The sequence below is a fragment of the Coenobita brevimanus genome, chromosome 72, assembly GCF_032717465.1.
Source record: "Coenobita brevimanus isolate Jiangsu-jjx chromosome 72, ASM3271746v2, whole genome shotgun sequence".
Classification (NCBI taxonomy): domain Eukaryota; kingdom Metazoa; phylum Arthropoda; class Malacostraca; order Decapoda; family Coenobitidae; genus Coenobita; species Coenobita brevimanus.
In genome coordinates this window covers 29431473-29503561 of record NC_137025.1, presented here as the reverse complement: position 1 = coordinate 29503561, position 72089 = coordinate 29431473, and positions in this window count along the sequence as shown.

The window sequence follows — 72089 nt, the reverse complement described above, 5'->3', positions numbered from 1 at the left end:
AAACCAATTTTTTTTTTTTCTTAGTCACAGGATAAGAGAAAGGAATGCATGCTTCCATACAGGAGCGAACAATCTCCTTAATGCGTAAGGCAAACACACAGATGGTTCTCAGCCATGGAAGCAGGGGTGTCTGCAGGATCTTTTGTAAAGGAGGGGGGGCAAAATAAATTATATATATATTATATGTGCGGTTATATCAAAATACACACACACCAAGTAGGCATAGGCATATATTTACATGAGTTACATGACTTACAACAAATGCATAGTGACAGAATGCATGAATCGACTCAAATCACTCAGCCATCCTTGAACAAGAACTGAAGCCATTGAATTCCAAGGGGGGCAACTTGCCCCCTCCTCTGGACGCCCATGCATGGAAGCAATAATTATTCCAAGGAAAATCAAAGAAGTACTGCCTAAAGGCCTCCCAGTCAGCAGCTCCACAGTGCCACAGCCACGGTTCCTTCGTGGGATCCACAGCCCTTACAGGGGCAATTGGACAGGCTAAGGTGATTAGGTTGTGACTGGAGCAGCCCAGCAGACAAAATATTAACAGGATAAGCTGCAGGATTAGTTGTAAGGAAAAGGTCAAGAATGTTGGAACTATCTCCAAGGTGGTCAGGAATAGGTAGGGTGTTGTACAAGTCGTTGTAACAATGTAAGTTATTAGGAAAAACTTGCAATCCTGATGGTAAATGTATGGTCCCACATGCGACACGTGAGTACGTATGTAAATATATAAGTACGTCCGTAAATAAGTATGATCGTGAGCATATACTTAATTTTGTGCATAAGTACATAGGAATGTACATATGAATGTAAGCACGTACATACATGCATATGTACTGTATGTACATAGATGTGTACATAAGTACATACGTAATGAATAATTATCTAAAACAGGTGTGACAATAAGTACATACCCATGTATTGCAAGTTAGAAAGTTAGTAAGTACGGTATGTACAGTCAACAAGAATTCCACCTGGACCGCCTAGTCGCGGGATATGGCTAACGGGGCAACAGCGCGCGTGTGTGTGTGTTCGTGTGCACAGCTCCGGTTAGATTTTGGTGATACGGGCGCACTGCCAACGCCAAAGAGTCTGGGGTTCAGAGTTTGAGAATTTCGACTCGCGTGTCTGACACACACACACACACACACACACACACACACACACACACACACACACACACACACACACTGACATAGAGAGAGAGAGAGAGAGAGAGAGTATACATCTAAGGCATGGTAACGGACATTGAAGGAGCGTCTCCCTATCTCATTACAGTCACGACCAATATTTCTTTGAAATATGAAATCTATATACTTTCATATATGTAAAAGATTAGTGATTTTATTATTACTTTATTTCCATGTCACATGAATTAATATGGTTAGGCAGCATAGTATTATATTTACTCAGAATACATCCTATGCATGTATAGTCATAGCTCGGAAACGCTGACAGGTAACATGTTACCACATGCCTTGCCCAGTGCAATTGACGTTTTAATTTCAACTGCACTTGTGTAGTTAAATAGATGATGAAAGTATAGCACACCTATGTCCCGTGAGTAAGCTATGAAACACACGGATGGTCGGGTCTCCTTACATTTTGTCTAAGCTACGGGTTAATCACATAAGTGACGGATGCGACCAGAACGTGGATAAGCCTCTTATTTTAAATTATGATTAGTAAAGCAATATCAATATATTGTTTTCTCTCTTAATAATATTATAATCGTAATAATAAACACTAAAGAGGATGAAAGACTCAGTTGCTCTTTTATTTACTATTACCATATTAAATATCCAGTTCACTCACCATTTTTCTCAATCTATTTTGTAGCCTCCGCATCACTGATGCCACGTGCGTTTGCATCACTTCTCGCCTGTGCCTGTGATACTCCCACTGCCGTTGAACGTGGGCCATCAGGGTGTTGGTATTTCTCTCAATTTCCATTTCCGTCCTGTTGATAATCTAGGCCCACACTTGCTCAGTGACATTCATGTCGGTTCCTTTGCTGGGCCAGTCAAGGAGCTCAAGGTTGTCCTGCCTCTGAAACCACCTCTGTACAGAGTGAGTAGTGTGGATTGGGCATTTATCTTGAGTGAAGAGAACGGGCCAGGAGGAAAAGGGTAATCTCTTTCCCAGAGGGAAGGCAGGAAACACTCCTCTACAATTTCTGTGTCAGCTGTGAATCGACTTTTTATTTGAAACACGTCACACATGCTGTGTTGACACCCAATCCCAGACATTGCACGTGACGTGACCAGAGCGGGCCTCCTCCGGAATGGGTCGGCGTAGCCGCAGGAGAAAATAAGCGTGATATTATTGTCCTCTCGTGTCAGTCATTAGTAATATACAGTACTTTCTAAGTGGCATTATGGGTGTGCATTTAAATAAATAAGTATATATTTGTGGTAGGTGGAGGCGCTCACCATCCACTCACTCGATGTAGTGCTGCTGTCGGGTGTCTGCCCTTTCTTCTCTTCCATCCTTTTTTCCTTCCATCCTCTTCTGTCTTCCTTTCTTTCATTCTTTCCTTGTCGTTCTGCTTACAGGTAACTTTACACTCCCTCTTCTGTCTTTCTTTTCTTCATTCTTTCCTCTTCCTTCTGCCTGTGGGTGACTCTACACTGAGTGACAAGCCAAATGGTTTCATGTACACTAGGAAAACATTTACTACGCTGGGTGGTAACCGTATAACCAAATTTTGGCGCCTGGTGGTTTAGTGGGTAATTATTGCGCTCCAATCGGATTGAGTCGGTGAAGTTTTATATCCAAGGGGTGGTTGGGGTTGATTGCTCATGTAATGCCACTCAGGGATGAGTGAGGCTGGTCACTCTCATCATAAATGTCAGGACCAACTACCTAGCCCCGGGCTCCTACGTTCCTCATGGGGCAATGTAGGACTGGACGATGGATGGATGGATATATATCATCTCTCATCTCATCTTATCAGCCGTTAGAGTGTCCACTGCAGGACCGGCCTATCCCGACAGAAGTGGGGACGATACAGCCAATGTATCTCTACCAAGTGGCTTATGGTGTCTGGTAAAGATTGTATGTAGGGTGAGAAGTGCTTGTACGTGTAACTGTAGTGATGGAGTGGCTTTGGATGTGAGTGTAGTCTGTGAACCAAGTGTAATCGGCCCACGCAAGCCAACTGGGTGCAAACATACTTTATAGTATGCAACACTGGTTCAACCACAGCACGCCTTATGTCCGCCAAACAGTACGTGGCAAGAAGAACACTCCCAAAGTTTATTACCCTGGCAGGGGGCGAACACTCGTTCTTCAGTGTACGAAAACGCACACTTTACCACCGTACCAGAGAGGCTTCATATATATATATATATATATATATATATATATATATATATATATATATATATATATATTGTTACATAGCCTATGATTTCATCATCCTTTGTGTAATTTTAACGCACAGTTACTGCATGTTTGATCACGAGCGTGTTCTGCCTCAGTCCCCCCCTTCTACCGTTATAGTAGAGTAAGTCGTTCTCTCTGTTATATTTTGCGGGATTTTCAGCTCTCTGTCCCCATCGCTTCATTTGCGCGTCCTTCTTACAAGTTGTATCAGGCTCTGCTGGCCCCTATATAATGAGCTCAATCTCTGCATCATTGCCACTTAGATCTGCTCCTCATTTTGTTCACATCTCTGTCCTCCCCTGTACAGATATTATTATTGTGAGTGCTCAAGAAATCTCCAAACATCTAGCAGCTGTGTGTAATTTGAGTATAACTGTTGTATTTTTTCTTGTACTGTGTAGCATAAGGTTAATTCTTAGGCCTAGTGAGATTTGTGATTGATGTAGAGTTTTATGTCAGGCATTTTTGATAATAGTTTGTATCTGTAATTATTTATCTGGCATTCACTGAGTATTATCTGGTATCTCATTTTATCAGGGCTGACTTAGATAAATTTACTCTTGCTAATTTCGTGTTAATAGAGGCTATTGCAGTTAACCATATATTTAACCTGTTTATTTGCCATTACATTATCTTATAAGTCCTGAATGTTTTGTTGTTAGTTTGAGCATTAAACTTTAACTTGTAATTTTACCTAACTCTTTTGTTTTGAACCTGGAACTTTGTGGGACAGTAGTGATTTTTAGCATTCTCACTGAAAGTGTACGTTATCTTTCTCTGTTCCGTAACATAAATTTGGCGACCTCTTATCAGGATATTCAGGATATTATCATAAGGATATTGCTTGATATTTTGTGACTGTTTCTTATTAATTATGTCTACTATTACTACACTTGATGAAGCCAAGGACTTTTTGTCAAATGTGCAAACAGTGTGTGATATAGAAAACAGAACAAAGAATGAACTTAAGCTTGTTGCTCAACAATTGGGATTTGTTGTTCGCTCTCATCAGTCTAAAGATCAAATTGTTGACATGATTAATGAAAGCTTGTTTAATGTAACTCCTCCAAATGAGCAAACGCAGATTGAATTAGCTAAGTTACAGCTAGCCCTGCAGGAGGCTCGTGTTAATGAGGCAAATGCTCGTATTCAAGAGGCAGAGGTACAGGCTCAGGCACAAATTGAACTTGCCAGGATTCAGGCAGACCATGAGTATCGCATGAAACAAGGTGGAACTGGATCATCTAGCTCTGATGATTTTGATGTGGCTAAAAATGTTAAACTTGTCCCTCCTTTTAATTAATCTGATTTAACAAAGTATTTTCAGTTGTTTGAGAGGGTAGCTACAGGTTTTAATTGGCCTAAGGAGTATTGGCCAGTACTCCTTCAAACTGTTCTCACCGGTAAAGCTCAAGTAGCTTATGCATCTTTGCCTCAGAATCAGTCTGATAATTATGATGTAGTTAAGAGCTTGATTCTTAAGGCCTATGAGCTTGTTCCTGAAGCCTATAGAGTAAAATTTAGGACAACTTACAAGTAAAATAAGCAATCCCATGTTGAGTATGCAAAAATCAAAGAAGATCTGTTAGAGCAGTGGTTAAATTCTAAGAATGTGGATTCTGATTTTGACAAATTTAAGCACATGATTTTGCTGGAGGACTTCAAAAGGTGTATTAGTAAAGATGTGAGCCTATGTCTTGATGAGAAAAGGATAGATAATTTGTCTGATGCTGCAGTTTTAGCTGATGAGTATGTTCTCACTCACAAGAGATATTCTAGAGAAAAAGGGAAAGCTGAGAGTAAGTACGTTGCCTCTACTCAGAGTACAGGTAACAGGAAAGAGAATAAGGATGATGTTTCTCAGGAAGTAAATACCAGCTTCACCTCTAGATTTCAGAAAAGTAAATGTACTTATTGTAGTAAGCTTGGTCATACTACGGAGAGATGTTTCAGGAGACAGCGTGATGTGAACAAAAAGGAGTCTTTAAATATTCAGTCAATTGGTCTAGTGTCCACTCTTGAGAGTTCCCAGAATTCTTTAACTGAGTTAACTGAACCTGCTTTGAGGGGTAACTTAAATTCTCATGATGGAGCTCCTCTTTTGAGCAGTAACGTGGGTGACACTCTCAAGAGTTCATGTGCTAATTTCCTGTCTGATGGTTTTGTCAGTCCTCTGGACAGTAATGACAGGAAATCAGTTCAAATATATCGTGATACAGGTGCTTGCCAATCCCTTATGCTGACCAGTGTTCTAGGCTCTAATGTTAATTCCTCTGATGAAACTGTAATCTTAGAAGGTGTAGGGAATAATTACTTCTCTGTCCCTCTGTGCAGAGTGAATTTAGAGTCTGGTTTTGTTAATGGTTCCGTTATGGTTGGGTTGGTTGAGACACTCCCAATGTCAGGTGTAACTTTCTTACTTGGAAATGATATTGGTGGAAGTCAAGTGTGTCCAGCTCCTCAGTTGTCTAGTGAGCCAGTGGCTGCGTCCCAGGATTGTGATGTCCCTGATGTGTTCCCTGCATGTGCTCTCACTAGGGCTAAGTCTAAAGTTACTGGTGATTTAGAGGATAATGATGATGATGATGTTATCCTAGCTGACACTTTTCTTGCTAATTTGGACCACTCTCCAGATGAGGCAGTACCCCGTAGTGTTGATAATTTGTCTCGTCAAGAGTTGGTTGAGTTGCAGGTTGCTGACCCTGAGTTGAAAGGTCTAGCTAACTCTCCTTACAGTGAAGAAGAGTCAGCCGGTGCTTCTACTTGTTATTATGTAAAGTCAGGAGTACTTATGAGGAAGTGGAGACCCCCAACAGCATCAGCCGACTGTGAATGGGAGGATGTACATCAAGTTGTCATCCCTCGTGTTTGTAGGCAGGATATCATTAGAGTGGCTCATGATTCCAGTTTGGCAGGACACCTTGGAGTGAGGAAGACTGTGGCGCGCATTTTGAAACACTTCTACTGGCCAGGTATCTTCAGGGATGTTTCCTGGTATTGTAAGTCTTGTCACACCTGTCAAGTTGTGGGGAAGTGTAATCAGACCGAAAAGGTTGCACCTCTAGTTCCCATTCCTCCTTTTGAGGCGCCTTTCACCCGTGTGTTGGTGGATATTGTGGGCCCTCTTCCTAAGACTTCTTCAGGATTTTCTTATGTGTTGACCATGATTGATATGGCTACTCGTTATCCTGAAGCCATTCCACTTAGAAACATCTCAGCAAAGAACGTGGTTAAGGAAATGCTAGGGTTCTTCACAAAGTTTGGTCTGCCCAAGGAGGTACAGTCAGACCGAGGAAGTAATTTCATGTCAGAATTTTTCAAGCAGTCTCTGAAAGAGTTGGGCATCTCCCAGATCACGTCTTCAGCTTACCATCCCCAGACCCAAGGAGCGTTCGAGAGATATCATCAAACACTCAAATCGATGCTCAAGAAATACTGTTTGGAACATCAGAAAGACTGGGATAAAGGTCTTCCATTCATTGTGTTTGCTGCAAGAGAATCTCCAAATGAATCACTGGGCTTCTCACCTTTTGAACTACTGTTTGGCCATGAAGTAAGAGGACCCCTTAAGTTACTCAAGGAATGCTGGCTGTCGGAGGAAGATGACGTCAACCTGCTGTATGTGATGAAGTTCAAAGAACGGCTGTCCACTGCTTTACAGCTGGCGAGAGAGAATTTAGGAGCTGCTCAGGAGAAGATGAAAACTTGGTATGATAAGAAGTCCAGGTTACGCCACTTTCAGCCAGGAGATCAGGTTTTGATTCTGCTACCAGTTCATGGGCAACCTCTTCAAGCCAAGTTTAGTGGCCCTTATTTCGTGGAGAAGAAACTCAGTGATGTCAACTATGTCATCGCCACACCAGATCGTAGAAAGAGCAAGCAACTATGTCACATCAACATGCTAAAGTTATATCACAGGCGGGACGAAAATAATCCAGTCTGCACTGTAGCTGTTCCACCTGAGTCTGCAAGTGAAGCTCTCCCATGCAGTATGAGCCTGAGTGATAGTTTGGGGAAGAATCCTGATATCATGAATGATCAGACTAAGCTTTCTCATCTACCTCCCAAGGAAAGGCAGGAGTTTTCGGCTTTACTGCAGGAGTACCCGCAAGTGTTCCGTGCTACTCCAGGAAGAACCACTGTGTTGATGAATGATGTCGATGTTGGAGACGCAAAGCCAATTAAATTGCCTCTTTACCGTGTGAACCCAGTGAAAGTTCCTCTCATCCAGAAGGAGCTTGGCTACCTGTTGGACCACAAGATGATTGAGCCCTGTCAGAGCGAGTGGAGTTCTCCTGTCACTCTAGTCCCTAAGCCAGGTGGGTCACATTGACTACAGACGTGTTAATCAGATAACCAAAACAGACACTTACCCTCTCCCTCGCGTGGAAGATTGCATAGACAAGATCGGAAAGACTAGGTACATAAGTAAGTTTGATTTGTTAAAGGGATACTGGCAAGTACCTATGACTGAACGTGCTAGGGAGATCTCATGTTTTGTAACACTAGGAAAGACTTTTGCATGTTCTGTAATGCCATATACAGATTGTTTTAGAGTAATAAGAAATTTCCTTTGTAAATTTCTTTTTTCTTTGTGGGGAGGTGTTACATAGCCTATGATTTCATCATCCTTTGTGTAATTTTAACGCACAGTTACTGCATGTTTGATCACGAGCGTGTTCTGCCTCAGTCCCCCCCTTCTACCGTTATAGTAGAGTAAGTCGTTCTCTCTGTTATACTTTGCGGGATTTTCAGCTCTCTGTCCCCATCGCTTCATTTGCGCGTCCTTCTTACAAGTTGTATCAGGCTCTGCTGGCCCCTATATAATGAGCTCAATCTCTGCATCATTGCCACTTAGATCTGCTCCTCATTTTGTTCACATCTCTGTCCTCCCCTGTACAGATATTATTATTGTGAGTGCTCAAGAAGTCTCCAAACATCTAGCAGCTGTGTGTAATTTGAGTATAACTGTTGTATTTTTTCTTGTACTGTGTAGCATAAGGTTAATTCTTAGGCCTAGTGAGATTTGTGATTGATGTAGAGTTTTATGTCAGTCATTTTTGATAATAGTTTGTATCTGTAATTATTTATCTGGCATTCACTGAGTATTATCTGGTATCTCATTTTATCAGGGCTGACTTAGATAAATTTACTCTTGCTAATTTCGTGTTAATAGAGGCTATTGCAGTTAACCATATATTTAACCTGTTTATTTGCCATTACATTATCTTATGAGTCCTGAATGTTTTGTTGTTAGTTTGATCATTAAACTTTAACTTGTAATTTTACCTAACTCTTCTGTTTTGAACCTGGAACTTTACGGGACAGTAGTGATTTTTAGCATTCTCACTGAAAGTGTACGTTATCTTTCTCTGTTCCGTAACAATATATATCCATCATCCGATCCTGTGTTGTCCCATAAGGAACGTAGGAGCCTGGGGCTAGGCAAATTGGTCCTGACATTTAAGATGAGAGTGACCAGCCTCACTAATCCCTGAGTGGCACTACGTGAGCAATAAACCCCAACCACCCCTTGGATAAACGCCTACACTGGCTCAATCCGATTGGAATGCCGTAATCACCCACTAAACCACCAGGCACCAAAATCTAGTTATATGGTTACCATCCAGCGTAGTAAATGGTTTCTTGGTGTCCAGCAAACCATTTCGCTTGTCACTCAGCGTAGAATCACCCATAGGCAGAAGAAAGAAGAAAGACTGAAAGAAAAAAAGAAAAGGGAGTGTATAGTCACCCGTAGGCAGAAGGACGAGGAAAGAACGAAGGAAAGAAAGACAGAAGAGGATAGAAGGAAAGAAGGATGGAGAGGAAAGGGCAGACACCCGACAGCAGCGGCTATAATTAAAGTCGTGCAAGGGAGAGAAGAAGACGACGAAATGTTGTAAGGGGGGTGTCGCGACGTTGGTGACCCAGACCCTGTGCGTATGAAACTCCCAATTGTGTTTTATTTTTCCATGTGCTTTAGAACAGACACAAAGTTGGGTCACAGTAAAAGGTGTTTGGAGTGTAAATGTGATGCAGATGTGATCCCTTAATCGCCTCATCCCGCCAGGGCGAGGTCACAATAAACCAAAAAACTAAAACAACCATGCAAACTCCGGTCACATTTGCATAACATCCACACTCTCAACAACGTAATACGTTTTACAGTATTTAAATTTGTGATTATTAATTTACAATAAAACCGTATATATTGCAAGACTGTCGACAGTTCATATCTTACCGCGTATTATCCTTCCTTCGACAATGGACTCTGCCATGGGAACTAGAGGAGAAATGCTGCTCATCTGTAGAGATGGCTCTGCTCCATAAGTCATCATCCTGCCCAACATGGAGCTGTGCAAAAGCTAGTCTTCCTGCACGGTGCTGGTCCGTCAGGCGTTCGTTCTGAGCTGGGGTGCGATGGTGTATTCCAGCGAGATGTAACCATCTACTTACAGTTCTGGCTGACACTTCTAACTGCAAGTCATGCCTTATTGCCGCTGCGTTGGTAAGGGGGTTAGCTTCCGCTGCAGCAATAATGTTCCCATCCTCTACTGGTGTCCTCCTCCTTAGGGCTCCTGTTCTCTCTAAGAAATGGAGTTTGCTGTAAACCCAACGAAGTTGTGATGCATTTATTGAGGTGTTCTCATAAGTTACTATTATAGTTTGCGTGGGTCTTTCCTAAGGACTGTGTAAGGTTTTAATGCATCTGTCCGACTCTGTGAAACCTGAACGATCTGCATATGCAGTATCGTTTCACGGGGCGAACGCCACTCTCTCACCTTGTCAGAGCCACTCAGCGGGAAGATGTTGCCATATGCAGGTCGTTTAGTTGTATCAGTCTGGACGAATGGACTACATTACTAATTCACGTGCTAACACTGTCACCTTCATAGAATCCACGGAAGTCTGACAACACATTGTTAACCAGTTGCGACAATTTCCTTTTATGATATTACCGACAAAGGAACTTGGTGAAAAGGTGTGTTTATACAACTCTATACGCCCATATCTTTTCTCCTCATCCCTCATCTGTTTTATCAATGCTCACCCCTATTTCTCTAACACTGGTGGAAGAGGAATTACGAAACACATAGATATGTCACATAATACGAATCTTTTTGTAATGTTAATGGATCCTAAATGTAATCGATAGTATAATCACCAGCTATGCTTAATGTGTGAAACAATGATATGGATTTGTAGTTAAGGGCATGTGGAAAAACTAATCACCTTTGCATTTCCTATAACATGGTCATTTGAGAACGGGAGGGTGGGAGAGATGATAAGGTTATCGGAAGACTAAAGAGGAAGCTAGAACTACTATGCGTTTTGCTCATGTCTTTGCTACAGCCATGTTCGGATGCACTAAATAAACATAGATAACATGTAAATATGAACTACTACTGTACTATAATGTTACTGTAAGTCATACGTTGCCATGAACACCACTTAACCATCATAGCACGCTGAACAGCTTAACACAGACGCTCCTTTACTCCAACCCCATTACTGACAGGACTAAACCTCTGATACCCTACATTACCCCACCACCAACCAGTAATGCAGGTCACAAGACAATTGTTGATGGTTGTAGATGTAATCGCAGACAATATGTATTTTCGTAGAATATGGTTATCTATATATTGCAAATTTCAATATAATAACTGTAACCTCATGGGTAAAATATTTATAATTGTTCACATACACTATATCTTATGTAAAATCGTACTGTAACAAATCTAAGTATGCACATAGAACTTAAAGACCTTAAGCATTGGTGTTTCACCTCGTAATCCACTTGGCGACTGTCCTTTGTGCCAGGCCAAGTCGCTGAGCGATAGCACATATACTGTAGACAGCCCACTATCGCGCAGAGCGATGATGCTGCCTCTCAACCCCAGGTTTTGCTCCTTCCTGGATCCGTATGATACAAAGAAATCTCGGATGATTTCCTTCCTCCTTCCCTCCCTCTCTATCAGTGTCAGACACGCGAGTCGAAATTCTTGAAGTGATGCAAACGTTTGTGGCATCATTGACGCGAAGGCTACAGAAAAGATTGAGAAAAATGGTGAGTGGACTAGATATTTAATATGGTAATGGTAAATATCAGAGCAATTGAGTCTTTCATCCCCTTTAGTGTTTATTATTACGATTATAATATTATTAAGAGAGAAAACAATATATTGATATTGCTTTACTAATCATAATTTAAAATAAGAGGCTTATCCACGTTTTGGTCGCATCCGTCACTTATGTGATTAACCCGTAGCTTAGACAAAATGTAAGGAGACCCGACCATCCGTGTGTTTCATAGCTTACTCACGGGACACAGGTGTGCTATACTTTCATCATCTGTTTAACTACTCAAGTGCAGTTGAAATTAAAACGTCAATTGCACTGGGCAAGGCATGTGGTAACATGTTACCTGTCAGCGTTTCCGAGCTATGACTATACATGCATAGGATGTATTCGGAGTAAATATAATACTATGCTGCCTAACCACATTAATTCATGTGACATGGAAATAAAGTAATAATAAAATCACTAATCTTTTACATATATGAAAGTATATAGATTCCATATTTCAAAGAAATATTGGTCGTGACTGTAATGAGATAGGGAGACGCTCCTTCAATGTCCGTTACCATGCCTTAGGTGTATACTCTCTCTCTCTCTCTCTCTCTCTCTCTCTCTCTCTGTCAGTGTGTGTGTGTGTGTGTGTGTGTGTGTGTGTGTGTCAGACACGCGAGTCGATAATCTTGAACTCTGAACCCCAGACGCTGTGGCGTTGGCAGTGCTGACTGTATCACCAAAATCTGACCGGAGTTGTACTATTGCGGACAGAAGTTCTTAGCCACCCTCGTCCACCCAACCTGTGTATGTGGCAGTGTCGCATTCACGAGCACAGAAGTGGCCTTCGATGCATTTCTGTCGAAAAATATTCCTTCAGCTTTGGGCTTGTACTAATGGATAAAGCAATAGTAATATTTACTTTGAAGGTTTGACTCTGATAACACGAATATATCATACTGATTTTTTAATAACTTGTTTCTCGTATAGAGCCAAGCAAGTGACAGATCTGTATATTTGGTTCCACTCCACGACTTCCTGTAGGTTTGAACCAGCGAACGCAGAGTGAACAAGTTCGAAGCATTCATTTGTTACCAGGAGAGAGAGAGAGAGAGAGAGAGAGAGAGAGAGATGGAGAAATGAATTCCCCGAGCCAGGCAACTAAGGCCATATAGCCCCGCTGGGTTACAGGAGGGCGCTACCCCTCCCGGCAACGGTAGCCCGGGGGAGGCTCGAACTTGCGACCTCCCGATTACAAGCTCAGCGCGCTACCACTGTGCTACCGCGCCCCCAGAGAGAGAGAGAGAGAGAGAGAGAGAGAGAGAGAGAGTTGGGTGCCTGTGAATTTAAGAGGAATGAGATGGAGAAATGAGGTGCTCAGCACAGTTCACAGGGATTTTTCCTTTCGTTTCGGTTGGCTTTCTATGCTTAAATGGCTAATTGAAGGTAAATTATGAAATATAATAACTGGATGACGAAGTGGTAATAGGGTCTGGCTAATGGTTGTTTGGTGCAAGGTGTGCGGTGGTAAGCCTAATTCCAGGCAACGGTCGCTGTTAAAAGTTGGATAATTTAGGTCCCATTTATTGTAAGTGTAAGTATGAATATTTTTATCAATAGACATTTTCACCACTCGGAGCACAATCCCTTATGGACCTATTTTCCTTAATGACTTTTTTTTTTTTTTTTTCAAAGACGCCTACTTCCCTACGTAACCTATTTTCCCCCGAACTAATTTTCCCCATTGATGTATTTTCTCCCCACGGACCAATTTTTCCGTCGACCTTGAATCTCTCTATGAATGCAGGCCATAGATAAGGGGCTTCATTCCGGCTACATACACATGATTTTATGCGATATGAGTAAATATGGTGCTCAAGCTAAACAGGGAATTTTTCCTTTGGCTGATGACGAAGGAGTTTATTTATCCCAGGATAACGTCTCGTCGGACAAAATGAAAGATGGGTTTTATTCTGGGTAACGCCAGTTGACTTTGTCAAATAATTTGGCAGGCCGCGTAACTTCTGTTAGATGCCTTATGTTCGCATTTTTTTCTCTTTCTGGTGGTTGGCACCTGGAGATTTTTGCTTGCCGAACTCATAAGTATTTTTCTCATTAATTGGATATTTCTCTCTGGACAGAGAGGCAAATTACTTTCTTAAGCACAGCTTTTTGTTAAATCAACAGCATTTATATCCTAATTCATTATTCCAACGAAAGCAATCCTAAATATATATATATATATATATATATATATATATATATATATATATATATATATATATATATATATATATATATATATTATGGAGCATACTGTATTGTGGGAGCGTTGCAGCTTTCATGCAACAGTCATAGTCCAGGTCCGTTTGTTTCAGTATTGCCAGCCCGACAGTGTGGTGTTAATGAACATGATATTAATGTTACAACTCTTTATGTTTATTTTCATTTGGAACAACAAAATTCATAAAAGGATTTCTTTCAATACACAATGTCAATACAGTGTGTGTGTGTGTGTGTGTGTGTGTGTGTGTGTGTGTGTGTGTGTGTGTGTGTGTGTGTGTGTGTGTGTGACAATGCGTGTGGTGGGGGTGGGGGGAGTGTAGTAAATGTGATGTGGGTGTGTCTTAATGGTAATGAGGGTGTGTGCATACGTGGCTAAGGACGTTCACGACTGATATATGTAATTTGTGACTTTCACACTTGATGACACACACCTCAGCAGTAATTAGCCTCTATTTATAAGTTTGTAGCATATTACATAATTATATATGATTATGTTTTCGATGTGGAACCTGAAACATCGTATACAGACAAACACTGAAATATTAGAAAAATGCATTATGAGTAGCATAATACATGAATAACAATGTTCCAGGAATAAATATTAGCGTATTATAACATCCGTTTAACAAATAACATTGTAGGTACGGCGTTTCTTAACCTTACCTTATCGGATTTCCTTTGAGCAGTATATTACGTTATATTATAGCTTTGAGTTCAGTAATATATATGTTATAATTTGTATAATAAGTGATGTCACGGTAGCTAAACCAGTGGATGTTCACTTAAAGCTACATCGAGCAGACAGCAAGTGCAGTTGTTAGTAGTTTACCAGTAGGCCAATATGTTTTTGATTACACACTGACCAACTTATTCCTCAGCAGTTTTATTAAATCTTTATCACGATTGGGAAACAGCACCTTAGGCATGTCAGCAGATAGCAAGATGTCTAGCGAGTTGGCGACATGTCTAGATTTGTCATTGTGCCAGTCAAGGGGAAACATCATAATTTAATGGAAACAATACGTGCCATTGTAACTGGAAGTTGCGTTACGAAATGCACATGAACGTGCCTAATTCCTGTATAAGTGCACCCAGATACAAATCATGTCAATGAGCAAAATATATAGTGTTGTATCAGTTATATTCTCAGATAAGCAATATTAAGCTAGTAAAGTCACTGTTAGGTTGTTATACTGTATGGAGTAATGTCTAATATAATCAGATGATAATCAAAACATAAGATTTGTATGGAACCCATTTATTAGTAGGAAGTCCACCCACCTTCCTTCTCGATTACCTCCCGCAGTCTGTTTGGCAAAGAGGCGGCATGGGTTCCGTATGAGCCGCTGCTTGTTTGTGATATGATCATGGATGTGAGCCAGTAGTTCATCTGGTGTTCGTTCACTCTCAGGCTCCCAACAGTTAACCATATTTCCCCCTATATTTTCGATGGGGTTCATGTCTGCTCCCTTACTGGGCCACCTAGCAGCTGCAGGTCCTGTCGACCTCGAAACCATTCCGAGCCTCTTCTCGCCGTGAGGATGGGGCAGCAGCCCTGAACAAAAATTATTGGGCCGAGGGGAAATGGATAGTTCCCCTCCTGAACTGAGGGACAAAAAAATCCTGCAAAATTTCAATGAATTTTTCAGCAGTGAACCTCTCCTCAATCGTGGTAACGTCACCCATGCCGTGGATGCACACCCATCCCCAGACATTGACGGTTACGCGTCCACTTCTATCCTCCTCGTAGATGTTCCTACGGCCATATCTGCACGTGAACAGAATATTAACACTTGGTTCATAAAGTTTTGTTTGTAATATCTTTGACGTTTCTGGAGAAGCCGCCGTTTTTCATGTTATGGTTCATTATGCACTACAGTATTTCTGTGGTATATGGGGATTGTAAGGCTTAATCAACAGTGGTGCAAGTGTTGGTAATATGCGTTCATCTAGATGTACTATTACGATGAATATCAATTCATCCACAAATTTTTTATATTAAAAGTGGAACAGTATAAAAGTATGTTTATGTTATACATATGATCAGTAAATTTTTAGTTATGCATATAAGTACTGTGGCCTCCAGAAATCTATAGTCATTAAATTTTATGACAACAAAATACCTGGTAACGGTCATAAAGAGAAGTTTCATGCATACTATCAAATCAGCTCTCTTCTCTGGCCTTTATCTAGCTATCTAGCTATTGTTCTTTCACGCAGTCCAATCAGTTGTGTGTGTGTGTGTGTGTGTGTGTGTGTGTGTGTGTGTCTAGAAAGAGACAGACAGACAGACAGACAGAGTAAGAGAGGAAGAACAGTAGCTAGATAAAGGCCAGAGAATAGAGCTGCGTTGATAGTATGCATGACACTTCTCTTTATGACCGTTATTAGGTATTTTGCATTCATCAAATTTAATGACAGGAGAAAAGATTTATATAGGCCACAATACTCAAATGGATATATAAAAATTTACTGATGACATGTATAATATAAATATACATTCATACTGTATCACTAAATAATTTTAATACTAAACATTTGCAGATCAGTTGATAATCATAGTAATACTACGTCTAGATAAACGCATATTACCAACACTTGCACCACTGTTGATTAAGCCTTACAATCCCCATATACCACAGAAATACTGTAGTGCATAATGAACCATAACATGAAAAACGGCGGCTTCTACAGAAACGTCAAAGATATTACAAACAAAACTTTATGAACCAAGTGTTAATATTCTGTTCACGTGCAGATATGGCCGTAGGAACATCTACGAGGAGGATAGAAGTGGACGCGTCACCGTCAATGTCTGGGGATGGGTGTGCATCCACGGCATGGGTGACGTTACCACGATAGAGAGGAGGTTCACTGCTGAAAAATTCATTGAAATTTTGCAGGATCTTTCCCTTACCTCATTTCAGGAGGGGAACTATCCGTTTCCTCTTGGCCAAATAAATTTTTTTTTTTTTTTTTTTTTTTTCAGAACCGCTGCCCCATCCTCACGGCGAGAAGAGGCTCGGAATGGTTTCGAGGTCGACAGGACCTGCAGCTGCTAGGTGGCCCAGTAAGGGAGCAGACATGAACCCCATCGAAAATATAGGGGGAAATATGGTTAACTGTTGGGAGCCTGAGAGTGAACGAACACCAGATGAACTACTGGCTCACATCCATGATCATATCACAAACAAGCAGCGGCTCATACGGAACCCATGCCGCCTCTTTGCCAAACAGACTGCGGGAGGTAATCGAGAAGGAAGGTGGGTGGACTTCCTACTAATAAATGGGTTCCATACAAATCTTATGTTTTGATTATCATCTGATTATATTAGACATTACTCCATACAGTATAACAACCTAACAGTGACTTTACTAGCTTAATATTGCTTATCTGAGAATATAACTGATACAACACTATATATTTTGCTCATTGACATGATTTGTATCCGGGTGCACTTATACAGGAATTAGGCACGTTCATGTGCATTTCGTAACGCAACTTCCAGTTACAATGGCACGTATTGTTTCCATTAAATTATGATGTTTCCCCTTGACTGGCACAATGACAAATCTAGACATGTCGCCAACTCGCTAGACATCTTGCTATCTGCTGACATGCCTAAGGTGCTGTTTCCCAATCGTGATAAAGATTTAATAAAACTGCTGAGGAATAAGTTGGTCAGTGTGTAATCAAAAACATATTGGCCTACTGGTAAACTACTAACAACTCCACTTGCTGTTTGTTCGATGTAGCTTTAAGTGAACATCCACTGGTTTAGCTACCGTGACATCACTTATTATACAAATTATAACATATATATTACTGAACTCAAAGCTATAATATAACGTAATATACTGCTCAAAGGAAATCCGATAAGGTAAGGTTAAGAAACGCTGTACCTACAATGTTATTTGTTAAACGGATGTTATAATACGCTAATATTTATTCCTGGAACATTGTTATTCATGTATTATGCTACTCATAATGCATTTTTCTAATATTTCAGTGTTTGTCTGTATACGATGTTTCAGGTTCCACATCGAAATCATAATCATATATAATTATGTAATATGCTACAAACTTATAAATAGAGGCTAAATACTGCTGAGGTGTGTGTCATCAAGTGTGAAAGTCACAAATTACATATATCAGTCGTGAACGTCCTTAGCCACGTATGCACACACCCTCATTACCATTAAGACACACCCACATCACATTTACTACACTCCCCCCACACCCACCACACGCATTGTCACACACACCCACCCACCCACACACACACACACACACACACACACACACACACACACACACACACACACACACTGTATTGACATTGTGTATTGAATGAAATCCTTTTATGAATTTTGTTGTTCCAAATGAAAATAAACATAAAGAGTTGTAACATTAATATCATGTTCATTAACACCACATTGTCGGGCCGGCAATACTGAAACAAACGGACCAGGACTATGACTGTTGCATGAAAGCTGCAACGCTCCCACAATACAGTATGCTCCATAATATATTTTGAGAGTTCATAATAGGCTGTTTGTATTTTTCATAAGAAATGGCTCTCCATCAGTATGATAACCTTAATAATTGACATAAGTGGAGGAACATGAACCTCTACAGTGACACTATAACGCACCAGAGTAGCTATCGGGATTGGGGGTTTCAGCGGCCACTTCCCCTCTAACTGGTATCCGCCACTGAACTCATGATTACCTAAAACATTTACGAAAACATCACTGTGAATATGCCTACCTCATGACTGTTACTGAAACGTAGGCTATGCACATAAGTATTGTTTATTGGCTAACGTAATCCGTAAGGTGAGCTGGTAATGTATTGCACATGTATTCTGACACAGTATTAAATTGTAGGTAAACATATATGCAACGTCATTGCTCATCAGCACAAACTGCTAATGTGTGTGTGTCTACCGATAGGCAGCTGACGCGTTGAGAGAGAGAGAGAGAGAGAGAGAGAGAGAGAGAGAGTCTCGGTGGTCGAGCAGGCTGTATGTTGTCCGTTAAGGAGATACGGGGTATCCTATTTTTGGTTTGATTTAAAGTGTGTAATCAGTTGTTCATAATAATAAATAAAAAACAAATAGATTTATTATTATTTAGGGTACAGGATATCATTGACGCCTTAATAAATATACTGTAATGGCAAACATGTATAACTGTTCGAGTAAACGACATGATCCCACATCATCCCCCTTTCCCATCACCCGCCAAGCTCCCGCTCACTCCCATACTTTTCCCTTCCTACTACATCGCGCCATTTGTGGGAGAACTTGCTCACTGTTTCTGAACTACAACTCAACCTGTATCGTGGTTCACGCTACAAGAAAAGCGAAGAATTATTTTATATAACTCAGACTTTATAAATAGCATAGTGCACAGCTCACTATCTGAAACAGTCACACAATAATATTATTTATTAGCCAATATCACAGCATAATACAATGACAACATAATTATATAATACGGCACAGAGGATAAAGCTTGGCTATTTGAAAATTTCCCTGGTATGTACAGCTCCGATCAGATTTTGGTGATACAGTCAGCACTGCCAACACCAAAGCGTCTGGGGTTCAGAGTTCGAGAATTTCGACTCGCGTGTCTCACACACACACACACACACACACACACACACACACACACACACACACACACTGACAGAGAGAGAGAGAGAGAGTATACACCTAAGGCATGGTAACGGACATTGAAGGAGCGTCTCCCTATCTCATTACAGTCACGACCAATATTTCTTTGAAATATGGAATCTATATACTTTCATATATGTAAAAGACTAGTGATTTTATTATTACTTTATTTCCATGTCACATGAATTAATGTGGTTAGGCAGCATAGTATTATATTTACTCCGAATACATCCTATGCATGTATAGTCATAGCTCGGAAACGCTGACAGGTAACATGTTACCACATGCCTTGCCCAGTGCAATTGACGTTTTAATTTCAACTGCACTTGTGTAGTTAAATAGATGATGAAAGTATAGCACACCTGTGTCTCGTGAGTAAGCTATGAAACACACGGATGGTCGGGTCTCCTTACATTTTGTCTAAGCTACGGGTTAATCACATAAGTGACGGATGCGACCAGAACGTGGATAAGCCTCTTATTTTAAATTATGATTAGTAAAGCAATATCAATATATTGTTTTCTCTCTTAATAATATTATAATCGTAATAATAAACACTAAAGGGGATGAAAGACTCAATTGCTCTGATATTTAGCATTACCATATTAAATATCTAGTCCACTCACCATTTTTCTCAATCTTTTCTGTAGCCTTCGCGTCAATGATGCCACAAACGTTTGCATCACTTCAAGAATTTCGACTCGCGTGTCTGACACTGATAGAGAGGGAGGGAAGGAGGAAGGAAATCATCCGAGATTTCTTTGTATCATACGGATCCAGGAAGGAGCATAACCTGGGGTTGAGAGGCAGCATCATCGCTCTGCGCGATAGTGGGCTGTCTGCAGTATATGTGCTATCGCTCAGCGACTTGGCCTGGCACAAAGGACAGTCGCCAAGTGGATTACGAGGTGAAACACCAATGCTTAAGGTCTTTAAGTTCTATGTGCATACTTAGATTTGTTACAGTACGATTTTACATAAGATATAGTGTATGTGAACAATTATAAATATTTTACCTATGAGCTTACAGTTATTATATTGAAATTTGCAATATATAGGTAATCATATTCTACGAAAATACATATTGTCTGCGATTACATCTACAACCATCAACAATTGTCTTGTGACCTGCATTACTGGTTGGTGGTGGGGTAATGTAGGGTATCAGAGGTTTAGTCCTGTCAGTAATGGGGTTGGAGTAAAGGAGCGTCTGTGTTAAGCTGTTCAGCGTGCTATGATGGTTAAGTGGTGTTCATGGCAACGTATGACTTACAGTAACATTATAGTACAGTAGTAGTTCATATTTACATGTTATCTATGTTTATTTAGTGCATCCGAACATGGCTGTAGCAAAGACGTGAGCAAAACGCATAGTAGTTCTGGCTTCCTCTTTAGTCTTCCGATAACCTTATCATCTCTCCCACCCTCCCGTTCTCAAATGACCATGTTATAGGAAATGCAAAGGTGATTAGTTTTTCCACATGCCCTTAACTACAAATCCATATCATTGTTTCACACATTAAGCATAGCTGGTGATTATACTATCGATTACATTTAGGATCCATTAACATTACAAAAAGATTCGTATTATGTGACATATCTATGTGTTTCGTAATTTGTCTTCCACCAGTGTTAGCGAAATAGGGGTGAGCATTGATAAAACAGATGAGGGATGAGGAGAAAAGATATGGGCGTATAGAGTTGTATAAACACACCTTTTCACCAAGTTCCTCTGTCGGTAATATCATATAAGGAAATTGTCGCAACTGGTTAACAATGTGTTGTCAGACTTCCGTGGATTCTATGAAGGTGACAGTGTTAGCACGTGAATTAGTAATGTAGTCCATTCGTCCAGACTGATACAACTAAACGACCTGCATATGGCAACATCTTCCCGCTGAGTGGCTCTGACAAGGTGAGAGAGTGGCGTTCGCCCCGTGAAACGATACTGCATATGCAGATCGTTCAGGTTTCACAGAGTCGGACAGATGCATTAAAACCTTACACAGTCCTTAGGAAAGACCCACGCAAACTATAATAGTAACGTATGAGAACACCTCAATAAATGCATCACAACTTCGTTGGGTTTACGTCAAACTCCATTTCTTAGAGAGAACAGGAGCCCTAAGGAGGAGGACACCAGTAGAGGATGGGAACATTATTGCTGCAGCGGAAGCTAACCCCCTTACCAACGCAGCGGCAATAAGGCATGACTTGCAGTTAGAAGTGTCAGCCAGAACTATAAGGAAAAGGTTACATCTCGCTGGAATACACCATCGCACCCCAGCTCAGAACGAACGCCTGACGGACCAGCACCGTGCAGGAAGACTAGCTTTTGCACAGCTCCATGTTGGGCAGGATGATGACTTATGGAGCAGAGCCATCTCTACAGATGAGCAGCATTTCTCCTCTAATTCCCATGGCAGAGTCCATTGTCGAAGGAGGGATAATACACGGTAGATATGAACTGTCGACAGTCTTGCAATATATACGGCTTTATTGTAAATTAATAATCACAAATTTAAATACTGTAAAACGTATTACGTTGTTGAGAGTGTGGATGTTATGCAAATGTGACCGGAGTTTGTATGGTTGTTTTAGTTTTTTGGTTTATTGTGACCTTGCCCTGGCGGGATGAGGCGATTAAGGGATCACATCTGCATCACATTTACACTCCAAACACCTTTTACTGTGACCCAACTTTGTGTCTGTTCCAAAGCACATGGTAAAATAAAACAAAATTGGCAGTTTCATACGCACAGGGTCTGGGTCACCAACGTCGCGACACCCCCCTTACAACATTTCGTCGTCTTCTTCTCTCCCTTGCACGACTTTAATTTTATGCCCTGCTCTCGGGTGTCTGCCCTTTCCTCTACATCCTTCTTTCCTTCTATCCTTTTCTGTCTTTCTTTCCTTCGTTCTTTCCTCGTCCTTCTGCCTACGGGTGACTATACACTCCCTTTTCTTTTTTTCTTTCAGTCTTTCTTCTTTCTTCTGCCTGTGGGTGACTCTACGCTGAGTGACAAGCGAAATGGTTTGCTGTACACCAGGAAACCATTTACTACGCTGGATGGTAATCATATAACCAGATTATGGTGCCTGGTGGTTTAGTGGGTGAATACGGCATTCCAATCGGATTGAGCCAGTGTAGGCGTTTATCCAAGGGGTAGTTGGGGTTTATTGCTCACGTAGTGCCACTCAGGGATGATTGAGGTTGATCACTCTCATCTTATATGTCAGGACCAATTTGCCTAGCCTCAGGCTCCTACGTTCCTTATGGGGCAACACAGGATCGAATGATGGATATATATATATATATATATATATATATATATATATATAGAGAGAGAGAGAGAGATATATATATATATATATATATATTGTTACATAGCCTATGATTTCATCATCCTTTGTGTAATTTTAACGCACAGTTGCTGCATGTTTGATCACGAGCGTGTTCTGCCTCAGTCCCCCCTTCTACCGTTATAGTAGAGTAAGTCGTCATTTCTGGAGTTCAGACCAGGATTGTCAACTCTTTGTCCCCATGGCTTCATTTGCGCGTCCTTCTTACAAGTTGTATCAAGCTCTGCCGGCCCCTATATAATGAGCTCAGTCTCTGCATCATTGCCACTTAGATCTGCTCCTCAATTTTTTTCACATCTCTGTCCTCCCCTGTACAGTTATTATTATTGTGAGTGCTCAAGAAATCTCCAAACATCTAGCAGCTGTGTGTAATTTGAGTATAACTGTTGTATTTTTTCTTGTACTGTGTAGCGTGAGTTTAATTTGTGGACCTAGTGAAGTTTTTGTAATTCATGTAGGGGTCTTTATGTCCATCAGTTTTAATATCATTTTGTATCTGTAATAATTTATCTTGCATTCACTGAGTATTATCTGGTATCTCATTTTATCAGGGCTGACTTAGATAAATTTACTCATGCTAATTTTGTGTTAATAGAGGCTATTGCAGTTAACCATATATTCAACCTGTTTTTGCCATTACATTATCCTTATGAGTCCTGAATGTTTTGTTGTTAGTTTGAGCATTAAACTTTAACTTGTAATTTTACCTAACTCTTTTGTTTTGAACCTGGAACTTTACGGGACAGTAGTGATTATTAGTATTCTCACTTAAAGTGTACATTATCTTTCTCTGTTCCGTAACATAAATTTGGCGACCTCATATCAGGATATTCAGGATATTATCATAAGGATATTGCTTGATATTTTGTGACTGTTACTTATTAATTATGTCTACTATTACTACACTTGATGAAGCCAAAGATTTTTTGTCAAATGTGCAAACAGTGTGTGATGTAGAAAACAGAACAAAGAATGAACTTAAGCTTGTTGCTCAACAATTGGGAATTGCTGTTCGCTCTCATCATTCTAAAGATCAAATTGTTGACATGATTAATGAAAGCTTGTTTAATGTAACTCCTCCAAATGAGCAAACGCAGATTGAATTAGCTAAGTTACAGCTAGCCCTGCAGGAGGCTCGTGTGAAGGAAGCTGAATTTCAAGCACAGGCTAAGGAGGCTGAATTTCAGGCAAAAGCTAAGGAGGCTGAGGCACAAGTTGAAATTGCTAGGATTCAGGCAGACCATGAGTATCGCATGAAACAAGGTGGAACTGGATCATCTAGCTCTGATGATTTTGATGTGGCTAAAAATGTTAAACTTGTCCCTCCTTTTAATGAATATGATTTAACAAAGTATTTTCAGTTGTTTGAGAGGGTAGCTACAGGTTTTAATTGGCCCAAAAAGTATTGGCCAGTACTCCTTCAAATTGTTCTCACCGGTAAAGCTCAATTAACTTATGCATCTTTGCCTCAGGATTAGTCTGATAATTATGATGTAGTTAAGAGCTTGATTCTTAAGGCCTATGAGCTTGTTCCTGAAGCTTATAGAGTAAAATTTAGGACAACTTACAAGCAAGATAAGCAATCCCATGTTGAGTATGCAAAAATCAAAAAAGATCTGTTAGAGCAGTGGTTAAATTCTAAGAATGTGGATTCTGATTTTGACAAATTTAAGCAGATGATTTTGCTGGAGGACTTCAAAAGGTGTATTAGTAAAGATGTAAGCCTATATCTTGATGAAAAAAGAATAGATAATTTGTCTGATGCTGCAGTTTTAGCTGATGAATATGTTCTCACTCACAAGAGATATTCTAGAGAAAAAGGGAAAGCTGAGAGTAAGTACGTTGCCTCTACTCAGAGTACAGGTAACAGGAAAGAGAATAAAGATGATGTTTCTCAGGAAGTAAATACCAGCTTCACCTCTAGATTTCAGAAAAGTAAATGTACTTATTGTAGTAAGCTTGGTCATACTACGGAGAGATGTTTCAGGAGACAGCGTGATGTGAACAAAAAGGAGTCTTTAAATATTCAGTCAATTGGTCTAGTGTCCACTCTTGAGAGTTACCAGAATTCTTTAACTGAGTTAACTGAACCTGCTTTGAGGGGCAACTTAAATTCTCATGATGGAGCTCCTCTTTTGAGCAGTAACGTGGGTGACACTCTCAAGAGTTCATGTGCTAATTTCCTGTCTGATGGTTTTGTCAGTCCTCTGGACAGTAATGACAGGAAATCAGTTCAAATATATAGTGATACAGGTGCTTGCCAATCCCTTATGCTGACCAGTGTTCTAGGCTCTAATGTTAATTCCTCTGATGAAACTGTAATCTTACAAGGTGTAGGGAATAATTACTTCTCTGTCCCTCTGTGCAGAGTGAATTTAGAGTCTGGTTTTGTTAATGGTTCCGTTATGGTTGGGTTGGTTGAGACACTCCCAATGTCAGGTGTAACTTTCTTACTTGGAAATGATATTGGTGGAAGTCAAGTGTGTCCAGCTCCTCAGTTGTCTAGTGAGCCAGTGGCTGCGACCCATGATTGTGATGTCCCTGATGTGTTCCCTGCATGTGCTGTCACTAGGGCTAAGTCTAAAGTTACTTGTGATTTAGAGGATAATGATGATGATGATGTTATCCTAGCTGACACTTTTCTTGCTAATTTGGACCACTCACAAGATGAGGCAGTACCCCGTAGTGTTGATAATTTGTCTCGTCAAGAGTTGGTTGAGTTGCAGGTTGCTGACCCTGAGTTGAAAGGTCTAGCTAACTCTGCTTACAGTGAAGAAGAGTCAGCCGGTGCTTCTACTTGTTATTATGTAAAGTCAGGAGTACTTATGAGGAAGTGAGACCCCCAACAGCATCAGCCGACTGTGAATGGGAGGTTGTACATCAAGTTGTCATCCCTCGTGTTTGTAGGCAGGATATCATTCGAGTGGCTCATGATTCCAGTTTGGCAGGACACCTTGGAGTGAGGAAGACTGTGGCACGCATTTTGAAACACTTCTACTGGCCAGGTATCTTCAGGGATGTTTCCTGGTATTGTAAGTCTTGTCACACCTGTCAAGTTGTGGGGAAGTGTAATCAGACCGAAAAGGTTGCACCTCTAGTTCCCATTCCTCCTTTTGAGGCGCCTTTCACCCGTGTGTTGGTGGATATTGTGGGCCCTCTTCCTAAGACTTCTTCAGGATTTTCTTATGTGTTGACCATGATTGATATGGCTACTCGTTATCCTGAAGCCATTCCACTTAGAAATATCTCAGCAAAGAACGTGGTTAAGGAAATGCTAGGGTTCTTCACAAAGTTTGGTCTGCCCAAGGAGGTACAGTCAGACCGGGGAAGTAATTTCATGTCAAACGTTTTCAAGCAGTCTCTGAAAGAGTTGGGCATCACCCAGATCACGTCTTCAGCTTACCATCCCCAGACCCAAGGAGCGTTGGAGAGATATCATCAAACACTCAAATCGATGCTCAAGAAATACTGTTTGGAACATCAGAAAGACTGGGATAAAGGTCTTCCATTCATTGTGTTTGCTGCAAGAGAATCTCCAAATGAATCACTGGGCTTCTCACCTTTTGAACTACTGTTTGGCCATGAAGTAAGAGGACCCCTTAAGTTACTCAAGGAATGCTGGCTGTCGGAGGAAGATGACGTCAACCTGCTGGAGTATGTGATGAAGTTCAAAGAACGGCTGTCCACTGCTTTACAGCTGGCGAGAGAGAATTTAGGAGCTGCTCAGGAGAAGATGAAGACTTGGTATGATAAGAAGTCCAGGTTACGCCACTTTCAGCCAGGAGATCAGGTTTTGATTCTGCTACCAGTTCATGGGCAACCTCTTCAAGCCAAGTTTAGTGGTCCTTATTTCGTGGAGAAGAAACTCAGTGATGTCAACTATGTCATCGCCACACCAGATCGTAGAAAGAACAAGCAACTTTGTCACATCAACATGCTGAAGTTATATCACAGGCGGGACGAAAATAATCCAGTCTGCACTGTAGCTGTTCCACCCGAGTCTGCAAGTGAAGCTCTCCCATGCAGTATGAGCCTGAGTGATAGTTTGGGAAAGAATCCTGATATCATGAATGATCTCCAGACTAAGCTTTCTCATCTACCTCCCAAGGAAAGGCAGGAGTTTTCGGCATTACTGCAGGAGTACCCGCAAGTGTTCCGTGCCACTCCAGGAAGAACTACTGTGTTGATGCATGATGTCGAGGTTGGAGACGCAAAGCCAATTAAACTGCCTCCTTACCGTGTGAACCCAGTGAAAGTTCCTCTCATCCAGAAGGAGCTTGGCTACCTGTTGGACCACAAGATGATTGAGCCCTGTCAGAGCGGGTGGAGTTCTCCTGTCACTCTGGTCCCTAAGCCAGGTGGGTCACAGCGGCTTTGCATTGACTACAGACGTGTTAATCAGATAACCAAAACAGACACTTACCCTCTCCCTCGTGTGGAAGATTGCATAGACAAGATCGGAAAGGCTAGGTACATAAGTATGTTTGATTTGTTAAAGGGATACTGGCAAGTACCTATGACTGAACGTGCTAGGGAGATCTCATGTTTTGTAACATTAGGAAAGACTTTTGCATGTTCTGTAATGCCATATACAGATTGTTTTAGAGTAATAAGAAATTTCCTTTGTAAATTTCTTTTTTCTTTGTGGGGAGGTGTTACATAGCCTATGATTTCCTCATCCTTTTTGTAATTTTAACGCACAGTTGCTGCATGTTTGATCACGAGCGTGTTCTGCCTCAGTCCCCCCTTCTACCGTTATAGTAGAGTAAGTCGTCATTTCTGGAGTTCAGACCAGGATTGTCAACTCTTTGTCCCCATGGCTTCATTTGCGCGTCCTTCTTACAAGTTGTATCAAGCTCTGCCGGCCCCTATATAATGAGCTCAGTCTCTGCATCATTGCCACTTAGATCTGCTCCTCATTTTGTTCACATCTCTGTCCTCCCCTGTACAGTTATTATTATTGTGAGTGCTCAAGAAATCTCCAAACATCTAGCAGCTGTGCTGCTAGTGAAGTTTTTGTAATTCATGTAGGGATCTTTATGTCCATCAGTTTTAATATTATTTTGTATCTGTAATAATTTATCTTGCATTCACTGAGTATTATCTGGTATCTCATTTTATCAGGGCTGACTTAGATAAATTTACTCATGCTAATTTTGTGTTAATAGAGGCTATTGCAGTTAACCATATATTCAACCTGTTTTTGCCATTACATTATCCTTATGAGTCCTGAATGTTTTGTTGTTAGTTTGAGCATTAAACTTTAACTTGTAATTTTACCTAACTCTTTTGTTCTGAACCTGGAACTTGACGGGACAGTAGTGATTATTAGTATTCTCACTTAAAGTGTACATTATCTTTCTCTGTTCCGTAACAATATATATATATATAGAGATATATATATATATATATATATATATATATAGATATATATATATATATATATATATATATATATATATATATAGATACATATATATATATGTATATATATACATATATATATATATATATATATATATATATATATATATACTATAAAGTATGTTTGCACCCAGTCGGCTTGAAAGGGCCGATTACACTTGGTTCACAGACTACACTCACATCCAAAGCCACTCCATCACTACAGTTACACGTACAAGCACTTCTCACCCTACATACAATCTTTACCAGACACCATAAGCCACTTGGTAGAGATACATTGGCTGTATCGTCCCCACTTCTGTCGGGATAGGCCGGTCCTGCAGTGGACACTCTAACGGCTGATAAGATGAGATGAGAGATGATATATATCCATCCATCCATCATCCAATCCTACATTACCCCATGAGGAGCGTAGGAGCCCTGGGCTAGGTAGTTGGTCCTGACATTTAAGATGAGCGTGACCAGCCTCACTCATCCCTGAGTGGCATTACATGAGCAATCAACCCCAACCACCCCTTGGATATAAAACTTCACCGACTCAATCCGATTGGAGCGCAATAATTACCCACTAAACCACCAGGCGCCAAAATTTGGTTATATGGTTACCACCCAGCGTAGTAAATGTTTTCCTGGTGTACAGGAAACCATTTGGCTTGTCACTCAGTGTAGAGTCACCCACAGGCAGAAGGAAGAGGAAAGAATGAAGAAAAGAAAGACAGAAGAGGGAGTGTAAAGTTACCCGTAAGCAGAAGGACAAGGAAAGAATGAAAGAAAGGAAGACAGAAGAGGATGAAAGGAAAGAAGGATGGAAGAGAAGAAAGGGCAGACACCCGACAGCAGCACTACATCGAGTGAGTGGATGGTGAGCGCCTCCACCTACCACAAATATATACTTATTTATTTAAATGCACACCCATAATGCCACTTAGAAAGTACTGTATATTACTAATGATTGATACAAGAGGACAATAATATCACGCTTATTTTCTCCTGCGGCTACGCCGACCCATTCCAGAGGAGGCCCGCTCTGGTCACGTCACGTGCAATGTCTGGGATTGGGTGTGTCATAAAGACTTTGTAGTTACTTGTAGAGAAGTATATTTTAGACTTGTGGTCGAGCGGCTTTTATATCTTGTAGTAGTTTCCCCACCAGATGTCATGTAGTGACGGGAGAGGTAAAGAATAGTATGGGACTATTTTTATTTGTCTTGGAAATATTAAACAGGTCTCTCTATGGGAAGAGTATAAGTCCCGGGTAGCTACCTCCCTGTCTCGCTATCTCTCTCTCTTTCTGTTCTAAGGCTAATCTCCGTCTCGACCTCTCTCTAGGGTCGCTTGTCTCCTTCTAAACTCTCTTTCCTAAAATCTGGTGTAGCAGGGGTGTGTCACATATGTTCCTCATGGTTACCAGATCTTTCTTCACGAGAGGACTGCTGACAGCTAACTGCATCATCTCCTTACTGGCCGCTGTCGTCAGCTTTCCTCAGTGTTAAGAGGGTGTAAGCATGTTTAGCACTGCTCGATTCTCGCAGACACAACACCTTCTCATCATTTGACTTCCTGCTTCTATCTGTCTCTCTATCTATCTATTTATCTATCTATCTATTATGTAGTCCTATATTTGCTCGGCCGCGCGAAAATGGCGTACCATCGACATTTAATAGTTATAACATATTAATACATACTACATACACATTATAATGAACTTATAAGTTAATTAAGTGAAATACATAATATTGTAAAGTAACATAATTGTATGAATATTGTATACATATATTATTCATAGTAAATAGTGATTATTCAGTAATATTACATTTTAAATAAATTGTATACATATTTGAATAAATGCATTAAAGTAAATTATTTAACTGTAATACAGTATGTACTTGGGATATTATAGTGAAATGCATACATGCAAGAATAAAAATAATTTAAAATTAAGATTATTGTAAGAGTTATTAATATTTCATTCAAAGATAATGGTACTGGTCTGTCATATATGGGTCATTCTTCTTTGTATTATTATTATTATTATTATTATTATTATTTTATATATATATATATATATATATATATATATATATATATATAATTAATACTATATACAAAATATATACACTTCATTCAGGGTGGTTAACTGTGATGTTAACTTTCCCCCCACTAAACAATGACTCCAAATTAGCAATTCTTGCATGCATTCTGTGCATTGCCAACAGCAATACTGCAACTACAATGCAGATAATTATAAAGACAGAAGGTGCTTGGCTATACACATAATATGGGTTGAACATACTCAAACTCAAATCTTCCCAGGGCTTCATTGTTTCATTGATCAGCTGCATAGTTTCAAACTTAGGTGAAGTCAGCTTAATACTTGTGCTCATGTTTAAGTTCATATTAGGCAGTGGGTGGAAATGTTTGTGTGTATGGTTGATAATGGCGTAGTGATTGATGGTGGAAAAAGTAGACATGGATGGTGTAAATACCGCACAGTAGTCTGGTGCTATGTATAATCCTGAGGCTGATGTATGAGATGGTGGTATATCTGGACAGACTATGTAAACTGATGTGTTATGAGGGAAATAAAAACTGCGAGTGTCCAATGCGTTGATGGTGTACAAGTTTATCTGGAGCAAAAGTGAAGTTGCAATGATGATGAATATTATTATTGCTGATGATAGCCATTTCACAAGGGACCGTATCAGTAGGCTGAAACGTGAAAATGTACGCAGGACAAAGATGAACAGCATGTAAGGATGTGCAGCACTTTCGCTCAATCGTTGACTCACTTGCGAAAGTGACAGTGTCTCGTCTCTTGGAGACCATGATGAGTTCGGTGTCTGTGTTGATGTTGATGATGACCAAAGTGTTGTTGTTTCTATAGGGGAAGGGGTGTATTTGGTATACTGTGAACAGGTCTTCCGTGATGAATGGTACATGAACTATCACTGATGTTGGTGTTAGTGTTGCTTCTAAGTACGGGAAATATTGCATAAATTCCCTACTGCGGAACAATGGCTTCAATTTATGTTTATGTATGCCTTGACTAACTATCTGACGTAGCTCATGAACTGGGAGTAAGTCATTTGTGATCTTGCCATCACCAGCATTCGAAATTCCTTGCATAAGTGCCCTGAAATGATCTCTAGTGTTCTCTAATTGTAGTAGAATCGTGTCAATATGTTCTGTGATGATCGAGAAGTGCTGGAAAAGAGTAACGTTGCCCTCTAAGTCATTTATTTTATCTACACTCTCGAGAGCTACGTTTTCTGCTTCTTTCAGATTTTTCACAATTGTCTTCATTGCCGAGTTATGTCCTGTGATGAATTTATCTTGGTATGTTAGTACCTGAGCTATCTTATTAAATTTGTTGTTTATTTCTTTAAGGTCATCCTCTGTAGCCAATCCAAAGATGTTCCCAAGAATTGCGCCACCCAGATCGAACAAACCGCGCTTTTGGCGAGTACGTGTGATATTGTTCCTGTCGCTCAGTACCTCCGTTCCATAAGATGGGAGATCTTGGATCATGACGAGCATAGTTGACTTCGCCTGTTCTAGTTTCCATTTCGCTAACTTCACCATTTCATCCACTTCCTTGGTGTTATGTGCTTGTGAAACATAATTCCCTATCTTGAAGTCCAGAGTTCGCATCGGCGTCGCAAGTCTTTCTACATAAGTAGGTAAGTCATACAAGTAATCTAGACTTATTTCAGTACTCATGACGTCCTTGACGATTGTAGTCGTGGCCGTTGGAGCTATGAGGCATCCTTGTCGTACTATATGCTTGGGGTCTAGGTGCGCATATACTCTTACTATGTATAGGAGAATCCATAGCATAAGTCCCTTCATCGTAACCTACCGAAAAAAAAAATCTATTAATTTCCTATAAAGCTGTGGTTGATGATAGTGATGATGTGCGTTACGGTTGGCTGTTATTTCATTTATAGAAGGAGTTTAAATCGATATTTAATTCTCATAAATGATGTACTGTAGATTTCATTGGAATAGTTGCACCTATGTTCGATTGTTTGGTATATGACCTTAATTTCTTTTTGTAATCATTGTTGTGTTCTTGCTTGGTTTCTTGAGGTACGTTCACCTGTTCGGTTGTATCCGAGGCTGAATAATTATGTGATAATTCCCTTGAAACTCGTTTTAAATGGTCAATATGAACTTGTTTTTCCTCGCCACTTGAAAGTGACCTAATTAAAACTTTGTTTGCTTGTATGTTAATTACTCTGTATGGGCCCTCAAATTTAGGGGATAATTTATTGTCTCTCGTATGAATGACTCCGTAAACAATGTCTCCTAAGCTGATAGGTGAATCTTTTGCCTTCTTGTTAAATGCCTCCGTCATTTCTTCCTTGGACATCGTTAATTGTTTTTTCACTCTTTTGTGAATGTCCTGGAATTCACGTAAACGGAGTTTAGAGTAATCATCGTAATTGTATATAGGCATGCTGTCACCTTCTAGGAGCTCATATGGTAATTTTTTATCTGTGCCATATATAATGAAATGTGGTGTGTCACCAATGGATTTATTTATAGACCCATTAATGGAGGCCTCTACTCTGGGAATCCAATCATCCCAGCTTGCATAATTTTCACTGAGAATGTGTCGTAGCACATCTAATACCTTTTTATTTTGTCTCTCTACCAACCCATTCGATGCTGGGTGATAGGCCAAAACGTTAACCTTTTTGATGTTGTATTGTTTACATATTTCTTGTAAGATCTCAGAATTAAATTCTCCTCCATTATCACTTATTAATACCTTTGGGGTAGTAAAGCGACATATTACATTATCTGTTATTGCCTTTGCTACTGTCTCTGCTGTCTTATCTTTAATTGGAGCTAAAATGACATAACGGGAAAAATGATCCGTTGCTACGAATAAGTATAGGTTATTATTGTATGATAATGGCATCTTGAGTAAATCAACAGCGACAACGTCCCATGGTTGATGTGGTACTGGGTAATTACCCATCGGTGCAGGTGTGATTGGGTATCCTTTGTGTTTCGCACATGATTCGCATCTGCCTATATGTTTGTTTATATCTCTTCGTAATGAAGGCCAGTAATATAATAGCTGGGCTTGGTTGAATGTCTTATCCTTTCCAGGGTGTCCTGCATGTGGGCTGTCGTGTATCATTCGTAATACTTGGGGTATCATGTCATTAGGTACTACCAACTGGTTAGTATTTCTTTGGCGTTTTGGTTGTTTAGAGTTAATTTTGTATAATGTATTATTGACCATTGTGAATTGTTCAAGTGGGACATGAAGTTTGGGTAATTGTATGTCATCTCCACTTTCTAACTTGTATATTACTTTTGACCATACTGGGTCAAGTCTTTGTGCCTTTGCGATATCCTCGTGGTTTGGGATATTTCCTTTAAGATCTAACGCCGCGACCTGAATTGTGTTCGGGTTCCTAGATAATGCGTCAGCTACTATATTCATTTTACCTTGTATATGATGTATTTGTACATTGTAGTTTTCAACTGTACATTTCCATCTTGCTCTCCTCCCAGAAAGGAGTTTTTCTTTAAACATACCCACCAGTGGTTTATGGTCGGTGAATAAGTGGATTTCGTAACCATATACCAAATCTCGAAACTTTTGTAATGCAAAAATCACTGCAAGTGCCTCTAAGTCTGTAGTGCTATAATTTTTCTCCGCACCTCTTGTTTGTCTGCTGGCAAATGCAATTGGTTGATTCTTTCCTCTTTTATCTTCCTGCATCAGTACAGCCCCTAATCCTTTAACTGATGCGTCTGTACAAATAAGAAATGATTTCGTGTAATTCGGATATGCTAAACAAGGTGCATTTGTTAGTTTAATTTTTAGATTGTTAAATGCCCTTTTTTGTTCTTCTTCCCATTGGAATACAGCATCTTTTTTGAGTAGTTGGAATAGAGGGAAAGCTATATGAGAGAACTGTGGTACGAAGGACCTATAGAATCCCAGCCAGACCTAAAAATTGTCTAACTTCGTCAGTCGTAGTGGGTTCAGGAAAACCTCTCACTGCCTGTATTTTGTCATCAGTGGTGTGAATACCATCAGAGCTTAATTTGTGGCCTAAGAAATTTATTTCCTTAAAGCAAAATTTGCATTTAGAAAGTTTAATTTTTAATCCAGCATCACTAAGCTTTTGTAAGAGTAAGTCTAATTTCCTGAGATGATCCTTAATATTCTTCGTTGCGATAATAATATCGTCAAGATAAACAAATATTCCTTGTCCTAAAATTCCGGACAATACGTAATTCATAAGACGCTGGAACGTACCGGGGGCTGTCCTCAGTCCCATTGGCATTCTTGTATATTGATAATGGCCTCTGTTTGTTGAAAAGGCAGTGTATTTACGTGACTCCTGAGATACCGGAATCTGATAGTATCCGTTTAGGAGATCGATGGTCGAGAATATATTATTCTCAGGACCAATATTCTGTAGAACATCACTTAGCAATGGCATGAGAAATCTGTCTGGGATTGTGTGATTATTTAGTTTACGGTAATCTACTACCGCACGCATTTCTCCATTTCTCTTGGGCACAAAGAAAAGGGGAGCGTTCCACGGAGAAACTGAAGGCTCAATAATTCCAAGCTTTAACATTTCATCGACATACTGATTTGCAAGTGTACGTTGGGAGTGTGGTATGCGATAAGCTGGTACGAAAATTGGTGGTGTTTCTGGGTGCACATTAATCATGTGATTAATCAAGTTAGTACACCCTAATTGTTCTCCGGGCAATGCTACGGTGTCCCTGTGTGTTTCCAGCAGGGTTAACAAATCATTTTCTTCGTCAAATTCACCTGAGTGAATTAAATTCTCTTTTATTCTTTCTCTATCCGTAGATTTTATCTCACTTGTTACTCCACCAATATTTATTTCCTTCACAGGGGCGAAACATTTTTCAATATTAACTATGCAAGTTCCCTTCTTCAACTGAACTTCCCCATTCATGTGATTAATAATGAATATCTGAGTTAGCCCTTCGTCGTTCGTATGACATAATGCGTTTTCTACTGACAATCCCTTTACTTTACATAATTCTTCTAAGACAAGAACAGTACTATTCCGTAATTTGCTCTTTATGGTAACCTTCATGTATGAATTAGGTGGTATAACCAAATCATTAGTGAGATGGGCTGGAAAAATTGATAAATCAGTACTGTTATCTGGGTCACTAATTCTGGAGGATGGGGTTGCTGGTGTAAGTGGATTTATACACTCATCTGTTTGTGTATGTTTGTTTAAGCCTTTAATATTACCAATTCTTTTGGCTCTGTTCTACCAATCGGTGAGGGCTCTGAAAGTATTTCCTCTATGAATTCATTATCAAAGTCTATTCCATTCATTTGTGGGAGTATAGTTATGTTCTCAGTTCTCATGGATCTTAAGCCCAGTAACATAAGAGCTTTAATTGCTAAGTTTTCAACGATATAGAACAATGCAGAGAATGGTCTTGTAGTTTCTGTGAAACTGAGATTTAATCTTATCATACCTTTTACTGTAATCTCTTGACCATCTACTGTGTATAAATCTAAATCAGCTTCATCCAGAAAAGTTACTTTCTTTTTATTTTTAAGAATTCTGTTTAGTTCTTCATGTGTTATTAAGTTCACTGGAGAGCCTGTATCTAAAAATAAGGAAACGTTTTGATCCTCACATACCGCTGGTATCAAGATACACTCATTTCCCAACATGCCTCCTATGTGAAGTTTAACCTTGTTCTTCTTTACGTTTGTTCGTTTTTTGTCATGACTTGGTCTTCCCCGATTTGAACATAGACACAATTTTTTCTACTGTTTTGCAATCACTAGTCCAGTGCCCTTGGTATCTATGATGCCTACAGTAAGGACCAAATCCTTGTGTCTTTTGATTATCCTCTTTTGCCTTGATAAAGCATTCATACCTTGTGTGTCCTGGTTTTGCACAGTAATGACACAGAATGGACCTATCCCTTGACTGTGACCTACGAGGTGATTTCCCATAAAAAGTGTTGTTTATGGCGCGAGACCTGCTCGGGCTGCGCAAAAACTTATGAAACTGCCTGTAGGAAGGCGTGTGGGAACGAGGTCTAGGCGTCTTTGTTTGTTTGGGCTGCCTCATTTCTGGTCGCAATCGATTTTGTTCTCTGTTTGGGGTCGGTGTAGATGTTTTCACAGCTGATACTGTCTCAGGTACCCTGATTCTACCAGAATGTGCATGTGTGTCGACCACACCTGCTTTACTGCACTGCATCTCTACCTCGTTCATTAAGTCTAGTAAGCACATTCCTGGGGTGTACGCGATTGTTTTGGCGATCTTAAGGGTTCTATCAGGTAATTTACACAAGGCAGCTACATAACCAATGATGTCCACGACGAGGTCTGGGGACATCTTTCCATCATCTGTTATCCACTTAGAATTCTCCAGAGTAGCTAATAGGGTTCTCTTGATTGTGGAGATATCAGCAGTTATTTCACTGAGCACATGGTTTGTAGTGTGCTCCCTTACAAGATCTACAATTTTATGTAATTCTGGAATTATACCTGGCAAGAAGTTCATACCTCCAGAAAATTTCTTCAGAAATTCAGTTTTAAATTCATCATATGTCCTAGCACGATGTAGCTTATCGGAGCGCAATAAATTGCTTGCTGGACATCTTTCCTGGCTTATGCAAGATGAAAAAATAGCAATTTTTTCTTGTTCATCTAGTATGTGGCGCTTGATGAACATTTGTTCGCACTGACTGATTAATGAAATGACATCAATGCGATCCTTGTCTGTGCCAGAGAATTTTGGGGCAGTCTTATCCTCGTGATACACAAAAACGTGAGGTGTGGTTTTTAGATCAGCAGTATTTGGTTCTTGATTCATATTTAATGATTGCCCTGTTAATTCAACTTGTACGAGTTTATCGTTATGTGAGGGAATGGTGGAATATGTATGACCGGACCGGTGAACCCTGTTAAGTATATTGGCATACGTATGCAAGGCAGCTGCAAAGTCGACACTCTCTATGTCTGAAGGGGTTTCCCACTCATCATCCGAAACTCCCATATTTGTTTCTTTATCTTTAACGTGTGGTGTGGGTTGTACAATGGGTGGGCTGTCTCTTAATTGTGAGTCTGATGTTGTGGCAATTTGTGTGTCATCTGGTATTAACGTGGGTGGTGGCGAAAATATTCCTGTCATTAAGATATGATGTTATGAAATACGCCTCTTGTTTATTTATGTCCTAGCAAACTAGATGATTAAATAAGTTGAATATAGCTAATTTTAGCACTGAGAAGAAATGAGCAAGTATAATTTTACCCACTTGATACAGATCGTAGAGGTGTGTCGATACAAAAGTCAATCTCGGAAGAAAATACAGGTTTGATTGAAGATCTCTTGATAATTCTAGTGGTGTGTTGATGGACGATATTACTCAGGAAACTCCATGGCCTGGTATTTGTAGTGGTTAACGGCTGTCCCAGGCAAACCTCAGCATAGAACGTCGAATTTCCAACTTAACTGTGAAAATAAGTGAATATGAGTAGGAGCTATGTGAATAATGAGTAATGAGTAGTGGGTGAGAAGTGCCTGGTGTCAGTCACACGTTGCTTGGCATGGCAGACTCGCGTCGTGATGTCATCTCAGCACATGGTGACGTCGGCTTCCCACACTGGTAGCTGTGGTGAGTGAATGAGTAGCGATGAGTAACTTGAGTGAAGACGAGTGAGTAAGATGAGTTGTGAGTCGTGTCTCACTCTTCGTTTGTTTGTTCCGTTTTTCTATGTGGAAGTTTTCTCGGTCCTTTTCTCTAGTGATTTACTCGTTGTGGGATGAAGACTGCTGCTACTTGTAGGTGCGTGTAGAAGATTATACAGACGACGTAGAGTTGTTAATTGTAGTTGATTGTAGATGGCTGTAGTTGATTGTAGATGGCTGTAGACTTTGTAGACTATTTGCACTGTAGACTGTATTTTGTAGGATTCAATGTAGAACTGAAGCTAATCTTGTAGTCTCGGTTGCTTTTGTAGAAATTTGCTTTTAATTCGGAGACGATGTCCGCAGATTTGCTGGTTTGTCGTTAAGCTACTTGCAAGGCGTCGAGTGATCTCTTGACCTCTGCATCAGCATAATGATCTGGGAGACGGAGGGGGCTGGATGGAGAGAATACTGTCAGGAGCTGATGTTGTTGGTTGTTTTCAATCTTGATATTTTGTAGTAATTTAATGTTGATTCGTAGACGAGGTTCGTATACGTTCGCTGCCACCAAATGTCATAAAGACTTTGTAGTTACTTGTAGAGAAGTATATTTTAGACTTGTGGTCAAGCGGCTTTTATATCTTGTAGTAGTTTCCCCACCAGATGTCATGTAGTGACGGGAGAGGTAAAGAATAGTATGGGACTATTTTTATTTGTCTTGGAAATATTAAACAGGTCTCTCTATGGGAAGAGTATAAGTCCCGGGTAGCTACCTCCCTGTCTCGCTATCTCTCTCTCTTTCTGTTCTAAGGCTAATCTCCGTCTCGACCTCTCTCTAGGGTCGCTTGTCTCCTTCTAAACTCTCTTTCCTAAAATCTGGTGTAGCAGGGGTGTGTCACGTATGTTCCTCATGGTTACCAGATCTTTCTTCACGAGAGGACTGCTGACAGATAACTGCATCATCTCCTTACTGGCCGCTGTCGTCAGCTTTCCTCAGTGTTAAGAGGGTGTAAGCATGTTTAGCACTGCTCGATTCTCGCAGACACAACACCTTCTCATCATTTGACTTCCTGCTTCTATCTGTCTCTCTATCTATCTATTTATCAATCTATCTATTATGTAGTCCTATAGGTGTGTCAACACAGCATGTGTGACGTGTTTCAAATAAAAAGTCGATTCACAGCTGACACAGAAATTGTAGAGGAGTGTTTCCTGCCTTCCCTCTGGGAAAGAGATTACCCTTTTCCTCCTGGCCCGTTCTCTTCACTCAAGATAAATGCCCAATCCACACTACTCACTCTGTACAGAGGTGGTTTCAGAGGCAGGACAACCTTGAGCTCCTTGACTGGCCCAGCAAAGGAACTGACATGAATGTCACTGAGCAAGTGTGGGCCCAGATTATCAACAGGAGGGAAATGGAAATTGAGAGAAATACCAACACCCTGATGGCCCACGTTCAACGGCAGTGGGAGTATCACAGGCACAGGCGAGAAGTGATGCAAACGCACGTGGCATCAGTGACGCGGAGGCTACAAAAAAGATTGAGAAAAATGGTGAGTGAACTGGATATTTAATATGGTAATAGTAAATAAAAGAGCAACTGAGTCTTTCATCCTCTTTAGTGTTTATTATTACGATTATAATATTATTAAGAGAGAAAACAATATATTGATTTCGCTTTACTAATCATAATTTAAAATAAGAGGCTTATCCACGTTCTGGTCGCATCCGTCACTTATGTGATTAACCCGTAGCTTAGACAAAATGTAAGGAGACCCGACCATCCGTGTGTTTCATAGCTTACTCACGGGACACAGGTGTGCTATACTTTCATCATCTGTTTAACTACACAAGTGCAGTTGAAATTAAAACGTCAATTGCACTGGGCAAGGCATGTGGTAACATGTTACCTGTCAGCGTTTCCGAGCTATGACTATACATGCATAGGATGTATTCTGAGTAAATATAATACTATGCTGCCTAACCACATTAATTCATGTGACATGGAAATAAAGTAATAATAAAATCACTAGTCTTTTACATATATGAAAGTATATAGATTCCATATTTCAAAGAAATATTGGTCGTGACTGTAATGAGATAGGGAGACGCTCCTTCAATGTCCGTTACCATGCCTTAGGTGTATACTCTCTCTCTCTCTCTCTCTCTCTCTCTCTCTCTCTCTCTCTCTCTCAGTGTGTGTGTGTGTGTGTGTGTGTGTGTGTGTGTGTGTGTGTGTGTCAGACACGCGAGTCGAAATTCTCAAACTCTGAACCCCAGACTCTTTGGCGTTGGCAGTGCTGACTGTATCACCAAAATCTGACCGGAGCTGTACACACGAACACACACACACGCGCGCTGTTGCCCAGTTAGCCATATCCCGCGACTAGGCGGTCCAGGTGGAATTCTTGTTGATTGTACATACCGTACTTACTAACTTTCTAACTTGCAATACATGGGTATGTACTTATTGAACACCCTACCTATTCCTGACCACCTTGGAGATATTTCCAACATTCTTGACCTTTTCCTTACAACTAATCCTGCAGCTTATCCTGTTAATATTTTGTCTGTTGGGCTGCTCCAGTCACAACCTAATCACCTTAGCCTGTCCAATTGCCCCTGTAAGGGCTGTGGATCCCACGAAGGAACCGTGGCTGTGGCACTGTGGAGCTGCTGACTGGGAGGCCTTTAGGCAGTACTTCTTTGATTTTCCTTGGAATAATTATTGCTTCCATGCATGGGCGTCCAGAGGAGGGGGCAAGTTGCCCCCATTGGAATTCAATGGCTTCAGTTCTTGTTCAAGGATGACTGAGTCATTTGAGTCGATTCATGCATTCTGTCACTATGTGTTTGTTGTAAGTCATGTAACTCATGTAAATATATGCCTATGCCTACTTGGTGTGTGTGTATTTTGATATAATATAACCGCACATATAATATATATATAATTTATTTTGCCCCCCCCCTTACAAAAGATCCTGCAGACACCCCTGCTTCCATGGCTGAGAACCATCTGTGTGTTTGCCTTACGGATTAAGGAGATTGTTCGCTCCTGTATGGAAGCATGCATTGCTTTCTCTTATCCTGTGACTAAGAAAAAAAAAAAAAATTGGTTTGGTTTAATCACACCTGGTTTAATGCTGTCCACAATATGGAGAGGACCTAAAGTGTACTGGAACCAACCTACTCCTGAATCTCATCTGTTTTATGCCTCTAACCAGTCTATTCTTTGCTCTGCTGAGAATAATTTCATTCATACTAACTGCTCTAAACTCCCTGACTCAAAATATTTCCTCTCTTTCTGACACCTTGCCAATAACCTTTCTAATAAATTTATTTTTTTCTTTCCCTCCTCTTTTCTGCTCTAATGGCTCTGTAGCTGTTTCTCTAACTGAAAAAACAGAACTCTTCGCTCAGACTTTCTCCTCAAGTGTACCTTAGATGATTCCGGTGCTGTTCCTCCATCACTTCCTCCCTTCAACCTTCTCATGGCTGACATAAATTTTTATTAAATGTTTTCATCTATTACTGGCCTTAGTACTTGCAAGTCTTATGGGCCTCAAGGTGTCCTCCCTATTTTCCTCAAGAACTGTTCTTCTGTGTTTACACCCTAACTAGGTAAACTCTTTCGCCTCTGTCAGGCAACTTGTACTTTTCCTTCTTGCTGGAAGTTTGCTTTAATTCAGCCTTTTCCAAAGAAGGGTGACAGTTCCCAGCTCTGTTAACTAACGTACAACTAGTTTATCCTGTATTTCTAATGATTTTGAATCTGTTCTTAACATAAAATTTTTAAAGCACCTTTCCATTCAGAACCTTCTTTCAGATCATCAGCATGGGTTCTGCCAGGTGACCACACCTTCCATTCATACTCTTGGTTATCCTCCTTTTGGAACTTTGATGAAAGCCTTGCCATTGCACTTTACATATCAAAGGGTTTTTATCGAGCATGGCATAAATCTTTAAATTCCAGTCTTATGGCTTCCATCCTTCCATCTGCGCCTTCATGTGTAGCTTCCCTTGTGGTCGTCATCTAACCCTATCCACTTATATGCTGATTATTCCACCCTTCATCTTTCCATTTGCTTCTTGCAGTGTCCATCTCAGCAGTTACTTCAACAAACAAGGGATTAGGCTATGGCACATCTAATGTCTGACTTGCCTCATAGCTGTGGTTGGGGCAAAAGTAATCTTGTTGCTGTTCATGCATCAAAAACCCAGTTCTTACTTCTTTACACCCCGCAAAAATCTTCCACAGGAGCGTCCTATAATTTTTTGCAATATCCAACTCAATCCTGCATCATCTTTCAACATACATGGGGTTTTATTTTCTCAGGATTTATCTTGGAAAGATCCAATTAGCTCAGTGCAAAATCTGATTCAAAAAAATTATGCGTGCTAAGCAGATTCAGTTGCTTCTTTACCCTGGCACAGGTGTTGATTTTATACTGGGATTTTATTCGTCACTGTGTAAAGAAGAACTCTCATGTTTGGGGAGGCTCCCCACGTACAGCTCTGTTTAACAAAGTGGAGGCAAAGGCTTTTCGTTCCATTAACTTTCCTCCTTTAAGTGGCTCCCTTCCACGTCAGTCCCTTTGCTGCACTGTTACATCTCCATCTCTTTTTTTTTTGTCGCCACTTCAATAGCCACTCTTCCTCTGAACTGTCTGCTTGTATCCTTCTACCACTACTGAGGGTGCGTAGCACCCGTCTAGCAGCTAACTCTCATCCCTTATCCGCCAAACCCTCTAATGCAAGAGTTAACCGTTATTTCCGGTCCTTCATGTACGCAACAAGTCACCTCAGGAACTATTTTCCTATGTATTTGCTACTGCCTATGATCTCCAGTATTTTAAATGCAATATGTCAAGGTATCTAGAAATGAACGTGTCTCGACTATGGCTCTGTATGAGATTGTTTTTATTTTATATATATTTTTTTCTTGGAGGGAAGAATCTTGGGGGCTTGTCTTTTGGTTCCTTCTTCGTTGCATGAAAAAACAAGTTGATAAATAAATATTCGAGGAGAGAGAGAGAGAGAGAGAGAGAGAGAGAGAGAGAGAAATGGGAGAAATGGAGTTCCCCCGAGCTAAGCCCTGAATTGGACTATATAGCCCCGCTAGTGTTACAGGAGCGAGCTACCACTCCCGGCACGGCAGCCCGGGCGAGGCTCCAACTCGCAATTCCCCAATTACGAGTCCGGCGCGCTACCACTGTGCTACCGCGCCCCCCAGAGAGAGAGAGAGAGAGAGAGAGAGAGAGAGAGAGAGAGAGACAGACAGACAGACAGACAGACAGACACAGACAGACAGACAGACAGAGTTAATAGTTCTGCTGTTTTTCTCTCCCCTTTCCTCCTGTGCCGAATAAGCAACAAGGCTGTTTGCAACATAGACTGCTGGGGAGGCATCAGCCCTTTCGCTCACTGTCGTCTTATTATAGTACACAAAGGAATTCGTGCGTAATATTTTATTAATTTGTTGTTGTTTTTTCAACCAACTTCAACAACGAAGGCAAATCAAATATAATACCGAATTAACCCACATGATTTAAAGGCTGCTGTAACCAGATGTCAAATTCAGCAGTCGTTTTAGTTGTGGCCCCAATTTCATCTGAATATGAACCCAGTGGAGTGAAAGCTGATGTTGTTCATCTTTTGCAGTCAACCAACCTCCTCTTAAGGGTCGGGTAAGAAGGGAGCTGAGGGACGTTTGTTTAACTGCGCAGCTGCTGTGTGAAGGCGAAACCCATCTTACAGTAAATTAGAAATATTGAAAAGCAAATCGTTGAGGTAGAAAGATTGTGATAGCCCGCGAAAGTAAAAGAAAAAAAAGTGGTTTAAGCAGCAGAAATATTAATAAAATCTATTACCAGCACAAAACTTTTAATAGGGAATAGGGCCACCTTTAGGTCAGTAACGGGGGTGAAAAATTGCATGGCGCTATTGAAACCCTTGTGTGTGTAGGGGAATGGGGGAGGAGGCTAATTATTGCAAGCATAATATTAGGTTAAAGTTTTAGGAGCTTTCAAAATCATTAAGAAAATATATAGGTACGTAAACTAGCTGTTACCCTCTCTCTCTCTCTCTCTCTCTCTCTCTCTCTCTCTCTCTCTCTCTCTCTCTCTCTCTCAGTTATTCTGCATTTCTCACATTGTCTCTTAGCTCTCTCTCATCCCCTCGCGCTCCATCCCACAAATTGTCGCTATCCTTTTAACCTTCTCAGTCCCCTCTTCCTCACCGGACTCTTCAGCCCTCCCCCAGCACCAATACTGCCACTGCTAAATTATTCTGCTGACAAGGGTACTGTGGAGGCTGGCAATGGAGTCAGAGGGACTGGTAGTGCGGCGAACCTCAAGTAGTCTGGTTTATCTTTTTTTTTTTTTTTATTTACTTATTGTTTCAGTTGTTCATTCTGGGAAAATTGTGTAGTGGATAGTTAGTTATCTTGGTTGCGGAGTTCCTGCTATAGAATATTAACACATGGTGCTACCCTCCTTCACATGTCACCGCCAAGACCCCAAAACTTTACATTCTGATCTGTATACATGTATGTTAAGATTATCTCGTTACTACATTTATGATTGTACTTTATGCAGCAAGGGAAAGGAAGGGGTCAGCTTATTTAAGAAATCTCAAGAAGAAGATACTGCTGCTGCTGATGATGATGATAAAGGTGACGCTGTTGCTGCTGCTGCTGATGTTGATGGTGATGATGTTATGAATAATGTATCAGGAAAGAGGGTGGAAGACGGAAAAGGCATAATAATGAGAGTAGTCAAAGACGAAGCCTGTGTGTGTGTATCCTCGTACAGTCTCTCCAGTACTTTCTGAAGTGAGATGCATGTTCAGTTTACAAATTCATCATTCACCTACTCACGCAAGCGCACATTCACTTTCACAGATGCAATTAATGAACACACACAGTTGAATGGTATTTTTCCTCTACCACAGTATATGTTTCAAACAAGGGTAGCTCATAATCTGCGACTGATTAAAGTATTTTGTTGGCGACACACATAAAAAAAAAAAAAGAGCACTCAGAATGCAATACCTTCGCACCCATCCATTGGTCTAAAGCCTGAACATTTGACTTAAATCGGTGACTTTGACCGCACTGATTGTTCTCAAAATCGAATCATTTAATTCTTGTTTTAACCTGAACATTTCCCTCTAAAATTTGGTCGGCATCGGATCGAAAATACAGAATTTGAACTTGCCATGTTACCCTGACCATTGATATGTCCCTTTTACCTTGACAATTAACTGGCTGAATTCCAGATCCTTTGTACATGCCTTATGCTGAACTATTCCAAAACATTTTGTCTATATCGAACAAAAACTGTTTAAATTGACCTTCCCACTTTACTTGACCTTCAGCCTATTGTTCTAAATAATACAGGTCAACCCTATGTTCATCCTCAACCCTTCTACAGGATTGGTCCACATTTGATCAAGTGTTTAGTTTCTTTGTTCAAACAGACACGTACGAGTCGAAATACGAGCTTGCCCTGTGACCTTGAGTTTTGACCTTCCGTTGTGGCCCTGACCGTTGACTAATTGTTCTCAAAATGGACTCCTGTAATTCCTGCCGTATCTTTAACCCCCATCCCCACAAAGTTTGCTCTAAACCGGATCAAAATTTTGTTGACTTTGCCTTTTGACCCTGAGCTTCGATCTATTGTTCTATAAAATGATAGGTTTAATTCTTGCCTAACCCTCAACATTTCTACAAAGTTTGGTTAAAATCGGATTGAAATGGTTTTAGTTATTTTGTTAACCATCGCCGACATAGGACGAAATTTGACTTTGTCCTTTGACTGTTATCTTTACACTTATTGTTTTAAAACTGACTCACTTTGTTCTCGCATTAACCTGAATCATTTACAGTTGAAAATAGATTCCATTCCCACAGCTTTTCCTGTTACCTTAGATGGCAGTAACATAATTACTGTCATTACTGTTAGCGAGAATGATGTGCGACTTTTTATTTTTTTTATGTGTCCGACTCTGGGCATAGGCTTCACAGCCTGCTATCAAGGCCGAGTAGTCCTCCTACATGCCATTCACCTCTTCATGTCACCACTTCGGCACTAACACCCACCGTCCATATTGAATACATGCTAGGGCTGTCCCATACAGGAATGGTGCAGTGGTATTAGCGAGGGTATTTTTACGACATGTCGGCGGGTATTCTGGTAGATCAGTAAAGTCTGATTTAGTGAAATTCAAATCCTTAAACTGGTCCCTGCCCCAGCGGGGATTTGAACCTGGGTCCGGTAGGATTGCAGGCAACCTCTCTACCGATTGAGCCACCGCTTCCCCCACTGGTAAATTTGAAATGCATAAAACACCGGGGCCAGGTAAAATATTTCAATGCACTGTAAAAGAAGCAGTGAATGAAATATCTAAGCCATTAGCTGAGATTCAATAAATCACTGAGAAACAGAGAGGTGCCTCATGAATGGAAACTAGCAACTGTAACCCCAATATTCACAAAAGGCAACAAATCGCAACACAAAATTATCGACCAATGAACTTAACTTCAATGGTGTGCAAGTTGTTGGAAACTATTCTCAGAGATAAGATTGATAACCTTCTCACGCACGATAAGTTTCAGTAAGTTTGCCGGCGCACGATTTTTTCTGCGAGGCCGCCTGGCCTGGCTGCCCGCACGTGGAAAATAACACGTATTCTTTCCTTATTTTCGCCACCCAAACATCAATATACTGCCATGAGACCTATGTCATCTTATTCGTCGATGTTTGTTCTAGTTGATAAGCACCACAAAAAACAGGAAAACACGAATAAAACAACATTAGGCGGCCGTGATTAAATATTTTGCTACGTCATGTTCACTTTCCAACATCACCATTTGAATATTTTCCATCAGACAGGAAAATGTTATTAGAAGTTTTGATAGAGAATTTCATCAGCTTTCTAAAGACAGAATTCCGGTTGTGATATAATTTGTAGTTTTCGAGAAAATAGCCAAAATTGAAAGCAATTTTTTAAAAAAATTCAAGCTCTAATTCTGAACTTTTCTTGCACATGTTATGTTTTTATTGCATAATGTTATGCAGAATTTCACGAGCTTTCTAATGAGTAAAGATGGTTTCGATACGCCTCATAGTTTTCGAGTAAATTGCCAAAAACGACTGGGAACCCACGTCTGTACGTCACTTTCGTGATGTGCGCACAGCATACGCAATATTCCCGCCTATGTAACAACGAATTCTTATCATAGATATTACATTGTTATGTCTTGTACATACATAGAATTTACTGCTCTTTATCATGGTTCTTATAGGAAATCGATCTCCAATAGTTTTCGAGTAATTGGCCGACAAAGTGAGATTACTCCTCCAAGCACTTTTGACTTTACTACTAGCGAGGAAAAAAAAACAAAGTCTGTTCCCCCAACTTTTCTAACAGAAAATGCCCCCAAAGGCTTATATTCTGCAAATGAACATAAGTAGAATTTACTGCTCTTTATCAAGGTTCTTATAGGAAATCGATATGTCCAATGGTTTTCGAGTAACTGGCCGACAAAGTGAGATTATTCCTCTGAACGCTTTCAACTTTCAACTGAAGCGAGGGAAAAAACGAAGTCTGTTCCCCCGCCTTTTCCTACCAAAAGTGCTCCCAGAGGCTTATATTCTGGTACTGAACATACGTAGAATTTACTGCTCTTTATCATGGTTCTTACGGGAAGTAGATATGCCCAATAGTTTGCAAGTAATAGGACGACAAAAGTAGATTACTTCTCCGGTCGATAGCTACTTTTACCGCAAGATAAATGAAAAAAGTGTTTTCTCCCCCTTTGTCTAAAGACTATGCTCCCAAAGCCTTTTTTTTTTTTTTTTTTTTTTTAAGTACAGACTGTAAAATCTTCCTAGGTTGTTTTTTTATGGTTGTAACCTACTACACATGCAAACACTACTTTTTCCAAGTTACTGCTAATGAAGCTTTACTTTCTGTCATATGTGTAATATGTAGGAGAAGACGGTTATTTGCCTGAAAATTATAGGGGTAATGATAATAGGTCAATATACATATCAACAAAATTCGGAGAAGTCACTTCCTCCAGGGGTGTTGATGGAGTTGTAGGACTTTCTGGGATTGGAAGATGAGGAGTTACGTAGTGTGTGTGAGCATGAGTTTGTGTGTGTGTGTGTGTGTGTGTGTGTGTGTGTGTGTCAGTGTACACTGCACTAGGGAATATTTCGCTCGACATGGAACCGTTCGAAGCAATCACCCATACACAGTGCCACATCACAAACAGGACACATGTAACTTGTGTCCCTCCTCAACTTCGCCATGGAACACATGGTTCACCGCAACCTCCTCCGGTTGGGGATCCTCTCCCTTTGGTGGCCTAGTCTGTTATCCAACCGCACTCTGTCATTGATGAAACGACGACGCTTGGTTGGATGTCCTCCTGGTGTTTCCCAGTCCTGTTGTCGTGGAGGTGCAGCTGCAGGCCTGGTTAATGGGTCATGGCAGCGGCAGCAGGTTCTCCCGACGGACCAGGAACCGGTGAAGGTTCTCTCAGCACCTGTGCTGGTCCTGTAGGTGATCGTGGCACTGATTCCTGACCTGGCCCTCCTCCTGGAGATGGTGGTGTTGCTGCAGGAGCCAGTGGTGATGGCACCTGTGCTGGCACTGCAGTAGGTGCCACAAGTGCTGGATGTCCTGCTGGCCGCCAGGTTGGAAGGTCAGGGGCATGGTGGATGACATGCCCTGATGCGGGCCACTCTGCTTCATTAAAGTAGAGGAGCTTGTCCACTATCTCCTCCACGAATTCGAACGGACTGACTGACCCGTGTGAGCACTTCTTGAACAGGGTGAAAGCGTTGAAAATGGCCATGTGGATGAAATAGAAGGTGATCTTCTTGGTCCATTTCATGGTCCGCTGCTGGATGGGGTAGTATTGGACCATCTGGTCGAAGTGGTCCACCCCACCCATGTGTCAATTGTAGTCATCCACCACGATGGGCTTGTCCACAGCCTTCTGGATGTAGGTTGTCCTCCAGTCAGCAGCCCTGGTCTTCCTTCGAACCCACTTCTGGATGGTGCTTGTGCTGTGGAAGGTGGAGACCATGTTGACAATGCGCTTGTCCCTCCACAGCAACACCATCACTTTGTCCTTGTGCATCGCTGTCATGCCCCCCTCTAGCAGGTTCTTGGTACTTGTGATGTCCTGCAGCTGCTTTGGTGCTCCTCTTGCCAGGCATAGGGTCCCACACACGTACGTTCCTGCACTGAAGAGGCATTCACACAGGGATACAGAATAATAATAGTTCTCCATGTAAACTTTGTATCCCTGATCCTTCAGCAGTTCTATGAGGCTCCACACGGTGGTCTCCAGCGCCCTCTTCTGCCCCGTATACACCTCAAAATTCCAGATGTAACCCGAGGAACCCTCAGCCAGGATATACAGCTTGACTGAATACTTTGAGGGCTTCATGGGATTGTAAACGCTGAAGCTTAGGCGACCCTTCCATGGCAGTGAGCCCTCGTCCAGGGTGAGGTGCTCCTCGGGTAAGTAGGTGTTCTGGAACCACTGAAGGAGGTACTCCATCACCATGCGAAGCCTGATGAGCCGGTCTTGATTGTACTGGGGTAGTGCAAGTGAGTTGAAGGTATGGAAGTGTTTCAGGATCGCCCTGAAATGCCTTCCACTCATCACTTGTGCGAACAGGGGGTAGTTGTGGAGGCGGGATCTCATCCAGTAGTGCCTGATGCTCAGCAGATTCATCACCCCCACAAAAAAGTAAAGTCCCTAGAACTTGGCCATCTCCTCTTCATTGCAGATGAACCATGCGTCCAACGCAGTCCCCAGGAATGACGTGTAGCTGTTTGTCTCGTGGGTGAAATATGTCAACAACTCCCTGGTGAAAAACAGCTGGAAGATCTGGAGAGGAGTTGTTGGCGGATCCACCTTCATTCCTGGGGATCCTGTGAAGGGCCCATTAGCTGGTGTGTAAGGGCCACTGCTCCACCCTGGATCCGTTGTGGCAACACCTCCCACAGTGATTGCAGTGGGTCAGCGTACCAACACCCTTGTGCCTCTTCAGACACTCCTTGGCCGCCCCCCATAGCCGGGCCGTGGACCACTCTGGCCTTGTTGAGGTGGTGAGGGTTCCGACGATGAAGATGATGAGACTGTCTTCTGCTGCTGGAAAACGTCAGGGGGGATGAATGCTGTCGGAAACAGCACCCTTGTTGACTAGGCAGGGGATGACAACACAGTCGCCTCCTGCACCACTTGCGCTGCAGGCACTGTGCCACATGCAGGTGCCAGTGTCACGTAAGTAGGCCCTGCTACCGGTGACATAGGCTCGGCCAAGGGGGAACTAGAGGCTTGAGGTGGAGAGACCACGAATGCTGTAGGAGCAAGAGGTCCAAGCCAAGGCAATGCCTGTCGTCCAAGTGAAGATGATGGCTGGGCCAGTAGTCCTGACACTGGTGGTCGTGGGGTCTGCTCCCGTCATGGTTCAAGTGTGGGCAAAGTCGCTGGAGGGGAATGCTCTTGGACATCGTCCCAGTCCTCCTAACTTGAAACATCGCTGAGCTTGTCATCTACCTCGCTCTCGGTCTCCTCCTCGAAGAGAACCTTTTGCCACTGGTCAGAAGACAAAACTTTCTTTTCCATTTTGGCAAGCACTGACACAGAAAGTCAAGTATGAGCGTTTTAGGTTCTCTGCTAAAAAAGAGATATTATTCACTGTTACGCAACAATGAAGAGGAGATGGTGTAGACTGTAGCACCAGTCGAGCAGGGCAGTACTCCCGAGGTGGATGGAAAGCTGATGACAGGGAGTGCTGGAGCTCCCATTTCATCAGCCCTCAGGACTAGTTCCTGACCATCCCCCTTTGCTGAACTTTTTCAGTGTCTCAGTTACACAGAGAGTAGGCCAGAATGCTCTCCAGTACAAATTTTTCTGACTATCTACACCAAACTACATGCACAGTACACACTACACTTCCTATTCATAATTCAACTAAAATGGCATCTCTTCACCAAGCCTCAGAGACCCCAGGGGGGGGAGACCATAAATGCCCCCACCATCTGCCCCTCTCCCGGTGATGACTCGAGGTGCCTGGAACCACTGTCTGACTCTCTTCTTCTTCATTTCTGCAACATTCACGGCCTTTCCTCTAAATTTCGCTCTGTTGAGCACCACCTCTCCTTCTCTAAACCTCACCTTCTTTTTCTAACGGAGACTCAGCTGTCTGAGGCAACTGACAGCAAACCCTCTTCTGTATCCTCCTACTTTCTCTATACTCATTTCAAAGCCAGAGGTGGCTGTTGTGTATATATATGCAACGACTTATCTTCCTCTCGTGTTCCTGAACTCGATTCTTCTGAATTCTCTACACTCTGGCTTCGGCATTCCTGTCATTCTCTGACTAAATATATCTGTGCTGTTTACTTATCCCCTAATTCTACTGACTATCAAAAATTCTTCGACTATCTTACTTCTACGATGGAACACATTCTATCCATTTCTCCTTTCTCTGAAATCTCCATTCTAGGAGATTTCAATGATCACCACCACCTTTGGCTCTCCTTTTCTTTCACGGATCCACCTGGTGAACAAGCCTACATCTTTTCTATCCTTAATGACCTAGAGCAGCTTGTACAGCACCCTACCCATATCCCCGACCGCCTTGGAGAGAGCTCCAACATACTTGACCTCTTCCTCACAACAAATCCTTCTGCTTACTCTGTTAATCTTTTCTCTCCGTTGGGCTCCTCCGATCACAACCTTATTACCTTAACCTGTCCTATCACTCCGGTGCGGCCTGTGGACCCTCCAGGGAAACGTTGTCTATGGCACTTTGGAGCCGCTGACTGGGAGGCTCTCAGGGGGTACTTCTTTGATTTTCCATGGAATGATTATTGCTTCCATGGCCGTGAGCCATCTGAGTGTGCCTTGCGCATTACAGAGGTTATTCTCTCGGGCATGGAAGCATACATTCCTTTCTCATATCCTTTGACTAACGCAAGAAAGCCTTGGTTTAATCACACTTGTTCTAATGCTGTCCGCAACAAGGAGAGGGCCTACAAAAGGTACCGGAGCCAACCCACCCCTAAATCACATCATCTTTACGTTTCTGCCTGGAATCGTGCTCTGTTCTTCGCTCTACTAAAAATAATTTCATCCATATTAAATGTTCTCAACTCTCCAACTCGAATTCTTCCCGCTCCTTCTGGCACCTTGCCAAAAATCTTTCTAACAACTTTACCTCATCATCCTTCCCTCCTCTTCTCTACTCTGATGGTTCTGTAGCTAGTCTGTTCTTCGCTCTACTAAAAATAATTTCATCCATACTAAATGCTCTCAACTCTCCAACTCGAATTCTTCCCGCTCCTTCTGGCACCTTGCCAAAAATCTTTCTAACAACTTTACCTCATCATCCTTCCCTCCTCTTTTCTACTCTGATGGTTCTGTAGCTATTTCTTCTACTGATGAAGCAGATCTCTTCACACAGACTTTCTCCTCCAATTCCACCTTAGACGATTCCGGTGCTGTTCCTCCATCACTTCCCCCCTCTGACTTCCTCATGGCTGACATTAAAATTTCTTCAATTGATGTATTTTCTCCCATCACTGGCCTCAGTACTAACAAGGCATATGGGCCTGATGGGGTCTCTCCTGTTGTTCTCAAGAACTGTGCTTCTGTGCTTACACCCTGCCTAGGCAAACTCTTTCGCCTTTGTCTGTCAACTTGTACCTTTCCTTCTTGCTGGAAGTTTGCTCTCATTCAGCCAGTCCCAAAGAAGGGTGACGACTCCCAACCCTCCAACTATCGTCCAATTGCTTTAACGTCCTGTATTTCAAAAGTTTTCGAGTCAATTCTCAATAGAAAAACTTTAAGGCATCTTTCCTATCACAACCTTCTTTCTGATCGTTAGTACGGGTTCCGTCAGGGACGCTCCACTGGCGATCTTCTCATCTACCTTTCAGACTCCTGGTCATCCTCCTTTCGGGAATGGTGAAAGCTTTGCCATTGCACTTGACATCTCAAAGGCTTTCGATCGAGTCTGGCATAAATCTTTAATTTCCAAATTGCCCTCCTACGGTTTCTATCCTTCTATCTGTGCCTTCATCGCTAGCTTCCTTTCTGGTCGTTCTATAGCCGCTGTTGTAGACGGCCATCGTTCTTCTCCTAGATCTATCAACAGTGGTGTTCCTCAGGGTTCTGTCCTATCACCAACTCTCTTCCTTTTATTCATCAATGATCTTCTAAGCTGTACATCTAACCCTATCCACTCATACTCTAATGACTCCACCTTTCACCTTTCCATTCGGTTCCCGCAACGCCCATCTCAACAGTTACTTCAACAAACAAGGGATGAGGCTATGGCACACCTAATGTCTGACTTGGCTCGTATCTCTGACTGGGGTAAAAATAATCTGGTTGTTTTTAATGCATCTAAGACTCAGTTCTTACACCTATCAACCCGACAAAATCTTCCAGAGGTATACCCACTAATGTTTAACCCCTTAACCACGGGGTGTCACTTTCGTGACACTTGGGAGCAATGGATCATACCACGGGGCATCGCTTTTGTGATTCTGTGTTATTTTGAATTCACCCGGGCTTCCAAGTGGGGGCTTGTATCATCTATCAGTACTGCCAATGTCCAACACTAGTCAGCACTCCTAATCTCATCTGTACTCCCATCCATTGTTGACAATTTAGCCATTTCTCCCCGTTCTTGACTCCCCTCCCTACCCCCCCTCCATTACCCTATCCTCTCGCCTGCCCGGCCGTGCTACGCTAAGTAAATCTTCCCTGGAATTTTTCACTGATTTCATCCATTGAAATAAGCCCTATGCCCTCTTCTTATACCAAATAATATATACAAGAAAGAAATAAGGTAAGTGAGAGTGCCATACACCCGGAATTGGCTAATTATCACCTGACAACACCTCACATGCACTCGTTCGCTAATTTTCTCTATTTATTTCCCCTTGAAATATGCCGTATAATCTGTTTTCGTAATAAATATACATATAAGGAGGGAAGGGAGAAGCCTAAGTGATATTTACATTCACCTGGAACTACCTAATTTATAATGTATTGTCTAGATTTCCTGCCAATCATTTCACTGCTATATATAGCTGTTTCAAGAGGCTAACATTGGTAGTAATGAATTTCCCTAGGTAGGCCACCACCCCGGCCCACCCTTATCAGTTCACTCTCATCTTCTAACGTGGAGGTACGTCAGTTCGCTCTTGCTAGCTTCAGGGACTTTTCACCCCCATGCAAAAGGCCCGGTGACCTTTACCCCCTACTAAACCTCGTGTGGAAAGAGGTAAAGGGCTGACAATTGATAAAAGAGTGACTACGATCTTTCTATTGAGTAAAACAGTGCAAGTGGAATTGTAAATAATGTGTAAATAATGTTTAAACAGCAAGTGAAAGTAATGAATGTAAATATACGTGAACAGTGGAAAATAGTTTTATAAGTTACTTCAAGTGTCAGTGCATAACACAGTGTGAATAAAATAGAAATGTAAATAACGTAAATAAAATAGAGAACGTAAATAGAAATGTAAATGAGTAGTATTATAAGAATACGAGTATATACCCTAGGAGTAATGAAAGTGAAAGTTTCACTCTAGCATGTTAGAATACTATGAGTTATGAGAATGAAGGTGAAAGTGACATTCACTCTCAATGCTAGTATGCAGGACAAGAAAGTGAATGCTACGTATTTTACTGAAAGAAATTGAATCCCTACAGTGACAATAAACTAATACTACTGAAGGAAACTTATGGATAAAGACTGTAGATATATATAAGTGTTATATAGTAATAGAAATATAAAGTGTGAGGGGGTTTTATGAATAATAAATGACAGAGTACCAAGAGCGAACTAGCGCAAGTGCGACGGTCAGATGCGCTCGTAATTTTCATTGCTTTCAGAGTGTTTTTTTTTTTTTGGAGTACGGATCCCAAACTACTTGAAAATCATAGAGTAGTGTTTATAGAGTTAATATCTGGCTGTGGTAATCATATTACGGATTGTCGGGAAGTGTAAAGTGGAGACTTCGTTACTCAACTTCAGAGGTCTCCACAAGTCCTACGGTAACAGACGAAGGCTCAACAAACATTCCAGGAGAAAGCTGATGGTATGTGCCATAAGCATATATAATTTTAATATTCAAGGACTAATAACTGATTTTTGGCAAATATATTTTGAGAGTCTGTCGGAGCCCGAATAACCCCGCAGCACACGCAAAACATTGGTAAACATGCCCGCGGTGTAGGAGTTAATAATATTCAGCTTAATCCTGCATCATCCTTGAACATGCTTGGGGTTTCATTTACTCGGGACTTATCTTGGAGAGATCATATTACATCTCTTGTAAAATCTGCTTCCAAGAGATTGGGTGTGCTAAGCTGACTCTACTCTTTCTTTACCCCTGCACAATTGTTGACTCTATACAGAGGTTTCATCCGCCCCTGTGTGGAGTACAACTCTCATGTGTGGGGAGGCTCCCCACATACAGTTCTTCTCAATAGGGTGGAGTCAAAGGCTTTTCGTCTCATTAACTCTCCTCATCTTACTGACTCCCTTCAACCTCTGTCTCTTCGCCACACTGTTGCATCTTTATATCTTTTCTATCGCTACTTTAATGGTCTCTGCTGCTCTGAACTGTCTGCTTGCATTCCTCCACCTCTACGACGGGTGCGTTGCACCTGTCTGGCAGCAAACTCTTATCCCTTTTCTGTCCAACTCTCTAATGCAAGAGTTAACCGTTACTCCCAGTCTTTTATTTATGCAACAGGTCAGCTCTGAAACTGTCTCCCTCTGTCTGTATTTCCTGCTGCCTATGATCTCCAGTCTTTCAAACGCAGTGTATCCAGGCATCTCAAAATGATCGGATCTTGAATTTGGCTCTCTATTGTATTTTGTTTTTCTCTTGGAGGGAACTGTTACTGCGGGGTCATGGCCTTTGGTTCCCTTTTCCTCGCATAAAAAAAAAAAAAAAACTTCCATTGAGAGTAGCACCACACAAGTCATGTTATATCTTTCCGTACGGCCAATCGCTGCACCATTTACGAACATTTCACATAAAGGATAACTTTTCAGTGTCTTTTCACGGTCTCATAACTGTCCACTGGCGTCTGTGGGTGTGTGCCATATATATATATATATATATATATATATATATATATATAAAATAAAAGGTTTCTCCCACACATGATATATTCCCTCATATGCTGTATATATATATATATATATATATATATATATATATATATATATATATATATTTATATATATATATTTAAATAACAGAACGGAGGAAGGAAAAACAAATGGGTAAAAAAAAATAATCCATACACCAGATTACTGGTGTCCTCCGTTCATAAAATATCTAATAGTTAGACTTGAACAGCTTTGGGTTGAAATTTGGAGGAAAACAACTCTGGGGAAGCGAGTTCCAGAGAGATGCAGTTCGGGGAATGAAAGAATTCTGATAGGCAGAAGTTCTGCAATATGGTTGAGTGACATTCTAGTCACGAGCGCTACCAAATGCCCGTGTAGCACGAGGGAAGGCATGGAGAGGTGGCACCATGGACGCAACTTCGTCTGAGCATTTGCAAAAAAATATCTGTATAATAATGCAAGGGAGGCAACATTCCTTCTTACTTGCAGGGTAGGTAGTTTATATGTAATGGCAGGGTTGTTAATGATTCTAACAGCTTTATTCTGAATTTTGTCTAGTTGTCTTAATGCAACCTCTCCACAACCATTGCACAAGGGTGAGCAATATTCAAGCTGAGAGCGCACATGACTCTTATAAATTATAGCTAACTGCTCATCGGCGAAGAAGTTACAGACTCTGTACAATAATCCAAGTTTCTTTGAGGCGGTTTTAGCAAGTGATCTGACATGAGAAGTTCAGCTGAGGGCACTGTTAAGTGAGACACCAAGAATTTCAATACTTTTGGAGATGGGAATATTAGTAGCACTGAAGGTAATGTACAAATCTGGCAATATCTGTCTATTAGTAAACTGCATATATTTAGTTTTACTAGCATTAAAAGAGACAAGGTTGTTTTGTCCCCATTCACTGATTGTAGACAGATCTTGATTTATGGAGATGGCTGTACTGAGTTGAGAGGTAGAGATATTAGACTTTGTGAATGGATGTCTGAGTGTGAATGAACTATGTAGTGTTGAGTCATCTGCATATGAGTGAGATCATTAATATGAACCAGAAATAGGGTTGGCACCAGAACTGATCCCTGCGGCACGCCGGCGTTAATTGAGTGGAAATTGGAATATACATCATCTACTTTTACTCTTATTTTCCTGTCACTAAGATAAGAAGAAATCAAAGGAACAAAAGACGTTAGTCCATAGCAAGGGAGTTTGGACAGCAGGGAACGGTGCCATACTCTGTTGAAAGCTTTAGAGATATCAAGAGCTACTGCATGAGTTTCTCCAAAAAGATCAATTGATTGATGGATGGTATGAGTTAAGAGATTGAGTATGTCAATGGTGGATCTTTCGTGGCGAAAACCGTATTGTCTATCACTAATTAAGTTGTTGGATTCAAGATGTTTAACAATATGCTTATTAATTAAAGTTTCAAATACCTTACCAAGAGAAGATGTGACAGCTATTGTTCTGTAATTGGAGGGGTCAGACGAACTTCCTTTCTTCGGAACTGGGTGGATATTGGCTTCTTTCCATGAATTTGGGAATAAAGAAGTACGTATGCATAGTCTGAATAATTTAGCTAGGACAGAGGCAAGTTCAGGGGAACACTTTTTCAAAACAATTGGCGGAATTCCATCTGGGCCTGGAGCTTTGTTGGTAGGTAAATTGTCTAGGATGGATTTTACGTATCTTGTCTGTATTTTAAGTGGGGCAATTTCGGGAGAATCAAGTTCCAGTACTGAGACATTCTGGCTGATATCATCTATGGTAGAGTTTCTGGCAAAGGTACTAGCAAAGATATCTGCTTTCCCACATGGGTCATTTGTAATATTGCCATCTGAAGATTTTAGTTGGGGAATGGAAGATGGCTTGTTAAAGTTATTATTGAAAGAATTAAGAGTTGACCAGAATATTCTATTGTCATTAGGGTTGTTAAGTAGTTTTGATGCTTGCTTTTGAAGAAAGTTTGATTTAGATAGATTTAATACAGCTTTTCCATGATTTCTAGCAATTTTAAATTGGGAGAGTGATTCAGATATTTTTGATTTTAAGTAAGAGTTATATGCTAATGACTTTTGGGCTGTTGCTCTGGCACAATTGCCATCAAACCATTTTGGAGAGCTTGATCTTTTAGTGAATTGTTGACTTGGTATGAATAAATCCATACCAGCTAGTATTAAGTCGCAAATGTGGGACTGGGTAGAATTGGGATCACTAGAGAAGAAAGACTGCCATGGAACATCAGCAAGATAATTTCTAAATCCATCCCAGTCTGCCCTGTCAAAGTGCCATCGGGTCACCCTGACAGGTTCAGAGTGGAGAGGTGTAGGATGGTTAACTAATGAGGCTTTGATGAGATTGTGGTCAGAGGATCCAAGTGGTGACAGTACCTCTATCCTGTACTGATCCGGCTTATTTGTCAAGAATAAATCCAAGAGATGGGCATTATGGTCAGGATTATCAGGTATTCTGGTTGGTTGCTTTACCAACAGGGTGAGATTAAACGATTCCGCAAACAACTCGCATTCTAGACCAGCGTCATCAGTCCGGGCAGAATGCAATAACCATTCAACACTGTGTATGTTAAAATCACCCAAAATGGTAATTTCATTGCCAAGGGCAAGGTCTAGGTTACTCAACTGAGTGGATATGGAATCAAATACACTGGGTTCCGAAGAAGCACTGGGGGAACGATAAACTAGACAGATATATTTGGTAATGTTTTGGCAATTTAATTTATATAATGAGTAATCAAAACTGGATGAAGTGAAGTTTAAAATAGTGTCAACTGCATATTGGGATTTGATATAACAACAGGTGCCGCCCTTGTTACGAAAATTTGTAAGGAGATGGTAACTGGGAAACAAAATGGAGATATATCGGTGGAGGGTGAGATTTGTGGTTCTGTGAGGAAAAGGGCCAAAGGGGATATGGACTGAAGGAAAAAATGAACTGAGTTTAAATCTGTGGTAAGGCCGCGGATGTTGATAAAGAATAAGGCCGCACCGTCACCTCTTCGCCGACGAGCATTCCAGGAAATAGCAACAGTCGCTGCCGGCACAGTCGCTTGATGGCGACCGGGAGGACCCTGTGCCTCCAGCCCTACCCTGCCGGTGGTGGCAATCCGAGGTACCACCTCATTTGACAGTAAGATTGCAGCGGCCATTACTAAAGATGTGAACAGAAGGTGTGATATGTTATACGCATGTAGTGTGGTGTAGACAGTTGAAGGTAGAGGTATTATGAGAGCATGCTGGCCTACTCTCTGTATAAATGAGTGCACTGAAAATGTTCAGAAAAGGGAGATGGTCAGGATCAAGTCCTGAGGGCTGGTGAAACGGGAGCTCCAGCTCTCCCTATCACCAGCTTGCCATCAACCTCGGGAGTACTGCCCTGTTCGACAGGGCATATATATATATATATAGATATATATATATATATATATATATATATATATATATATATTTTCTCCTCCTTCCCCAAACGTTCCCCCAACACATGACACAATATGACACAATAATTTCCACGAACACTTGTGGCACATATCACAAACATTTTAGACAAGAATCATAAATTTCAACAATTGTTTTAGGAAGGTACAATACCTGTCCACTGACGTCCGTGGTTGCCCGGCGTTGCAAGGTACAGTACCCATCCACTTACGTCCCTCATTCCGTGGCGTCGTTACCTTTCCCAGCACACCTGCCACTGAAGTATTCACCTATGCTACTCACCTAAACGAACACTCACGGCACAGTTCACGTATATTTTACATAAAGTATAAGTTATCACTAAATGTCAGATCAAGGTACAGTACCTGTTCAATGACGTCCCTCGTTCCTTGCCATCGTTATCTTTCAAAGCACACTTGCCGCTAAAGTATCGCTCACCTACACTACGCACCTAAACGAACATTTGCGGCACAGTTCAAGTATATTTTACATAAAGTATAAGTTATCACTAAGTGTCAGACCAAGGTACAGTACCTGTTCAATGACGTCCCTCGTTCCTTGGCATCGTTACATTTCCCACCACACATGCCATTAAAGTATCACTCACCTACACTATGCACCTAAACGAACACTCGTGGCACAGTTCATGTATATTTTACATAAAGTATGAGTTATCACTAAATGTTAGACCAAGGTACAGTACATGTTCAATGACGTCCCTCGTTCCTTGGCATCGTTACCTTTTCCAGCACACCTGCCGCTAAAGCATCGCTCACCTACGCTAGCACCTAAACGAACACTTACGCCACAGTTCATGTATATTTTACATAAAGTATAAGTTATCACTTAATGTCAGACTAAGGTACAGTACCTATTCAATGATGTCCGTTGTTCCTAGGCGTCCCTATCTCCTGAGGACACCTGCTGCTAAGGTATTGCTAACTTATGCTACGCACCATAATTTATTCCATCACAAGGATACGTGGCACATTTCACTTATATCATACACAAATACATGACTACCACAATGATTCCACCCCAACCTCCACAATTATTCCCTTCCTTACTACGGGTCAACATGACTGTGATGCAGCATCCTTTGCCAGGAGAGTATGATGCAACTCTATTGTACTGGCACACACCACACTCCTTCACAAACACTTGCAGCATGTTTGACGTGTTTTTCACACAATTCCATATACATTTTCACTATCGGAATCACAATAATTCAATCCCTAAACACCTCTAATTATCCCTTCTCGACTATAAAGCATACATGATGCCTGCCCCATTCCACATTATGGTTTATGGCGTCCATAACACTAACTATTATAGTTCCATAATTTCACCAAGCCAGCCACAATATCTTTCACACAAAATACAGTTTAGGCATTGGCTTCATTATATACATATTTGTACTCACACCATAGGGCCTAGGGGACGGCAAGAGGCGAAACCCCACAACAGTGAACACGCATATCACCTCTAAGTGTAACGAATGATAATGGGCATAGTTCCTTTTTGTGACAAATATCTATGTTCCATCGACAATATCACATACAATTATGCTCACAAATAATGAATTATCACACTGAGTCCATAGGGGCTTTGGCTCGGGCAAGAGGGGGAGAAGTAGTAAGAGTTTAAAGGGACAGGATATGCGATGCAGCCCTACTGCCTGGCTGCTTGGAAGAGACTGAGGTTTCTCGCTATGTGCTGGGCCCCATGAAGCAGCTCAGTGAAGCCAATGTCTTACCACGGGAAAGCGTGGCGCTCACTAGAATGCATCAAAATTTGATGCAAATTGCCCAGGAACTTAATTTTTGGCAAATTTTTTTGTGCTTAGGAACACGATTTGCGTGACTATGCTTCTTTGGAACAAACCACATGGAACGCGAATCGCATGACTGTGCCTGAGAGGGTTAACCCTCTCGTGCACGGTAAGTTTCAGTAAGATTTCCGGCGCATGACTTTATTGCAAAGCCACCTGGCCCAGCTGCCTGCACGTGGCAAATAACTCATATTCTCTTCTTATTTTCGCCACCCAAACATCAATAAACTGCCATGAAACCTATGTCATCTTATTCGTCGATGTTTGTTCTACCTGATAAGCACCACAAAAAAAGAGGAAAACCCGAATCAAACAACATTAGGGGACCGTAAATAAATATTTTGCTACATCTCGTTCACTTCCCAACATCACCATTCGAATGTTTTCTATCATACAGGAAAATGTTTTAAGAAGTTTTTATAGAGAATTTCATCAGCTTTCTAAAGAGACAAATCCGGTTGCGATACGATTTGTAATTTTCGAGAAAATGGCCAAAAATTTAAAACCATTTTTGAAAAAAATTCAAGGAGCTCAAACTCTGAAATTTTCTTGCACATGTTATGTTTTTAGTGCATAATAATTATGCAGAATTTCACCAGCTTTCTAATGACCTAAAAATTATTTCGATATGCTTCATAGTTCTCGAGTAAATCACCAAAAACGACGGGGAACTCACGTCTGTAAGTCAGCGCAATATTCCCGCCTACGTAATAACGAATTCTTATCATAGATATTACATTGTTATGTCTTGAACATTCATAGAATTTACTGCTCTTTATCATGGTTCATACAGGAAATCGATACGTCCAATAGTTTTCGAGTAATTGGTCGACAAAGTGAGATTACTCCTCCGAGCGTTTCCAAGTTTACCGCTAGCGAGGAAAAAAAACTAGTCTGTTCCCCCAACTTTTCCAACAGAAAATGCTCCCAAAGGGTTATATTCTGTAAATGAACATATCTAGAATTTACTGCTCTTTATCATGGTTCTTACAGGAAGTCGATATGGCCAATAGTTTTCGAGTAATAGGACGACAATGGTAGATTACTCTTCCGGTCAGTACCTACTTTTACCGGAAGCAAAAAAAAAAAAAAAATTCTCCCCCTTTGCCTAAAGACTATGCTCCGAAAGTTTTTTTTTTTTTTTTTTTTTTTTTTAAGTACAGACTGTAAAATATTCCAAGGTTGTTTTTTTATGGTTGTAACCCACTACACATGAACACTACTTTTTCCAAGTTACTGCTAATGAAGCTTTACTTTCTGTCATATGTGTAATATGTAGGAGAAGACGGTATTTGCCTGAAAATTATAGGGTCAATGATAAAAGGCGCTCTCCCTACGTGTCAAGTGGGGTTGGTGGAGAATTAGTGCTCCTCCCTGTAAAACAATTAACTCTAAGCCCTTGGCCACCCCGTTTGGGATACATGGCGTCTGGCAATGAATGAATGAATAATAGGTCAATATACATATCAACAAAATTTGGAGAACTCACTTCCTCCAGGGGTGTTGCTTGAGTTGTAGGACCTTGTGGGATTGGAAGATGAGGAGGTATGTAGTGTGTGTGTGTGTGTGTGTGTGTGTGTGTGTGTGTCTGTGTTAGTGTGTGTGTGTGTGTGTGTGTGTGTGTGTGTGTGTGTGTGTGAGTGAGTGAGTGTGTGTGTGTGTCAGTGTCAGTGTGTGTGTAAGTGTGGTAGTGTGTGTGTGAGTGTGTGTGTAAGTGTGGTAGTGTGTGTGTGAGTGTGTGTGTTAGTGTGTGTGTAAGTGTGTTAGTGTGTGTGTGAGTGTGTGTGTGTGAGTATCTGTATTAGTGTGTGTGTAAGTGTGTTAGTGTGTGTGTGTGTCTGTGTTAGTGTGTGTGAAAGTGTGTGAGTGTGTGTGTGTGTGTGTGTGTGTGTGTGTGTGTGTGTGTGTGTGTGTGTCAGTGTACACTGCACTAGGGAATACTTCGCTCGGCATGGAACCGTTCGAAGCAATCACCCACTCACAGTGCCACATCACAAACAGGATACATGTGACTTGTGTCCCTCCTCATCTTTGCCAGGGAACAAAGGGTGCACCGCAGCCTCCTGCAGTTGGGGATTCTCTCCCGTCGGTGGCCCAGTGTCTTATCCAGCCACACTCTGTCATCGATGAAACAACGACGATTGGCTGGATGTCCTCCTGGCGTTCCCCGGTCCTGTTGTCCTGGAGGTGCAGCTCCAGGCCCGGTCATGGCAGCAGCAGCAGGTACTCCTGACGGACCAGGAACCGGTGAAGGTTCTCTCAGCACCTGTGCTGGTCCTGCAGGCGATGGTGGTGCTGACTCCTGTCCTGGCCCTCCTCCTGGAGATGGTGGTGTTGCTGCAGGAACCGGTGGTGATGGCACCTGTGCTGGCACTGCAGCAGGTGCCACAGGTGCTGGACGTCCTGCTGGCCATCGGGTTGGAGGTCAGGGGTATGGTGGATGACGTGCCCTGATGCGGGCCACTCTGCTTCATCAAAGTAGAGGAGCTTGTCCACTATCTCCACGAATTCAAGCAGACTGACTGACCCACTTGAGCACTTCTTGTACAGGGTGAACGCATTGAAAATGGCCATGTGAATGAAATAGAAAGTGATCTTCTTGGTCCATTTCACGGTCCGCCGCTGGATGGGGTAGTATTGGACCATCTGGTTGAAATGGTCCACCCTACCCATGTGTCGATTATAGTCATCCACCACGATGGGCTTGACCACAATCTTCTGGACATAGGTTGTCCTCCAGTCAGGAGCCCTGGTCTTCCTTTGAACCTGCTTCTGGATGGTGCTTGTGCTGTGGAAGGTGGAGACCATTTTGACAATGTGCTTGTCCCTCCACAGCAACACCATCACTTTGTCCTTGTGCATCACTGTCATGCCCCCCACTGGCATGTTTGTGGTCCTGGTGATGTCCTGCAGCTGCTTTGGTGCTCCTCTTGCCAGGCGTAGGGTCCCACACACGTACGTTCCTGCACTGAAGAGGCATTCACACAGGGATACAGAGTTATAATAGTTGTCCATGTAAACTCTGTATCCTTGATCCTTCAGCAGTTCTACGAGGCTCCACACGGTGGTCTCCAGCGCCCTCTTCTGCCCCGTATACACCTCGAAATTCCAGATGTAACCCGAGGAAGCCTCAGCCAGGATATACAGCTTGACTGAATACTTTGAGGGCTTCATTGGGTTGTAGACGCGGAAGCTTAGGCGCCCCTTCCATGGCAGTGAGCCCTCATCCAGGCTGAGGTGCTCCTCGTGTAAGTAGGTGTTCTGGAACCGCTGAAGGAGGTACTCTATCACCGTGCGAACCCTGATGAGCTGGTCTTCATTGTCCTGGGGTATCGCAAGTGAACTGAACACATGGAAGTGTTTCAGGATCACCCTGAAACGCTGTCCACTCATCACTTGTGTAAAGAGGGGGTAGCTGTGGATGTGGGATCTCATCCAGTGGTGCTGGATGCTCAGGAGATTAAACACCCCCTTGAAAAAGTAAAGTCCCTAGAACTTGGCCATCTCCTCTTCATTGCAGACGAACCATGCGTCCAATGCACTCCCCAGGAATGATGTGTAGCTGTTGGTCTCATGGGTGAAATATGTCAACAACTCCCTCATGAAGAACAGCTGGACGAACTGGAGAGGAGTTGTTGGCGGGTCCACCATCATTCCTGGGGATCCTGTGAAGGGCCCATTAGCTGGTGTGAAAGGGCCACTGCTCCATCCTGGATCAGTTGCAGCAACACCACCCGCAGTGGTTGCAGTGGGTCAGTGTACCGACACCCTTGTTCCTCTTCGGACACCCCTTGGCCGCCCCCCATAGCCGGGCCATGGACCACGCCGGCCTCATCGAGGTGGTCAGAGTTCCGATGATGAGGAGGTCGAGACTGTCTCCTGCTGCTGGAAAACGTCGGGGGGAATGATTGCTGTTGGAGACAGCGCCCTTGTCGACAGGGCAGGGGACGATGACACAGTCGCCTCCTGCACCAGTTGCACCGCAGACAATGCGCGCCATGCAGGTGTCAGTATCGTGTAACTAGGCCCTGATTCCGGTGACATAGGCTCGGCCAAGGGGGAACTAGAGGCTTGAGGTGGAGAGACCATGATGGTTATAGGAGCGAGAGGCCCAAGCCAAGTCGATGTCTGTCGTCCATGTGAAGACAATGATTGGGCTGATAGTCCTGACACTGGTGGTGGTGGTGTCTGCTCCCATCGTTCTTCACGCGTGGGCACTGCCGCCCAAGGGGAATCCTCCGGGACCTCGTCCAATTCCTCCTCACTTGCGACATCGCTCAGCTGGTCCTCTACTTCTCTCTCGATCTCCTCCTCAAAAAGAACCTTTTGCCACTGGTCAGAAGACAGACCTTTCTTCTCCAACTTGGCAAGCACTGACACAGAAAGTCAAGTATGAGCTTTTTAGGTTTACTGCTGAAAAGGAAGAGATATTATTCACTGTCACGCAATACCTTCCATTGAGAGTAGCACTACAAACTTCACGTTATATCTCTCTATACAGCAAATTGCTGAACCTTTTACGAACAGTTCACGTAAAGGATAACTTTTCAGTGTCTTTTCACGGTCTCATAACTGTTCACTGGCGTGCGTCCGTGGGTGTGGGCCATATACATACATATATATATATATATATATATATATATATATATATATATATATATATATATATATATATATATATATATAACTTTTCAGTGTCTTTTCACGGTCTCATAACTGTTCACTGGCGTGCGTCCGTGGGTGTGGGCCATATACATACATAAATATATATATATATATATATATATATATATATATATATATATATATATATATATATATATTGTTACATAATAGCCTATGATTTCATCATCCTTTGTGTAATTCTAACGTACAGTGTGCTGCATGTTTGATCACGAGCGTGTTCTACCTCACTCCCCCCTTCTACCCTTATAGTAAAGTAAGTCGTTCTTTCTGTTGTTCAGGACAGGATTGTCAACTCTTTGTCCCCGTGGCTTCATTTGCGCGTCCTTCATACAAGTTGTATCAAGCTCTGCCGGCCCCTATATAATGAGCTCAGTCTCTGCATTATTGCCACTTAGATCTACTCCTCATTTTGTTCACATCTCTGTCCTCCCCTGTACAGTTGTTATTACTGTGAGTGCTCAGGAAGTCTCCAACCATCTAGCAGCTGTGTAATTTGAGTATAAGTGTTATTGCATTTTGTTCTTGTACTGTATAGCATGGGGTGTTAATTCGTAGGCCTGGTGAGGTTTTTGTAATTCATGTAAGGTTCTTGTTGTCAGCCATCATTAATAATAGTTTGTATCTGTAATAATATATCTTGCATTCACTGAATATTATCTGGTATTGTCATTTTATCAGGGCTGACTTAGATAAATTTACTCTTGCTAATTTCGTGTTAATAGAGGCTATTGCAGTTAACCATATATTTAACCTGTTTTTTGCCATTACATTATCCTTATGAGTCCTGAATGTTTTGTTGTTAGTTTGAGCATTAAACTTTAACTTGTAATTTTACCTAACTCTTTTGTTTTGAACCTGGAACTTTACGGGACAGTAGTGATTTTTAGTATTCTCACTTAATGTGTACATTATCTTTCATTGTTCCGTAACATAAATTTGGCGACCTCTTATCAGGATATTCAGGATATTATCATAAGGATATTGCTTGATATTTTGTGACTGTGATTTATTCATGATGTCTACTATTACTACGCTTGATGAAGCCAAAGATTTTTTGTCAAATGTGCAAACAGTGTGTGATGTAGAAAACAGAACAAAGAATGAACTTAAGCTTGTTGCTCAACAATTGGGAATTGTTGTTCTCTCTCATCATTCTAAAGATCAAATTGTTGACATGATTAATGAAAGCTTGTTCAATGTAACTCCTCCAAATGAGTAAACGCAGATTGAATTAGCTAAGTTACAGCTAGCCCTGCAGGAGGCCCGTGCTAAGGAGGCTGAGGCACAAGTTGAACTTGCTAGGATTCAGGCCGACCATGAGTATCGCATGAAACAATGTGGAACTGAATCATCTAGCTCTGATGATTTTGATGTGGCTAAAAATGTTAAACTTGTCCCTCCTTTTAATGAATCTGATTTAACAAAGTATTTTCAGTTGTTTGAGAGGGTAGCTACAGGTTTTAATTGGCCCAAAAAGTATTGGCCAGTACTCCTTCAAACTGTTCTCACCGGTAAAGCTCAAGTAACTTATGCATCTTTGCCTCAGGATCAATCTGATAATTATGATGTAGTTAAGAGCTTGATTCTTAAGGCCTATGAGCTTGTTCCTGAAGCCTATAGAGTAAAATTTAGGACAACTTATAAGCAAGATAAGCAATCCCATGTTGAGTATGCAAAAATCAAAGAAGATCTGTTAGAGCAGTGGTTAAATTCTAAGAATGTGGATTCTGATTTTGGTAAATTTAAGCAGATGATTTTGCTGAAGGATTTCAAAAGGTGTATTAATAATGATGTAAGCCTATATCTTGATTAGAAAAGAATAGATAATTTGTCTGATGCTGCAGTTTTAGCTGATGAGTATGTTCTCACTCACAAGAGATATTCTAAAGAAAAAGGGAAAGCTGAGAGTAAGTACGTTGCCTCTACTCAGAGTACAGGTACCGTAACAGGAAAGAGAATAAAGATGATGTTTCTCAGGAAGTAAATACCAGCTTCACCTCTAGATTTCAGAAACGTAAATGTACTTATTGTAGTAAGCTTGGTCATACTACGGAGAGATGTTTCAGGAGACAGCGTGATGTGAACAAAAAGGAGTCTTTAAATATTCAGTCAATTGGTCTAGTGTCCACCCTTGAGAGTTCCCAGAATTCTTTAACTGAGATAACTGAACCTGCTTTGAGGGGTAACTTAAATTCTCATGATGGAGCTCCTCTTTTGAGCAGTAACGTGGGTGACACTCTCAAGAGTTCATGTGCTAATTTCCTGTCTGATGGTTTTGTCAGTCCTCTGGACAGTAATGACAGGAAATCAGGTAAAATATATCGTGATACAGGTGCTTGCCAATCCCTTATGCTGACCAGTGTTCTAGGCTCTAATGTTAATTCCTCTGATGAAACTGTAATCTTACAAGGTGTAGGGAATAATTACTTCTCTGTCCCTCTGTGCAGAGTGAATTTAGAGTCTGGTTTTGTTAATGGTTCCGTTATGGTTGGGTTGGTTGAGACACTCCCAATGTCAGGTGTAACTTTCTTACTTGGAAATGATATTGGTGGAAGTCAATTGTGTCCAGCTCCTCAGTTGTCTGGTGAGCCAGTGGCTGCGGCCCAGGATTGTGATGTCCCTGATGTGTTCTCTGCATGTGCTGTCACTAGGGCTAAGTCTAAAGTTACTGGTGACTTAGAGGACAATGATGATGATGATGTTATCCTAACTGACACTTTTCTTGTTAATTTGGACCACTCACAAGATGAGGCAGTACCCCGTAGTGTTGATAATTTGTCTCGTCAAGAGTTGGTTGAGCTGCAGGTTGCTGACCCTGAGTTGAAAGGTCTAGCTAACTCTGCTTGCAGTGAGGAAGAGTCAGCTGGTGCTTCTACTTGTTATTATATAAAGTCAGGAGTACTTATGAGGAAGTGGAGACCCCCAACAGCATCAGCTGACTGTGAATGGGAGGTTGTACATAAAGTGGTCATCCCTCGTGTTTGTGGGCAGGATATCATTAGAGTGGCTCATGATTCCAGCTTGGCAGGACACCTTGGAGTGAGGAAGACTCTGGCACGCATTTTGAAACACTTCTACTGGCCAGGTATCTTCAGGGATGTTTCCTGGTATTGTAAGTCTTGTCACACCTGTCAAGTTGTGGGGAAGTGTAATCAGACCGAAAAGGTTGCACCTCTAGTTCCCATTCCTCCTTTTGAGGCGCCATTCACCCGTGTGTTGGTGGATATTGTGGGCCTTCTTCCTAAGACTTCTTCAGGATTTTCTTATGTGTTGACCCTGATTGATATGGCTACTCGTTATCCTGAAGCCATTCCACTTAGAAATATCTCAGCAAAGAACGTGGTTAAGGAAATGCTAGGGTTCTTCACAAAGTTTGGTCTGCCCAAGGAGGTACAGTCAGACCAGGGAAGTAATTTCATGTCAAATGTTTTCAAGCAGTCTCTGGAAGAGTTGGGCATCACCCAGATCACGTCTTCAGCATACCATCCCCAGACTCAAGGAGCGTTGGAGAGATATCATCAAACACTCAAATCGATGCTCAAGAAATACTGTTTGGAACATCAGAAAGACTGGGATAAAGGTCTTCCATTCGTTGTATTTGCCGCAAGAGAATCTCCAAATGAATCACTGGGCTTCTCACCCTTTGAACTACTGTTTGGCCATGAAGTAAGAGGACCCCTTAAGCTACTCAAGGAATGCTGGCTGTTGGAGGAAGATGACGTCAACCTGCTGGAGTATGTGATGAAGTTCAAAGAACGGCTGTCCACTGCTTCACAGCTGACGAGAGAGAATTTAGGAGCTGCTCAGGAGAAGATGAAGACTTGGTATGATAAGAAGTCCAGGTTACGCCACTTTCAGCCAGGAGATCAGGTTTTGATTCTGCTACCGGTGCATGGGCAACCTCTTCAAGCCAAGTTTAGTGGTCCTTATTTCGTGGAGAAGAAACTCAGTGATGTCAACTATGTCATCACCACACCAGATCGTAGAAAGAACAAGCAACTTTGTCACATCAACATGCTAAAGTTATATCACAGGCGGGACGAGAATAATCCAGTCTGCACTGTAGCTGTTCCATCCGAGTGTGCAAGTGACGCTCTCCCATGCAGTATGAGCCTGAGTGAGTTTGGGGAAGAATACTGATATCATGAATGATCTCCAGAATAAGCTTTCTCATCTACCTCCCGAGGAAAGGCAGGAGTTTTCGGCATTACTGTAGGAGTACCCGCAAGTGTTCCGTGCCACTCCAGGAAGAACCACTGTGTTGATGCATGATGTCGATGTTGGAAACGCAAAGCCAGTTAAACTGCCTCCTTACCGTGTGAACCCAGTGAAAGTTCCTGTCATCCAGAAGGAGCTTGGCTACCTGTTGGACCACAAGATGATTGAGTCCTGTCAGAGCGAGTGGAGTTCTCCTGTCACTCTAGTCCCTAAGCCAGGTGGGTCACAGAGGCTTTGCATCGACTACAGATGTGTTAATCAGATAACCAAAACAGACACTTACCCTCTCCCTCGTGTGGAAGATTGCATAGACAAGATCGGAAAGGCTAGGTACATAAGTAAGTTTGATTTGTTAAAGGGATACTGGCAAGTACCTATGACTGAACGTGCTAGGGAGATCTCATGTTTTCTAACACTAGGAAAGACTTTTACATGTTCTGTAATGCCATGTGGTATGAAGAATGCACCAGCCACATTTCAGAAGCTCATGAATGTTGTAACAGAGGGTTTGGCAGGGTGTGTTGTTTATATTGATGATGTATTAATCTTCAGTGACAACTGGAAAGATCACGTATGCCATGTCAGTAAATTTCTTGAGCGTTTGGTTCAGGCTAATCTTGTAGCTAATTTATCAAAGTGTGAGTTTGGTCAAGCTAAAGTTCAGTACCTCGGGTACGTAATTGGTGATGGACATGTTGCACCACCAGCAGCTAAGGTTCAGGTTATAAGTGATCTTCCCAGACCTAAAAGTAGGAAAGAGCTACAAAGATTTTTGGGAATGGTAGGTTATTACAGGAGATTTGTTCTTAACTTTTCAATTCTTGTATCACCACTTACAGACCTACTGAAAAAGGGAGTTAAATTTGTCTGGACCGATAACTGTGAATCCTCTTTCAACAAACTTAAAGCTATTCTATTAAGTCAGCCAGTGCTCGCTACTCCAAATTTTGCTAAGCCTTTTAACCCGCCCCGTCCCGACCACTTTTCGACCACTGGTACCCCCCAATCCCGACCATTTTTCGACCTTTTTTTTTTTTTGCTTAAACTTTCGCTTTTGGTCAGAAACAATGGTCGGTGGCAAAGAAATTGGTCCCCGGGGTCCCTAATTAGCTTAACTAGGTATGCCTTGGTCCCACCTGGCCCCGTGTTCTCCCTAGGCGGTCTGAGCCTCAAACGTTTTCTATGGCATTATAAGTCTGGGAAACCAATGAAAGTAAGTAGAAATGAATTTATTACAAACAAAAAACATGTGATAAAAGAGTATATTGGATTTTATACAAAAACAGAGCAGAAATAAGCATTGTACCATCGTGCGAAATGAGCAAAATCGGCCAACTTGGTCACGATGAATCGCTAACATTCTAAAATCATGATACATATAATTTTTTTTACTTACATAATACTTCTACAATAACATTATACCATTTTACATTTTATTGAACTGTTTTTACGTATTCACAGGCCTTTTGATAACATTTAGTGTAATGTTAGCGCTTATTTACGTAGTGAGTGAACTCGCTGTGACTGTTGTTTCAACTCGTATTGTGCTTTTTCTACTTACATAATACTTTTCTAATATTATTATACACTTTTCAACTTTATAGAACTGTTTTGAGATTATTTCAGGCCTTAAACAAATATATAGCGTAATAATAGCGCATAATAACACACACGGTGAAGTCGCTATGACAACTATTTCAACTTACAACCTATTTTTGTACTTATATAATAATTCTCCACTAACATTGCATATGTAAACACTTGATATAATTGATATCACATCATTTCTGAACTTACGATGG